Source organism: Haemaphysalis longicornis, unplaced genomic scaffold (assembly GCF_048455015.1).
Source record: "Haemaphysalis longicornis isolate Haplotype H1 unplaced genomic scaffold, Haemaphysalis longicornis Haplotype H1 scaffold_4, whole genome shotgun sequence".
NCBI lineage: Eukaryota > Metazoa > Arthropoda > Arachnida > Ixodida > Ixodidae > Haemaphysalis > Haemaphysalis longicornis.
Genome location: NW_027526361.1, coordinates 85861970 through 85933108, shown reverse-complemented (window position 1 = coordinate 85933108; position 71139 = coordinate 85861970). Strand labels below are relative to the sequence as shown.

General features: G+C 46.6%; 3 protein-coding genes across 3 annotated transcripts; 2 read left to right on the top strand and 1 right to left on the bottom strand.

Annotated features, from left to right (window-relative positions):
- The first annotated feature begins 3827 nt into the window (after window positions 1-3827).
- Window positions 3828-23769, top strand: LOC144178962 (uncharacterized). The gene is made up of 6 exons (XM_077707111.1): window positions 3828-3907; window positions 6333-6415; window positions 8455-8621; window positions 12371-12429; window positions 20550-20615; window positions 23470-23769. The coding sequence occupies exons 2-6, from the start codon at window positions 6335-6337 to the stop codon at window positions 23589-23591; spliced, it is 495 nt and encodes a 164-aa protein (XP_077563237.1). The 5' UTR covers window positions 3828-3907; window positions 6333-6334; the 3' UTR covers window positions 23592-23769.
- Window positions 23770-47781: 24012 nt separating this feature from the next.
- Window positions 47782-58964, top strand: LOC144179809 (neprilysin-1-like). The gene is made up of 3 exons (XM_077708243.1): window positions 47782-47900; window positions 54319-55987; window positions 58917-58964. The coding sequence occupies exons 1-3, from the start codon at window positions 47782-47784 to the stop codon at window positions 58962-58964; spliced, it is 1836 nt and encodes a 611-aa protein (XP_077564369.1).
- Window positions 58965-59008: 44 nt separating this feature from the next.
- On the bottom strand, window positions 59009-70281 carry LOC144178963 (uncharacterized). Its single transcript, XM_077707112.1, has 6 exons — window positions 70157-70281; window positions 67208-67290; window positions 64403-64566; window positions 63020-63078; window positions 61537-61602; window positions 59009-59162 (listed from the first exon to the last, which is right to left on the bottom strand). The coding sequence occupies exons 2-6, from the start codon at window positions 67286-67288 to the stop codon at window positions 59041-59043; spliced, it is 492 nt and encodes a 163-aa protein (XP_077563238.1). The 5' UTR covers window positions 67289-67290; window positions 70157-70281; the 3' UTR covers window positions 59009-59040.
- Between the last annotated feature and the right edge of the window lie 858 nt (window positions 70282-71139).

The window sequence follows — 71139 nt, the reverse complement described above, 5'->3', positions numbered from 1 at the left end:
CTGGGGTCACAACTTGGCCTAAGTGGATATATTCGCTTACCACTTCCACTGCCTCTCCGCCCATCTTAAACCGCTGTGCTGTCCCGAGGTTATTGATCATTACTGTAGTTTTCTGCATATTAATTTTCAGGCCCACGGTTCTACTCTGTTCGTACAGTGCGGAAAGCATGCTTTGCAATTCGTCCCCCGAGTTACTTAGCAAGGCAACATCACATATCAGCAAATCTGAGGTTACTGAGGTATTCGCCATTAACCCTTACTCCCACCTGTTCCCAATCCAACGTTCTGAATACTTCTTAAACGCACTGTGAATAACATTGGAGAGATTGTGTGTCCTTGTCTTACACCCTTCCATATGGGTATTTTACTGCTCTCCTTATGGGGGATGATGGTAGCTGTGGACCCATTGTAGATATCCTCTAGTATTCTTACATAATGCTCATCTACCCCCTGGTTCCGTAATGCCTGAATGACTGCTAGAGTTTCGACCGAGTCAAATGCTTTCTCATAATCTATGAAGGCTATATATAGGGGTTCAGTATACTCAGCGCACTTCTCTATCACCTGATTGATCGTGTGAACATGGTCTATTGTTGAATAACCTCTACGGAACCCTGCGTGTTCTTTAGGTTGACTGAAATCTAAGGTTGCAGAGATTCTGTTAGCGATTACCTTGGTAAGTACCTTGTAGACGACTGACAGTAAGCTGATCGGCCTGTAATTTTTCAACTCCTTCATGTCACCTTTCTTATGGATTAGGATGATGTTCGCGTTCTTCCAAGATTCCAGTGCACTCGCGGTCATTAGGCATTGCGCATACAGGTTGGCCAGTTTTTCAAGTACAATTTCCCCGCCATCCTTCAAGAAGTTATCTGTTATCTGATCCTCACCAGGTGCTTTGCCCCCTTCCATATCTTTCAAAGCCTTCTTCCTTACTTCTGTCATTACTGGTGAGATGTCTATCTCCTCTGAACTACTTTCTCGCTCGGCATTATCCTGGATGTTCCGGCTGCTGCAGAGATCTCTATAGAACTCCTCGGCTACTATGACTATTTAACCCTATTTGTGATGACATTTCCTTGCTTATCTTTAAGTGCATACATCTGATTTTTCCCCAAGCCAAGACGCCTCTTCACAGCTTTCAGGAAACCTCCGTTCTTTACAACGTATTCTATCCTCTCCATGATATACTTCCGTATGTCAGCTGTCTTGCGCTTATTGATTAACTTCGAAAGCTCCGCTGGTTCTATTCTGTCAGCTGCGGTAGAGATTGTCATGGTTTGCCGTTTTCTATTAGATCTTTCGTCTCCTGTGAAGGTTTGTTAGTATCCTGTCTGGCCATTGTGCCCCCGAATTCTACTGCACACTCCGTAATAATACGTGTATATTTTTCGCTGGCTTCCTGTGTCGTAGGCTCGGCTTCCTCGTTAAGGGCTGAATATCGGTTCTGCAGCGCTATCCTGAATTATTTTACTTTACGTCTTACTGTTAGCTCATTTATCGGCTTCTTTCGTACTAGCTTGTTGCGGTCCCTCCTCAAATCTAGCCTAATTCGAGATCTTACCATAAGGTGGTCACTGCACCTTACCCTTCCGAGTACTTCCACATCCTGCACGACGCCAGGGCTATCGCATAATATGAAGTCTATTTCATTTTTATTCTCCCCATTCGGGCTCCTCGAGGTCCACTTCCGACTCTCCCGTTTACAGAAGAAGGTATACATTATGCGTAGTTTATTCCGTTCTGCAGGCTCAACTGGTAGGTCCCCCCTGCTATTTCTACAGCCCAGACCATAGTTCCCAACTGCCTTGTCTACAGCCTGATTCTTGCCTACTTTAGCATTGAGGTCCCCATAACTACGGTATACTGTGTTTTTGCTTTAGCCATTGCCGATTCCACATCTTCATAGAGGCGTTCCACTACATGGTCGTCGTGGCTGGATGTGGGCGCGTAGCCCTGCACCACCTTGGGCTTGTACCTCTTATTGAGCCTAATTACAAGACCTGCGGACCTTTCGTTAATGCTATAGTGTTCTTCTATGTTGCCAGCTATGCTTTTATTGACTAGAGGTCCTCTAGGCCCCGGTGACATAAGACGTGTCCATTTTTCAGCACCGTAAGGGCTTCGCCTGCGCTCCTAACCTCGCTAAGCCCTATTACATCCCATTTAATGCCCTCTAATTCCTCGAGCAACACCTCAAGACTCGCTTCCCTAGATAAGGTTCGCGCATTAAGCGTTGCCAGGTTCAGATTCCATTGGCGGCCTGTCCGGATCCAGTGATTCTTAGCACCCTGTGCTGCGTCACAGGTCTGACCGCCGCCGTGGTCAGTTGCTTCGCAGCCGCTGGGGATTGAGGGCCATGGGTTAATTGGCGTATTCATGGGAGGTTGTGGCCGTTCCTGCACCAGGCTGGCCAATCCTGCGCTGGTGAGGGAGTGCATTGCCGGCAATGGTCGCCGGGGCCAGGCCGCACCCCAAGCCCCTTTGTGCAATTCCATCAATACGCGGATTTTTTTTAATCCGGTGGGAATTGTCTGGCGCCGGGATTCGAACAAAGGTCCTTCTGCACGCGAGGTGGATGCTGTACCTCTACGCCATCTCTGCATCGCTGCTGTAGAGGTTCCTGCCTGCACTATAGCCCTTTCTTTTTCTTTTTAAGCTTCGATATAATCCATATCCGACGCCCGACCTCCGCTGTTCGCGGCGACCTCTACCTGATGCCTTCTTTACGCGTGTACTAACTGCGAACTTCAACGTAATACCGCTAACCACACTCCTGGACTGCCTCCAGATCTCTCCACGCGAACTTAGGCCGTGGGTGACTACATGAATGGCACGTCACGCAACAAAGGCGCTCTAAAATTTCCTCGGGGTGCTGTTGAGCAAAAGACGCGGTTTCGATTCCCGGCCGCGAAAATCCCCACCCAGGTGGTCGAAATTCGTCCGGAGCATTCCATTAGCGCCCGCCTCATTGCCTGTGCAGCGTCGGTGCCTTAAAACCTCATATTCAATCAAATAGAAATTTTCCTCCGGACACTGGACTCTAGGGCGGGCTGTAAATGTTCGGTCTAGTGGCTGTTTAGCCTGATTTCGTCTAGGCACTCTGCATGTGCGCGTTTGTGTGTTTAAATAGTTATGTGTCTGAGAGAAAAATTTTGGTATCACCTTCACCCTGTCTGGCGTAACAAGTCGGGTGGCAAGTCTGGCTGTCCTCGCCAGGACGTCAAAGAAATTTCTCTTTCGCCCTGCCTATTAAAAAAAAGCAGCCGAATTTACTTGATGTCATTACCAACAGTGTCGTCTTTAGTCGCAAATCGGAATTTAAGATACGCGTAAACCCTCAGCACTATAAAGTACAAAATACTATGGGGCGAGGCAAGATAAACATATGAAAAAATATTGCCTCAACTAAATTATCATCAGCAAAAGAGAGTTAAACTGCCTATTAGATTTATCAAATTACCGATAAAGATATCCCGCGCATTATATAGTCATTTTACCATTTTTGTTCCACCCTACAGCTTCATAGAGGACGAAATATCTGAACGCAGTAATTGTCACGGGATTATGCCGACATCTATAATCCGTCACATACATTAATGGAAGCCAGATAGAAACCTCGTAAGCTTAGCAACTCTTATTGGAGCCAAGTTTGCTGTAGTTGCCTGGGTTCAGGGAAAACGAACACTAATTCGGCCAAGCAAAATTTCAGCTTCCACTCACGCACGCACATGTACACGAACACACATGCGACGCAGTAGGCACAGCGACAGTAGGTCATCATTGGAGGAAACGAAAAAAATCAAATTTACGCTGTCACATGGCTTTGCGGTGGCCTACAAAGTATGTCACTACTTCTACTCAGTCGTGCACTGTGGGCGGTCACTGGAAACTCCGGAGTCAGCAGGTAAGGTTTGGGCTTCATAAAAAATAGAGAACGAGCATGGTAACTGCGAAATGTTTAGCTTGTTTTGTTATTGTTCCTAATGTAACACAAAAATAATGTACAAGAAGAAAGATAGTCCCAAAGGGGTTTCGTACGTATACATGGAACCCCTGTGTACAAGAGCTTGTTTCTCGATCTTTTTTTTTTTTTTGATTTTCGGGTTGCGTACCCCCGCCTGACTGAAACCAAATACGTGTCATCTCTTGTTTGTTTTCTTACGTAATGCCCAATAGAACACGCTTTTTATTTTAAGTTGTAATGCTGGTATCAGGCTTTTAGTGAAGGCGCCGTACTTGGACAAAAAAGAAAACGGCACAAAAACAGAATGGACGCAAGAAGTAATGAGTATTTTGTTTTCAGTTTATTACTAGCGTCTTCTTTTGGACAGAGTAAAGCGTTTTGCAGACAGATGAGCTAGCAAGAGTTCAAAGCTCGTCGTAGTAGCAGTACTGGTAGTAGTAGCAGTAGAAGGTATGACTTCCCGGCGTCCATATTTTATGCGGTTTTCCCTTGATGTTTACGTGCGTCGTCAAAGACCTGCCTGCAGTAGAAAAGGCATACAATTTCCATCCAAATTTTCTGGGGACTGAGAGAGAGAGAGAGAGAGAGAGAGAGAGAGAGAGAGAGAGAGAGAGAGAGAGAGAGAGAGAGAGAGAGAGAGAGAGAGAGAGAGAGAGAGAGAGAGAGAGAGAGAGAGAGAGGGTGAATTCTTTAATTTTGACTGGAGAGGTCAGCTCTGCTAGAGGCAGTGCTTGCTTGTGGAGAAACTTCCTTGCTTGTGGCAATGTGGTCTGGTTTTCCTTAATGCATTTTCGTTCCAAAAACACGCAGCAAAAGGGTTTCTCAGTGCGCAAACAGTCCAAACTTTTCGGCGTCTCAAGCTGTTAATTTGGAGTGTATTGGAACTGCATCTCAGAATTATAAAACGCTGTCAAAGAAGAGGAAATTGAAAGAGCCTTTCATGCCGGAAATTAGCATGTTCGGAACACATAATTTTAGACAAGTTGGGTCACAAAAATAGTCATAAAATGGAGCCGTGAATACAAATTGATGTTGATCGTTCCCATGAATGCTCTACAGTTGGCAAACGTATCGAATGGGCTGAAAGTGAAGCTGTCCTAAATTCGTGATCACTTTGTTTTGTGCAAAAAGTGCTCAATAAAGCAAATATTTACACTAACAATATCTGGTAGGGCGGGCAAGAAAGGTAGCCATGACATCGGGCGTCCTGCGCTAAGGAAATTCCCCGCCTGGTTGTCAACACACCAACATCAACTATTCTAACAAGCGTTTATTCCTCCTCCTTTATAGTGCGAACTTTTTAGGGTTTCATTTACAGTCTCCAATGTTTGCAAATTCTTATTTGCTGTTCTGCCGCATTGAACGTTATATACAAATCCGCTAATACCATTCTGCTTCACATAGAAGTAATCACTGAGCAAATACGTATCTCTGACAAGACCAAGGTTGAGCTGTGCTGATGTTAAAAAAACCACAGAAAAAGCGTGCAGCTGTGGGCTTTAGCGGACGGGTTTCAAAAGGATATGACCAGTTTTTAAATGGCTTACTTGTTGCGCCAGTAAAAGATACAAGGTGGCAATTTTCTCTCAGGTAGGCGCCAATTAGTTTTTGTTTTTTCAAAACACGATTGTCAATGACGCATTGGTGACGTATCTGGTGCTATTATGGTTGCTACAATTTTGAGAGCAAAAAATATTTTACCAACTCTGCGCTTAGGTGATAAATACTTTTATTGCCGCCTTTATGTGTGGTGTATGGCCTAAAACAAAATAATATGTGCACAACAACAGGTGTATTAGCAAATGACTGCGTGCACGTACTCAGAGGACGTCTGTATTGGTCGGTAGTACTCAGTGAGTGGGCGCTCCCAAATACGCAGTACTCTTGTGATCGTACTCATTAAGCAGTCACTCATGCATACTGATGCACTAAAAGACCGCGCCAGTGAGCTCGTGGACGCTAAAAGTAATCGGAGTGAGTCCGTACTAATGACTTTCCGAACACACCCCTTTGCTCCCTTGGCATCAGGCTGGTATTGTCGGTGTGGGCCTGTACTATCAATCCTTCCTGTCTTTCAACACAAACAAGTACGAATGCCTGTACACATAGGTGAATGCGTTGACCAATGCCTTTAACCAGACTGTCTTGGCGCAGTAACTTAGTGGCTAAAGTTTTGCACTGCCGGGCACGATAAAGATGCTCAGTTACTCTGAATTATTCCGTAGCCAATTATCACCGCACTCCTGACAGCCCTGCAGGGCTTAAGCACGTTTGGCCCCAATTTATTTCTGTTGCAAGGGAAGGTGTAAACGGGGCTGCGTCTTTGCCCTGTCTCATATGTGCTGTTATCGACCTAATTGCGCAGGGATGAGGTCGACAGCGTTTGCCATTGTGGTGGTCCTAACGACAATGGGAGTAACTGCCACCCCATGGCAGGACCTTATCCAGGTAAGACAGCACTGAATACTGGATATTTAAAGTGATAGTAAAGAGGATTTCAAGTTCTAGTTATTAATTTAATCGAAGCCTAAACAAAATGTGTAATTTATCTATTGAGGATGGGAAATTAATTTAGCAGGTTAAAGTACAGAATGTGTAACCATGGTTCTGTGTTTGTGAAAGCCGTGTTTTGAGTTGTCTCTGCAGATGTACCCGCATCTTTGTGACGAGAAAAATGGACTCAAAGTACCATTTCCCAAGTTCTGTCTTTATCACCGATCTAAACACACGGCTGTGACGCCACGAAGGAAAAAACACCGGGTGACATTTCACGCATGAAGAGCACGTTTAACCTGTATGAACTGTCTGGGGCAAAAAAATCAATGGCCGGAAAGCTTGAAATAGGCTAAATGTATTGTTATTTTTAAAACAAAGCTAGTAGCAAGGCGCAGCTCAAAACTGCGCGACTTTACTACGGCAGTCGGTCAGGAGGATACAAATGGAGAATGGCGTTTTCGACTGAAAACATATTTGCGAACCATTACAGCTTTTAAGAAGAAAAGTTTGACATCCACCTCAATGCAGCCGTACGGCTACAAAGGAAAGCTTGGTGCGTAGCACTATACTGTTGAGCCTTCATAAGAGCACCTCAAAGATACTTTAAGGAAACATACGCACTTTGAATACCTATCGAGGATCTCTCATCTCTGAACATTAACATTACGGCTGTTCTATCTCTCATTTATCGGCGCTGATTTTTTATTCGCTTTTAGAAAACTATTCTGACATCACGTCTGGCAAGGATATGAATTATACGTAGAGAAATAACTTTCCCGAATACCAGCCTATAGATTTATACGTCTCCTAACTACCTGACACGAAGGCAACCTGGGACACACATCTGAGCCTAACACCGTTCTTTTAATTAAAAAATGGCTGTGACTTCACTCAGCTAAACCCCCCATGCGCAAAGCGAAAGCTTGGCTTAGCCTGGTTAAGTATCCTTTTCACTCGATTAACATTTGATTTAGCCGTAATTATTATACTACTCGACCCAAACCTGCCTTTGTGCATGGTTGTGGTCCCGCTTCCGGCGTTTTCCGAGCCGAACGGCTCGCTCCTCATTAGCCTCCGACGCTATAGCTTCCAGGGCCCATGGCAGGGCATCCAGGGCAGAGCGACCACTAAAAGCGCCATGGCCCGGCCGTAGACTGCAGCGCAAGACTGCGGTCGGGTCTGCACGGTTATTCCTTTTCCTTCGCCCGTTCATCCTCATTCGACTGGTCTGAAAACGCCTGGAAGAAAGCGTAGGCTCGGGAATCAACTCGCACTAGGCCTATTAGGCAGATCGATTGAACTAAACGAATTGAAGGATAACTGCCAGTGGGTCTCTTTTCCCAGCCAATTAAATAGATGCTTCGCACCAGGTGAGCACTTCTGGTAGGAACTTGTAGGATTTTTCGCGGGCTAGGTGACCGCTGAACTTCTGTCTGTCTGTCTGTCTGTCTGTCTGTCTTTCTGTCTGTCTGTCTGTCTGTCTGTCTGTCTGTCTGTCACCCGAATACGCGCACTAGTGGTCCTTGTAACCCAACAGTTGTGAACAAATAGTCATCCACCAGGCAGGGATCAGCGGGTCATGTGATGTGATCGGCGGGGAGGACTAAAGACCAAGGGAAAGGAATGCAATTTCAGCATTTTTTTTATTTTGAGCAAAATAAAGAAAAACTGGTCTTGCATAAACTGCATCCCCTTCCCCAGGTCCCTAGCCTAACGAGGACGTGGCACCCAAATATCTCTTCTCCTTAGCGTCATTGAATAAAGACAATCAATCAATCGATCAGTTCCGAGACAAATGCTCCACATAAGGCTCCAGGCTTCAGATAAACAGTGATACCAAAGATTTCGCGCATTGAAAAAGACAACCTTCTCTAAAACAAGGTCTCCTCCAATTTCCTTCAGTGTTCCTTGAAATGCCCACGGCGTTAGATCACGAACCAGCACAATTGTCTGGAGCCATTTGCTGCAACGACTTGTTCTCTTTTCTGTAGAGAATTAAGGACGAGCGGCCGTTCATTACATACCAGTGTTACCGCAATGGCACCAGCCTCGAGCCTGCTTCATCCAAGGGTATGAAAGTCATCTGGATCAGCGTTGGCGAGAACAAGTTAGAGTGTCACGCTGCATTCAGCATGCCCGGAGTGAAGGGGAAGACCAGGTAAGTCGAGTGCGAGACATTCTTCCCTTGACGGCAATGAAACGTCTCATCCGCGAAGGCACCGTGTTGCTAAGCGTGGAGCCTCGGGTGAGTTTCGGGGCCTCAGCGGCTACCCTTTTTCTGCAGTAAAAAAAGCAACCGTTTATGAGACCGATTCCGTCGGCGGTTAAAGGGACCCTGCAACACTTTCTTTCAACTTTTTTTTTGAAATCTTAAATGCTTGCAGAACGTAGTCACCCAACACACCCAGTACTTACATTGGGGGGTCGCAAATTACCTCAGCCAAAAATGGCTGTTCTATGCCCATCAGATAACTTGTAAAGTCGCTCAACAGATTTTTCTCTCTTCCCGGTCTTGACGTTCTTCGACGGCTCGAATTACGCCACTAGGGCCATGTAGCGGCTGTTGGCCGGTTTTGCTTCAGATGCAGCAATGAACGCTTTTCGATAGCACCTTAAAAGAGCTACGAAAACAAAGCAAACAAAGCATATCAGGTGCGATGAGCAAATCACGTGGTGCCGCTCCCTGCTTGCGATAACTGTAGCTTTCGCAGTGGTTCCAGACGCGAAGGAAAGAGTGAAAGAACTTATCGAAAGTGTTGCAGGGTCCCTTTAAAAACCGCTGTTACCTAAATAATCCACTAGGTTCGTAAAGAGCTCTAAATGTAGCTTCGCACGTACGCCCAATTTGAACGTTTGGTCGCAGAATGTGGAGTAATCCAGGCTACATCGAAAGGTGCGTCCATGCGGACCTACGTTTTTTAATAAGACTTCATAAAAATTGTATTATTCACGCCAAAATTGCTGCGCCGGAAAGAATTCATAACGTAAAATTAATGCTCAGGTGTGACAAGACGAAAGGCAGTTTTTGCCAGCTTTCGGGCAAAAAGCATTTTTTTTTTTCACTCGAGGGAGGAGTTTGTAGATTGAACTGTTTGTTGTCTATTAACTTCTGACATCGCCCATAAACGTTTGACAAGGAGAAAGCAACCCCATTCCAAGCTTATTACGCACCGCGGTGGCGTAGTTCCTAAAGTTAAAAAAAAAACATTACTGTCTGTTGATGTACCTATGCTGCGCAAGTTTCATAGGAATCCCGTTCAGGCCGCTGGTATAAACTTTTGAGAAATTTGACTATATCTTGCGTGTTTCTTACTAGCTTATTAGCACTAACTTCTCTATAATTTATTTGCTTTTCTACTAGCGTTAAAGGCAAAGTTCTTTCCATGAGAGCGAATCATCTTTTTTGCAATAATCAATTGCCCGTAGCAAGAGCGAATCTCGAACAATGCTCGAGGTCAATACGTAAGAAGAAATACATGTGTCATGCCTGCTCACGTCCAGTGCAGGGGTACAGCCGGAAAGGATTTATTAGCCTAGCGGCCAATGCTCCACCGCCCCAAAACGAGATAGGAGGGCTTACATGTGTCTAACTCAGCTGATAGCACTCCGCAGAGGACACGGTTGGGCTGAGCTTTTGTGCATTCTATCTACGGGTCCACGCAGCATAGGCCTTTTTTTCTACTTCTTTTCTTTTTGTGATACAGCTGTGGGCCTTCAATGGAGATGAAAATATTTCTGCCGTGATTAGCATGACCTCCCGTCAAGCCAATTTCTTCTATTTTCCCCCGTTCGAGAGAGATAACAGAAGCGTCCATATTTCCTTCTTTGCCATTGGTCCTGGTACTGAATCGCTTTATCTCAGTGAACATTGAGGTGATGCCGACAGAAAAACAGCATAGCGTGCCCTTAATTCTCTGGAAATGGAAAACGGCGAAGTGAATCCTGCGCCTTGAACTGTACGAAAGTAAAAATTGTACATAAATCAGTGCTCTCCATCACCTTTGTAGAGATGGCTCTAAACAAACCTACTTCTAGACCCAACACGCCTATTGGGCATTCACTCCACTCTGTACGACGCCCTATTCGTTCACTCACCAATCCCCAGCCACAATTCACCACAATGCCAGGGAATTCCATTGAAACCCAGACCTCTCGCCATCCACACCCCCTCACGTGAGCAAAGGTAGGGTGAGTTGACATGCAGCTATTCTAGCGGAAAGATTGAAGACGGCCGGCCGATCGAGGTGAGTTTTTGACAAAAGACCCGGATTCCGAACCTGTTTGCTTCAGCGCTGATCAACATTTTTTCGCAGACCATTAAAATCCCCTTGGCACAGAAAAGCAGGCGTCGTTGGCGGCGTTGGCCATACCCGAAAAAATCCCGTAGCGCCGCCGGACCCCAGGGATCGTAAAACGCTGCCCTAGCAGAGGACGCGCGCGCAGAAGCTTAAATCAGACTCAATGGCAGCAGCGAGTTTGTGTTGATATGCTGTTGTCTACAAATGCAATATAGTATCATTACGGGCAGACGTAAAAAAGAACACGCAATATTCCTGGAGTAATGTGTCGCTTTCGTTATAAAACGGAGAATATTTTGTCATCTTTAAAATAATATGTGACACCCCTCATTTCAGTGAACTTACGGCAGTGTACTATCAAAGGAAACCTATAGCAGCATACTAATCTGGAAGTTTTGTCGGTCCCTTGTCAGCGTGCAGCAACCAAACTCTTTTTTCCCACACACGCAATGAATTTTATCTTTTCTGCGCAAGTGTCGATAAAAAATGATCGACCCATGTTTGATAATTCAGCTGTTTCTCCTGATGAGAGATTCTACATCTTCGAGTTTCTCTACATTCGTGGATAACTTGCGATACAAAAGCCACGTCGAAAGCCGCGATTTCATGGTTCGACCTCTGCTAGCAATGGTTCGAGTAATGGTTCGACATAAGCTAGTTTCAGTTAGTTGTTGCGCAGTGAAGGAGGAAGTCATTTTTTTCTAGAAATGAACATTTATTGGAAGGAATTTGTGCTGCGCAATAAATTTAAACACTTGTGGTGAACAAGCCGTCAACAAAGTGACGTTCACAGATGAAAGTCTGAGGATCGAATGCCGCGGCACTTTCCTTCCACGCATTTACCTCAACCACGGTTTCCCAACTTTAAAGGCACTTCTGGGACCGTGACCCTCTTCCTATACTCAGCCGGAAGTGCTGGCCGCATTATTTTACTACGTGCACGACATCGGTGTCACTGATGCGATACAGGACTAGATATCGTTACACTATGTGAAACCATCTACACTTTTCACGCAACATACTCGAGCTCTGAAACACGCAAGCTACCTCCTTTTCCCTCTGTTTTTAACTTTTTTCTTTTCTTTCAATTCCTCCTTCCTTTTTTCTCTTCCGCCTTACTCCCTATATATGGTATTCACATAAAAGTTTACCGGCCGATTTCTTCTCTTGGCAACACTGAAAACCGCCATGACCGTACTTACCGTATCTGCGCCGTTACCACCCCATTGTGGGCCGTGGCGTTAGCAGATGTGAATAATCGCCGTAACCATGCGTAATGATGCCCTACTCGCACTTGAAAACTTCTCCTCACCAACGAAGAATGGAACCGTGGTCTCGAAAGAAAGTGCGCACAACGTGAGCATGAAAAGCGCGCACAAAAAGAGCACATACTCGCTTTGAGGAATTCGGCAATGCTTTGTAAGAAATCTGTGTGGTGAATCCTGTGTGCGTAATCCGAAGCTGATCAAAGTATGACATACCCACCAAGTAGCACATACCCACTGTGGGGTTTTGGAGTACGCTCCCTGAGCACGAATGTGTGCGGTTCTAACACCATATTCTGTAGTTGGCGAAGCCAAACTGCCTGCAATTTTTTTCTTATTCCTAGGTTAACCGTTTCGGCAGAGTATTTGCCGGATAAGGACATGGCAATTTTTGAAACAAATGGTAAGTTCTCTTGTCTCCTTGAGTAACGCTAGTGAATGTCACTTGCGGGGGCCTTTCCTACGAACAAGAAAGGCAACCAGACGTATTTACAACGAATCCATTTACGGTCAATGTTGCATGTATTTTTCATGTGCGTAAAAAAAATTTGAGGGGCTCCACGTGTCTTCGGAGCGCGAGGCATGCATGTACGTGTGAGCGTTTATTGGTTTGTTCTTTTACTTGCTTGCTTCTTTTGCAGTTTGCGTGCTTGATTTCTTGTTCGCTTGTTTGCTCGCTTGCTGTTATGTGGGTCCGCACTTGCTTTACCTCGAAACGTTTCTCAAATATCTGCTGTTGTGCGACCGGCATCGGCCCTGACTGACCTAATAAACTTTATTGAAGTAAAGATGGAGGAAAGGGGGAAAAGGAGGCTGCGCTCACACCACCCCCTCTTGGTCGTGGCTCCAAGCACTCGCGTGCGTAGTTTCCCCGCCCTCCGTTCTCCCATGGTAACGGGCACGCCGTGACGTCACGCGTGTCTAGTGTCATCCGGCTCCTCGGGGTGGCGGTAGTCGTCCACGCGAATGCATAGACCAACAGAAAGACAACGAAACGGACGTGTGTGCGTTTAGATGAAGCTGTACTTTGTTCAAAATTGTGTCACCTTCGCTTCGCTGGTCATCAGCCTTCGCAAAATGGAATGTCTGATGATTTTGTAAACAGGCACCATTTCTTGAGTGCTCACGTTTACGTGGTGAGTTCATTTCTTTGGAACGCATGCGTATTCTTAACACTGACTCTTACACCGAAATGTATCAGAACCTTATAGGCGGCACATGCTTACGAAAGTACGGCGGGGGGAAATAATCCTACTTGAACACAAACTTGGTGAACTACTTATTGGGCAGAATTCTTATATGCCATAAGGACTCCTGGTATGTGCTGAGGGTATTAGCTAGGTTATTTTTCTTTGTGAAACAACTGCCTTCAATGTACAATAAAAGCTCATTCACATTTTACCCCCCCCCCCCCGTTTTGGGGCATTAATACAATGAATAAAGCCTATGCCATTAAAATGGTGGTGGCAACTCGCAGATTCCTCCAAGCCTAGATACAAGATGAAATTTGGAATTGACTTGAAATTCCTGAGAATTTGTGACGTATACTTGCACCGACCACGCTACTATCATTAAAAAATTTGGGGGAACAAGCCTACTTCTGCTAGTTTCGCAGAAATTTGTGAAGCCGGTTTGGTGAAGCCTCTTGCGTGAGCCATCCCGCATTTTCCCGTTTGTAACTCGCTCGCGAAAGGGTTAATCCCTAGCAGAGGGAGATGTCTACGCGGGCACGCAACGGCCCGGCGTGAGGCCTAAAGGCACGCTTCCAGGTCTAACGTAGTCAACTAGCACTCCAGAACTTACAGCGAGTATGACATTGCTTGGCACGTCATAATACTCAACTTGAAGGTTATCTAGATAAAAGTTAGGCCTAGGCTTGGGATGTGACACTTTTAGGTCTACCATTGTCAGCCAGTATCACTAAAAATATCATGCAGCCCTCCGTGTAACGACGACGACGGTTGAACGCGAAGCTTTCTTGCGACGTATTCTTTGATTCTGTATTAGTTTGGACTTCGCCACATAAGGAGGCAGTACAAGACTCCGCGTTGCAAGAAATGCCACCATTATGGCCACTTGTCATCAGCGTGTGTGCGAACCTACGCAGACAAGCTTCGTTCAGGTCGTGAAGCGAAAGAGGACACTGTTGCATCTCACATGGATGCAAGTGAGGTCGTGGATTCTTCTGGGGAAGGTGTTGCGGAGCTGCGGCGAGAAGATAGGGCTCCTGTGGTGTCCACGGAGGATGCGTCCCGTTTGGTACCACCTGAGGATCAATTAAGGAGGGGGCGCTAACGTTGCGGTCTTGTCTACAACAAGGGCCGAGTCGCCACCTTACCTGGATCGACCACCGTCAACAGAGAAGGAAGAAATGGAACTTGACATTGGTACCAAAAAGCGACCAGCGCCCCTTGATTAAGTGGAGGCTTCGTGTGGAAAACCGGAGGTCATGGAGATAAAGCAGGTGAAGACGTTCCTTGTCAGGGATGCTTCGGATCCTGCTCCTGCTGCTTCGGTGGTGCCATCGACGGCTTTGGCGCCGGGTGCCACATCTGCCTCTGGTACAGGCCTGATAAGCTCAGAGGCTCCTCTAGTTGCCTGCTTCATCATCAGGGGCAGCTTTGGCTGCCTCCCCGGCTGCGGAAAGTGCAACTACTGGTAGCCGTCCTGCTGCCCGGCCTCCAGATCCTGATGGAACTATGGGTAGGCGAGGTAGAGACGCTACACTGCTGTACGGTGTTATGGTGGGCGCTGTTTTTTTTTTCAGTTTGGAATGTTAAATGTCCGTGGCTTACGTAACAAGAGGCGTCAAGGCCAACTTCACTTATGCGGGGTTGGAAGCTTGATGTATTCGCCATTCAAGAAACAAAAATTGAGTAGGATGAAGGGACTGCGGAAGCTCTAGCTCCTTTTCAATCAGAGTACGAAGTGTGCGTTAGCCACGCCAAAGGGTTATCTGCTCGGTGCATGCTCTTTCTGAACAAGCGCCTCCAATGCTATGTAGAATTTGTATCCATTGGTCGGGAGGGACGCCTTATCGTATGGGACCTAATAATCGCGGGCCAGTCATGGAGGTTTCTTGTCGTTTATGCACCATCTCAACCTCGTGAACGGGAAGAATATTTCCTGTCATTACAGACTCATCTGGGTACTGAGCGCCACTTAATGGTCTTAGGGGACTTTAACTGTGTGTGTAACCCGAGTGACAGGTCATGTGAGCACCAACGATCGGACTTTAGCGCAAGAACATTGGGAAACATTGCTCGTGACTTTCACCTTTCTGACATTGGAGAAAATGTCCGACTGTAAAACCGTTTTACACCTTTTTCAGGGAGGCTGTCACGCTAGGCCAGACCGCATTTATGTTTCTTTAGATTCCCCACCGTGTTCCCATAGCTACTATGTTCACCCGGTATATTTATCGACCATTGCCTTATATCTGCTGCGCACGGTAGCCAATAGTGTCGGAGTCACCGCCTGCACTGGAAATTGTGGAAATTTAATAATTCTTTACTATCCCATCCGCCCTTTTTAAATCGTGTGCCAGAAATTTTGCAAAATGCTAGAAATCGCTCGCACGGGGGGAATTATTTAAGCAAGAAGTTAAAGTCACTGCTATTGAAGAGGCTACAGTGATGGAGTTTGAAAAGAAGAACAACATAAATCACTTAAATAAATTGTTGAGAGAACTTTATGAACTTAAAAGCCGATTTCCAGGTCAATATACGGATGACCTTCGGAATGTCAAGGCGCAGCTACAGGCGTTTGATGCTGAGAAATACCGGGCAGCACTATTGCGGGCGAGATCGCAATGCTTTGCTGAAGTGCAACCGAGTTGTCGGTCTCTACGTGATGAGCGCCGCCATGCTCTGTCTAAATAAATACTTGAAATTGAGTATAAAGGGAAAATTTCTGATGACACTACTGGGATAATGATGGCCTTCGTCGATTATCATATAACTGTATTTCATGCTCCCAATAAAGCGGGGAGCGAGGACTCCATTAAAAATGCTTTAGTTTGCTGCCCAAATTAAACCAGGGCGAGTGTGAATATTGACCAGGAGATTCGCATTAAAGAATTGGTGTCTAGCAAAGAATCATTGGCGAAAGGCAAAACCGCAGGGCCTGATGGTCTCAGTGAAGAATTTTACCACACATTCTGTTTTTTGCTGGCTCCATTTTTACTTCAGGTTTACCGCGAGGCTTTCAAGACTGAATATCTTTCATTTACGCTATACGAAGGCAACACTGTTCTACGAAAAGTAATGATCCTGACAAACAGCGTAAAGTAGAAGGATATCGTCCCATTTCCTTATGTAATGTAGATTATAAAGTATTCGCTAAGTTTTTAAGTGCGAATGCACTTCTTAAGCGACCCTGAACCTGCGTCCACCGGCGATGTCCGCGCTCGTGCGAATGCACGTGGCACATACCCACGTGGGGGTTTGGCCAGGAATCTCCTCGTCTTCCTTGGCAACGGGGGGAGATGGGCGCGCGCTGCCTGGCCGCTGACATGGCACATACCCACGTGGGGATAGGCCAAGAATCGGGCGTGAGAAGGGCTAATGCACTTGCTTAAAGGAGTACTGACACGAAATTTCAAAGCTGAGATCCGCTCTAGCAATCAAGTACAACGACAACACAAATAGGTGTCTGTGAATAAATGCATCTTTCTTTCTTTGTAGTTGTGTGTGTGTGTGTGATCTCTCTTTCGCGAACATTACCGAACCGCGCAAATTCAACTCGTGCATTCGCACTTTCACATTCTTCCCCTCGGGGAAATGCGGGGAATTTTTAGCCAACCGTCTTCGAAATTTATTTGAGCTCCTAGTTGGTGACCATCAGACATGTGGCACTCGTGGGCGATCTATTCAAACTAACATTCACATATCCAGGTCTATACTGGAGTGTGTTTCGTGTACTTCAGCCCAGGTAGCCTAAGTGCAACTAGATTTGGCAAAGGCAATCGATCGTGTCAGTCACCAATTTCTGTTTCGTGCTCTACAGCATCTGAACGCAGGATCTTGGCTTACCGAAGGTATTCAAATATGTTATGTTAATAGCTCGACAAGAGTGATAGTCAACAATCGACCAAACCAGCTCACCTTCTTTCATCGGTTCGTCAAAGGTGCCCTTTATCACCACTCCTGTTTTGCTTATACCTGGAACCATTATGTATGCGCATAATACAGGAAATTAGTGTTCAAGGGTTTACGCTATCGTCCTTCGAAGTGAAAATCTTAGCATATGCCGATGATGTACTGACACGGCAAGCGTCGAAAATGCCCTTGCCATTACACAAGAATTTTGTGAGGTTTGAGGTGCGGCCTTAAATTTTGAGAAAAGCTGTAGATTTCGGTGGCAGAATGCGGAACGACACCCGATTGTTGCACCGGAATCAATTGGAATAGTGACCTAACGTATTTAGGAGTACCCCTCTCGCAGTTTCGCAATACTGACTCGCATTGGTCGGAGCAGGCGGTGAAGGTACAGCGCCAAGTGAATGACTGGCGAGGACGACAGCTGTCCATCTTTTCTCGTGCTCGGGCGTGTAACACGTTTCTTGTAACCCGACTTCTTTATGTCCTGCAGATGTTACATCGCTCTGGACTGAGGATACAGGCTTTTCACTGGATTTTTGCAACCTTCATTTGGTGTTCGCGTAGTGAGCCACTGCGCCACGATAACTTTTTTCTTCCGGTTGTGCGAGGCGGACTTGGGCTTGTTCATCTTTTTGTTTACCAGCTTCTTTGTCGTTTATTCTACTTTCGAGATGTTCAACTGCCCTTTTTGAAAGCTGTACTGCAAATACGCCTTGCACATTTTCTCCCTGATATTGTGGTGTCTTCGCTGTCTGTGGAAGCTGCCCGAAGCCCGCGTTGTTTCCTCAAAAAAGTGGTTGACGCGTTTCACTTCTTACAGGCTCGGTTTAGCCTTATGTACATATTTAATGCTTCGAGTGAGTCTATTTCCGATGCCCCGGTTTATGGGTTTTTTCCATTACCTTTACGTCGTGCTCTGTACTTCCAGTGTTTGTACCGCGGTGTCCTCAATAGAGTGTGAGAACTGCGTGTTCCGCCAGGTGATAAAACGTTTTTCTTTAAATTACACACTGGCACGCTCCCTCTTAAAATTTGGACGAAATACCGGGGTCTGTTTATAGATTGGTCGACAGACTGTCGGCTTTGTTATCAACCAGAAACAATTGATCACTGTTAGGTAGATTGCAGAGATGCTGTCTTTTTCTGGGACATTTTACAGCGAAAGCTCAGAAAAGACATGGATATTACGCCTTTCTCTATCCGACTTTCGCCATTTCTCTATCCGATTTAGCCGCATTATGACATCTTTGTGTTGATTGGTTTGTACAGTCTGTGGCGATGTCCCTTATATGATAGGCATGCTGAGCCACCAAGATCAACTAAGTCATATTTCCGAGAAACTGTGGCATTTGTACATAGTGTGTATAGTTCGCTTGACCAACCACCTGACTGGTTCCCTCTTTTAAGCGCCTGTGTGTGTTTGCCTGAATTTTGATGCATACGTGCTTCTCCTAACTTCATTGTATTATTTTTTCGCTTGACTATGTCTTCCTCGTATGTCACGTCTGAGCGTATTCTCCCATGTAATAAAGACAAAAAAGAAATGGAGCAATCGGATAGACACCGGCTTTATTACGCAAGACCGCGGTTCGATTCCGGTCCCAGAAGTTTTTATTTCTTCCACTTCACCCATGATGATTCATCACCGTCAGAGAAAGTTAGCTTTCCCGAAGGGCGTTTTCGCGTTACAGACGCCATCAGTGAGAACACTAAAGCTTCGCTTTCTAAAATACTCCTTTATTCATTGTACGCTGAGCTGCGGTCACCGGATGATGTCGTAAGGCATTAAATCAAAACGTTAAGCCTTGCGGGTGCTGTTGGTCTATCAAAGTTATTTGTACCCACGGAATAGCCGCTACTCGCTGTAGCGTATCGGATACAAAGACATTAAAGGATTATGCCTTCTTAGAAGAACCACGTGATCCGTGAATCGTGAATTAAAAACTTGGAACGCAAGCACTACAAGGGTCGACCGAAAACTCTCTGCCGTAGCCTAATTTTTTGTGCGTACTCCGAAGCCTCCCAAAGTGTTGCAAACATACGAAGAGAAAATATTAGCTGTAGAGTGCGGCAAAATGCAGATATGCCGCTTTCACATGATATTCCGCGTTTGGCACAACCAAAATATCTGCCAGTTTTCCACCGACGCTGTTTATAATGTGTTTGTAATGTGCGTAAGCAAAAATTGGCTGGCGATTACGATACTCCCTAATGCGATTTTTGGGCGCAGCAGCACTGCGCAGAGGCAGCACTCACTTGTGGGTTCTCTCAACGGCCGAGATGATGAGCTTCTCCGGCGGCGGCGCGAAGTGCGTCTCGGGAAGCTACCGCAAACTGCGTCTTAAGCGAACGCACATCATAGTCACTCGCACGCCCCCTCACGTTTTCGCCCAGCGTCGGCCGTCGAGCGCCTTGTGCGGGCACAGCATATTGCCCCCTCGTCTCCCTCACCTGGCTCGCGTTGGCTCGCGCCGCAATGGCGAACGGCCCTCCCCTCCCAATTTCGCGTCACTCTCCTCCTTTGCTTTCTTTCATCGTTCACTTTTTCTTTCACTCGTCGAGCTTGACATCGTTCACTCGGTTACGCCGACAACGCCGCTCAGCCCAGAGACGCCGACAAAGGGCTGCGCCCTAAAAGGTCTGGTCCAGTTGGGTGTCAGGCTTCACTGAACGCTCAATGCGAAGTCACGAGCACCATGCGAGGGAAAAAGAATCGTCCCGGTGTGTGTGCGCTCTTTGCACAAGGACACCATCGAAGTCTGACGTCTTTGATAACATAATTTCGTCTACAAACTTACACGTCTCATCACTTCAGTATGCATTTTGAGTAGATTAGTTATCAATAGGCAAATTCTTGGGGTCATAGTCTCTCACAAAGGCAATAAAGATTCCTCAAAAATTTCCGGTCGCGTGACTCTCGTCGGTCATGTCTGCGTTCACGCCACCCTCCATTTGCGAGCGTTCCAAGCGCTTGCGCGTCTAGCTTCCTCCGCGGGTCCTCGGGGCGGCGGTCGCATCGTCAAGACAAGCTGTCGTTCGGCATATTAATTTAGCCACTCTACTGTCGCCACAATGGGGAGGCCGCGCCCAGTCTGGCATCCAGCTTTGGTCACGCGTAATTGCAATTCATGACATTCATCATTACCATCAGCCTACTCAGGTCGACTGCAGGATGGCCTCCCCCATTGACCTCAACCGCTCCTGTACTGTGCTGCTCGAGTCCACACTGCACTCACTAAAATGACGAAGTGCATACAATGTTATCGGGATATTAAGTGATATCGGTGGTCATCACCCCTCTCGTCTTTTATCAACCATAACTTTGTTTTGTTCATGCATACCTTACGTACCTTAGACATGCCTTTTATTATATTATTAATGAATGTTTACCAAGTCCGTTTTATTTTCTTCTTTTTTTTAGAAATAAAGGAGCAAGTCTACCTCCTTCAACCGCCGTACTACGGAGAAGCCTACCTTTTCAAGCAAAGTAAGTTAGCCTAAAACCTCTTGCTCATTGTTTTTTTTTTTTTTTTCAGTGTCGGCTATTAATGCCACATCCATGCGAACTCACCCTGTGCCCAACGAAAACTTTGCGGTGAGGCGCCGCCTGCATTAGCATACCATTGGCACCAAACCTAGACCCGTTCCTATTGCGTGAGTTCGCCGGCAGTCTAAGAAGACAGGAAGTGGGTGAATTTTCATAGTAGCCGGCCACGTGTATGTCGATGGGGTGCTACTGTCCTCGGCAGTGTGTCGCAGCACTGTAGTGAATTGTGGTACATTTCTCATCGAGCTAATCGGCTTTAGTGACCGCTGGTGTTTGGTGGATTCCTGTTTTGGAAAACAGTTACGCATGACCTGGCTGTGCAGGGAAGTGCATTTACAGTGAACGACTGCACACTGGTGAGGATGGTCAAAGTTTAGGGTAAGTTAATTTTTACTTTCAGACCGAGTATTGTACCTTCGAACTATGTAGCTTTTTTTTTTACTTTTTATGTTTATGTATCGTATTGTATGGTTTTTAGTGCTATTGCGTGCGTGTGTGTGCGTGTGCTTGCGCGTGCGTGCGTGCGTGCGTGTGTTTGTGCGCGCGCGTGTGTGCGCGTGTGCGTGTGTGTGTACAAAAATGGACATTGATGAACCAACGAACTTCGCATAATTCGAAACTTGCGTTGGTGACATTGTTAGTGTATTGTTTCGTATGGACTTGTTTTTTTTTTTAGTGTTCTCGTTTTATAGCGTCTTTCAAATATTTCGAATTTTCAAATTTTGTGTTGGTTGACTCATAACTTAGCTATTATCTACATGGTCACTACTAATCCTGGTCATGTGTACAGAGCTTCCTCCGGGTCACGTGGTGCGGACGTGGCGTACGCCTTCTCTTGTTTCACTGCGACGAGATAATGCGTGATCAAAGCTTCTGGGGATGGTCACGCAAGCATGATTCTAATCTCAGCGTCAGATTCACCCATGCCCCTTGCCTTAGTTGTTATGCGCTTGAGCATGTGTGTGACTTGCTCGGTCATGGTCTTGAGCTTGTTGATTGTTATGATATTTTTCTTGTCCGCCTGAAAGGTGACGCCCAGTATCTTGATGCTTTGAGCAGGGGTGATAATGTGCCCATCTATGTGTATGGCGATGGTGGGTGTCTCTGAAGCTTTCTGTTTAGTTGGAGACACGAGCAATAGTTCGCATTTTTGAGGGGCGCAGCTCAGCCCGCATGACCTTGCGTAGCCATTTACTACGTCCGCTGCTTCCTGTAGGCGCTCCTCCATTGCTCCCACTGAACCCGTGGTGGACCAGATGGTAATGTCGTCCGCGTAGAGACCATGATTTATACCCTGAATAGAATTAAGTAGTGCAGGGAGTCCTATGAGAGCAATGTTAAAGAGGAGGGGAGATAGTACAGCCCCCTGGGGAGTTCCACGTCCTCCTATTGGAAAGGGGTCCGTGGTGTGGTCCCCTACTTTGAGTATGGCTTTCCGATCTGTGAGGTAGCAACAGTTATTATAGGCCAAGAGCACCGCACCAGCGTATCACTGGACCGAGCCAACCCTCTACTCACCGAGGAAGCGGCCATTGCCTTAGCGCTTACCCAAACTCAGGTTGAGACCGTAATTACTGACTCTCAACAGGCTTGTCGCAACTTTTCCAGCGGGAGAATACACAAAATTGCACTTAAAATACTTCAACAGAAGCCACTAAGAAGACCCGCCAAGATAATCTGGGCGCCTGCGCACATTGGACTCTCAGGGAACGAGATTGCCCATCTCACAGCTCGAGAATTGACCGGCCGAGCACCTGAAGAAGAAGATCTGCGTCCGCTTCCTCTAGTCTCGTTTCATGAGATTACAACGCACTATCGGCTCCAAAGACAAACGTACGCCCTACCGCACAAACAACTACCCAAGGGTCACGATAGAATACTTCGTGCCCTGCAAACTAATACTTACCCCCACCCTAGCAGAAACCACCACATAGCCCCCACCCTGTATCCCCGTTTGTGCCGCTTCTGCGGGGAGTTTGGAACACTTTTTCACATGGTCGGCGGCTGTACACAAAGCCCACTTGACCCGCCCAATCCCTTCCACACCTATGAGCTTTGGGAGAGCGCCTTGGCCAGCTCTTCCCTCGACGTCCAGCGCAAGTTGGTAGAGAGGGCAGAAGACGCGGCCCGTGCCAATGGACTCCTGGAATGAGGAGGCCACCCTAAGGACTCTTTAATAAGAAACAATAAAATGTTTAGTCTCTCTCTCTCTCTCTCAGAGTCAGCTGTTACCGGTGCACACACAGTGTTCCTGAGAACAGAAGGTGTGCTTTCAATAGGGAGCGGTTAATCATGATGCTTCCGCCTTATCGCCAATATCGTAATGCGCTACCTTGAATTAGAAAGAGAAGGAACATAGCATCCCCTACAAAAAGTAGAGTGCCTCACCATCTTTTCACTGCTTCAACGACGACGTCAGTGGTTGTTCATATCTGAGAGAGAGATTGTGGTTTAGCAAGGAAGCGTCGCCAGTGCCATCCTGTGCATAGTTCCCGCGCTTGCAAATGTACAGATCCCTGCCGCATTACTCTTAGGAGCTCGATGTTGATTCAGTGCAGGCCCATGGCGCCGTAGCGCTTACAATTGTCATTGAACGTTGCGACATGCGCGCGACATCTTCATCGTGGTTTTTTGGTGCAATCGCATTTTCAGCGTGGCGGCTGCGTAGAGAAGCACTCTGAGTGTCAAACTTACGTTGACAGGGGATAGATAATTGCATAGAGATAAAAACTAGCCTATTTTCTCCTTGTTTTTATTTTGCTGCGTTCATTGTCTTCTATTTCGCTTTTCGCAGGGATAATAGCGACGGGAGAGGAAAGCGTCAAGATCTACGACACGAGCGAGACCTGCGAAAATGCTCTAGCCCTGCGCCAGTTCGTGTGTCCTGAACCCTGCAACCTGGAGAACGTGCAATAATGTATTACCAGTGTTCTCTCCATGAGACGTTACGCACACAGGACCAGCGGCTCTAAACAAGATCGTCATGCACAGTTTTTATTGTTGGAACAGCTGCCTTCAGTCTTGGGAAGCGAGCCGGCAACTGCTCCGCACAGGTGGCACCTATATCATTAAAATTTCACGGGGCGTTTGCAAATATACTGCACCCAATAATGTCAATAAGCAGAACAGACCTTTCTCTTCGGTGCTCCGTCACCATTTGGGAAAATGACGCGGTCCACTGAACTGTGTCTAGCTGCTATCTTCCGTTTCGCCGAAAACAAGAATGTCAATTCCAAGTGTGCTCAATCCTGCAGCGTGCTCTGCCCAGCTCAACAAATGTCTTCCACCTAATCGGAATGATACTGGACACCCTTCGCAACTTCCTCACTCCTCCTTCCTCCCTAGTGGTTCACGCCATAGCTGCTCTAGTCTCGCCAATATTCTCTCCGCGGCGGTAAGAACAACGTCCACATTTCCGGAACCTCTACTAAATGAAATTCGTAACAAGTCTACTGTCTTTCAACAAATTGCACGTGGTCTCCGTAGCCAACTCTCGGACCTGCGACAACTGGTCGATGTGCACCGTTTCCCAATTATAGCTATTTCGGAGTACCGGCCGTCTTCTCAGATTCGCCTTACTGGATACTCTATTTTCCACTCTTCCGCAGGCGTAAAACCAAGCTGGGTCTTGCTTGTGATTCGAATGACTTTATTTTAATATGACACACTGTGCCCGAGGTCTCATCGAAGGGATATGCAGCAGCTACGGTGCAACATCAGAATGTAGCTCTCCATGTAATCGCAGCATATGTGCCACCCATGCCAACTAGGTTTCAGGCCAATAGGCTTACATGTGGCGGCTCCCAGCCGCCACATGTGCAAACAGACGACTTTAATGCACATTAGCCTACTTCGGGAAATGACAAATTAACCGTGAGGGGTCATCGCCTACTGGGCGGTGTGAGTCAGGCAGAACTGGTGGTGGTCAACTCTGGAACCCCGACATTCTTTCGCGGCATGATGGCCAGTGTGTTGGACGTCGCAATGGTCTCTGGCTCGTTGGTGGCACATTTACGCCTCCAAGGCACATGGATGTCTTCGAAGCGACCATGTGCCAACCTACACAGTCATCAAGAGTCTCCTCAGGGTATTATTCCCGTCCAAAGAGTGCAGGATAGATTGGAATGGCTGCAAGGCTCATTTAGAGGCTTCCAGCGAAAAATACCCAACCCATGAAGAGCTGTCAAGATCATAACAAAAACCACTGCCACAGGAATGGTTCAAATTCAGCAATTGAAGTCACGTTCTGTGTCGTACACTGAATACGAGCGACTTTGAGCCATCCGCCCCGAGCAGAGCGCCGTGCAAGAAGGGCGTTATCGCAAGATGATTTATCTGCTCCCCGACGAGCCCAAAAATGCGTGAAAAAACACATCGACGAGTCTTGGAAGTAGAAATGCAGGCTGTTCAGCTCACGGCTGGGCCCACGCAAACACCTGTCGTGCATTTCGCGCGCATGCAGAAGTTTGAAAGCGCAGCCATGTCAGATACACCCATTTTCATTATTGGCTCTATGTAGCGGCTTCAGTGAGGCTGAAGTGGCGGAACCACAGAGCAAAAAGATTACTTCTCCACCTCTACTGTAGTGTCTATTTTCGCGTCGTGTTGACCCTCTGAGTGAAATGCCGTGATTTTATACTGCCCTTTCACCATGTGGGAGCTCCCTAATGCATTGGCGTCTGTGCACCGATCATCAGCACCAGGCTCCGACAAGATTACTTACTCAACATCTTGGTAATTTTGGTTAGAAGGCCTTTCAGCAGTTGCTCTCCATCTACAATAATTTCTGGAGCTGACGGCGCCTAGAAGCCAGCTGGAAGATCGGGCTTGTGAGACCCGATCTCAAACCAGGCAAGTCACCAGCGGACATGAACTTCTACCGACCAATAAAACTTTTAAGCTGGGTTGGCAAGGTTATGGGGAAGATGGTTTTGGAGCACTTGTTTAGGGGCCTTGAGACCAGGGCAGTGCGTCTACCACAAATGCCGGGCTTCATGCGCAGAAGAAGGAGCATGGTTGATGTCTTTATCTTATCAAAGGGCATAACCCAGCGGATGATGTTGAAGAACGTGTTCGTAGCTGTCTTTCTAGATATCAAGGCCGCTTTTTACAGCGTCGCCCATGATGCTGTTTGCCGAGAAATGGTGGTCATAGCTATCAGGGGAAAGATGTTTGCGTGGCTAAGTGGCTGTCTTCAAGACAAGACGGTATATGTCCACTACTAGCGGGGAGAATATACCCGTCACGCTGTTAGACGCGGTAAACAGAAAGTCTGGGCCTCTCAGTGTATATTACTTAAGAAACACACCAGTGAAAAACACGCTACACAAGAGAAGAGACACGTTGTATAGCATGCTTTTCACCGGTGTGTTTCCTGAGCAATAACGCAAGGTGTTCCGCAAGGTGGTATCCTTAGCCCCAGTCTTTTTAACATTTCTCTTGTTGGTCTCCCCGGAAGTATTATCTCCTGGCATGAATATACCATTGTATTCTGACGACATCTGTGTCCGGTGATCGGGTAAAACAACCGAAGCATATGAGCGAAGCTGAACTCGCTATTCGAAAATTCGCACGATACCCGAAAAATTGTTGAATGGTTCTTTCGCCTGAAAAATAGGCTGCGATGGCATTTATAGCACGCCACATGTATCGTTATGTCCTGACTATAGTAGGTTGCACCATCCCATATGTGCGATACCATCGATTCTTGGGCTTTGTGACATGGTCTTTGAAAGGTCACTGTCGTAGACCTACCATACTCGATGCCTGAGAGACAAACTTCAGTCTTTCGTTCACATCCTACGAATGACTGCAGGTACTGCTCGTGGTTGCCCGATGGCTTCGCTGCTACTACTCTAAAATGCGCTCTTTGTTGGTCTGCTTCGCTACAGCCTGCGTGCGTTCGGTGCACTATCTAAGGACAACGTCAAGCAACTGGACGCACAACAGGCGAGCTCTGCGTAACTGCCTGACACTTCCTAAGTGCCTTTCAACGACCAGAACGCTTTGGGAAGCGAGATGCATCTCGGCAACTGTACTATGCCTCCGCCATGTTAGCGGTTCGTTTGCCTGTCTTTTGGCCGATAGATTCATTAGTGATGCACCGGAATTCCTTCCAACATAGTATCAACGTCCCACTAGACCTCAGCAGAAATTCAGAAGATCGTCTAATATAGTGTAGGTTTCTTATGCGGCTTGTCAGCTGTGTGGGGTCTGTAAAGCCAAATATGGCTATGAATAGCGAAGGACTTTAAATTATTTTATTCTTTTTCAAATTTTCTTTTGTTTATTTTTATATCGTTTTGTTTATTTATTCATTATAGCGATGAAGCGCCTCTACTTTCTAAGTATGTTTTTTTTTTTCGAAGCTGCAAGGTGCACTGCAGAGTTGGTCGGTTTGTACACGCAAATTTTTGCTCGTATTTCGTGCGCTCTCTCCCGGAATTATTTCCTTCATTCTTCGGTTTTTGGGGGCAGGTGTGTAATACGTATATTTTTTATTTTGTCTTATGATTATTGCGAAACTTTTCTCTTTTCTATGTTTCTTGCTTTTTGATTTTTCAAAATTCTGTCCTCCCAATTATATCCAGTCACGCTCTTACAACGATTAAAGCTATTACTTCCGACAAATGTGCATTTTTGTGGAAATGGAGAACCTCGGACGGTCCGGCATTTTCGGCATTTTTAATTCGTATTTTGAACGTTTTTTTGGGGACTTTTTTGTTTATTCTTCGGTTTGGGGGGGAGATGTATAAGGTGCATACTTCCTATTTTGGCCGATCGTTTTACAGAAAACTTTACTTTTTAATTCTCTTGGTTTTTGGTTTTTTTTTTAATTCTGTCCGGCCATTTATCTCCGAAGATCGTCTAATATAGCGTCTATTATCGTCGAAGATCGTCGAAGATCGTCTATTATAGCGTCGAAGATCGTCTATTATAACAATTACAGGTGTTACTTTCGCGAAATCTGCATTTTTGTGGAAATTGAGGGTGTTTCACGGTCCGTGCTGTGGGGTACTCGGCAAAGAATGCTACGCATTAAAAACACAGTGCCAGCAATCGGCAAAAAGTCAACGATGCCTCCACCGGCTGTGACCTACTACACACTCCAGCATATATCCCGCCTCTATAGCCGGTATACCCGCGTATACGCTCATAGGTCAGTTACCTCCGAATCTTCCGCCATAGGTGTATGGGTGCCATCTGCGGGGGCCTCTAGAACCAGGAGCTCAGCCACAAGATATCAGTTACAAAAACCCAGGTAACAGCAGTGCTATCTGCGCTGCAGATCATCAAGGACTGCCTTCCAAAACTCTGTGTTGTTTTTCCTGGACTCCCGCTGTGTGCTACCGGCGCTTAAAAAGCGAGGGAGTCACCAATGCGAGTTGATTCACGAAATCAACATAATACACACAGAGGCACTGCGAAAACGACACACTAGTAGTTCGTTACAGTGGTTCCCAAGAACTCGTGCACCACGGGAAATGTAATTTCTGATCGGCTTGCGCGCGAGGCCCACTCACCGAGCTTTACAGCTGAACTCCTTTTATCTAACGAGGACGTCAATGGAGTAGTTACTATTCTCGGATGGCGCATGCAATTGCAGTTCTGGCGGAATTTGGACGTGCACTAAGCTCCCCTTTGCGATTTCTACCCGCAGTGTAAGTTTCATATACCACACAGTTAATGCCGACCAGCTGAGTGTGTTATACATCGCTTGCGCCGAAATGTCACCTATCAAAAGTTTTTTTTTTATATAAAATCCGATTGGTGACCTCAGCTCTGCGGTGTACGAGAGGACCCTGAACACGTGTTTTGTTTTTATCAACGGTTCTCCTTGGAACGAATGACGGCGCGAAGTTCACTACGCTCGCGACATCTCAGCGTGAAGGACTTTTTAGGCCCCTGAAACAGCAAAGACAAAGCGGTTCGGGGTTTCAAAGCTAAAGCTCTTGTGCGTTTCCTTAGAGACTATTGGACTAGACGCCAGCTTGTGGCTGCCTCTCTTGCTAACTGTTAACAGCGGAGCTGTTTAGCAAATCGTAATTTTTAGTGTTCGCAGTCAAAAATACCTAGAAATTGCCGAGCGCCCGCACGTGAGTGCGGGCCTCGCGGCGACCGCCCGGCAGGTAACAAAACCAACAAAATGCCCAGCTCTCGTGTGCGGGCCTCGCGATGACCGCCCAGCGCCCCATGCGAACCAGTGCTGCCAGGCTACGAAGCCGTTTCTCCCCTAGCTAGGACCAAATAATTCCCTAGATTTCCCTAGATTTTTAGATTTTTGCTGAATGCGGTTATTAGATGTTTTAGGGGCGAAGCTCCTTAAGTCATGGGTCTGTCCATCCCTTGTGTCTCGTGGTACGTGACCACCGCATGCTTTCGGAGATGTCGCAAAGTGGGCCGCGTTGCATGCGCAAGAACCGGCTGCAACCGGCAGCGCAAACTCGACACCGGGAGCGCGAGCTTGTCTGTGTTCGCCAACGGAGGCGCGAGCGCACGTGCACTGCGAGGGGGAGATCACGCAAGAGATCACGCCACGAACGCAGGCAGTCGTTCTCGGAGATCGAACGAGATGCAAGGACCTTTGCTCGTTTCCTCTCGTCTTGTTCGGGCACAAGTTCGCCCTAAATAAAAGTTATTTCTTTACCGTTGTGTCCCATCCTACGTGACAAATTGTGGTGGAGGTGCGGGGTAGTCCTCGATGGCGCGGGGTCTTTCACCAGGTCTGGGCCTGGGAGCATTGACTCCGAAAATAAAAGTTGATTTGTACAATGTACGCACACAGTCTTACGTCTTTCTTAATGATGTAATGGGCGAACTTTCACGAGAGAGTTACGGTTACCGATGATCTCCCCCTCTCGAGCTTCGCCCCACTTATCATCATTCCTTCCGTGGATATTGCGTGATTTTTTTCTTCTGATAATGTATTTGTCCTACGCGAAACGACTGCAGGGTATATATACTTTTAAGATGTAACTATGTATTCGTTTGAAAGTATTTGTTGAAGTAACTGCGCTGAAACCGAAAATAAATGCTGCCGTACAATTTATAATGCTTTAAACATTTTATTTCATCAAGCCACAAAGGTCATAGAGTTCACCATGGGGGGGGGGGGGGCGACATGCAATATTGAAGAATACATATACAAATCACCAATAAAGGAAAAGCTATCATACTGCGCGCACACAACAATAAACATTTCAACAAACAGTACACATAACAGCGCATTACATACAAGCCAAAGACGTGTGAAATTATAAAAATAACATAATCAAGAACGCCGTAGTTCAACGCAAAACACAAAAATTTTGCACTATGAAACGATGCACTTGTAATATCATGCAAGTATATAAAAAAGAATGCTACGAACGAGCGCAGGGGATGCGCAGTGTATGAGATATTCGAGTGAGCAAGATTTCCTCAATCAGGTTCTTTCGGAATGTGCACCAACAATGTCAAACGTAAGGGTGATACCTCTCGTCAATGCACATTAATGTTAAATAGATATCTGGGCTTCATCGAGAAACTAAATTGCATGTATGTATATAAAAATTATGAATGCTAAAATAATAAAGGGAACCATTACACGACTGAAGGCGTAAGACCAAGTGGAAGCGAGAAAATTCCCTAGATGTTGAAATATTTCCCTTTTTCCCTAAATACAACCCAAATCCCCTAGATCTAGGGAAATTTCCCTAGAGCTGGCAGCACTGCTGCGAACGCTTGTCAAGCCAAACATTCCCACTTAGAAAGATTGGCTGAGATTGTGGCCGCCGCCGGGCAGTTAAAAAAATGCCTAGCGCTCGTGTATGCGTGCCTCGCGACGACCGCTTAGCGTCCCACGCGCAAGTTTGTGAAGCCGACATGCACACTTAGGGAGATTGGCCTTATTGCGGCGACCGCCGGGCAGTTAAAAAAACAAAAAAAATGGTGAGCGATCCCGTGACATCGCCTAGTGGCGACCGCCCAGCGTCCCCGCCGCACGTTTGTGAAGCCAAGCACACCCACTTAGGGAGATAGGCCATGCTTGGCCAAAAAATTTCCCCGCATTTCCCCGAGGGGAAGAATGTGAAAGTGCGAATGCACGAGTTGAATTTGCGCGGTTCGGTAATGTTCGCGAAAGAGAGATCACACACACACACACACAACCACAAATAAAGAAAGATGCATTTATTCACAGACACCTATTTGTGTTGTCGTTGTACTTGATTGCTAGAGCGGATCTCAGCTTTAAAATTTCGTGTCAGTACTCCTTTAAGCGGGTGCATTAGCCCTTCTCACGCCCGATTCCTGGCCAATCCCCCACGTGGGTATGTGCCATGCACAGACACCTATTTGTGTTGTCGTTGTACTTGATTGCTAGAGCGGATCTCAGCTTCGAAATTTCGTGTCAGTACTCCTTTAAGCGGGTGCATTAGCCCTTCTCACGCCCGATTCCTGGCCAATCCCCCACGTGGGTATGTGCCATGTCAGCGGCCAGGCAGCGCGCGCCCATCTCCCCCCGTTGCCAAGGAAGACGAGGAGATTCCTAGCCAATCCCCCACGTGGGTATGTGCCATCTCCCCCCGTTGCCAAGGAAGACGAGGAGCGCGCGCACTCGCAGCTGTTGCTATGGGGACGGACGGCGGTCAACGGAATTCAGGGTCGCTTATAAAGTGCATTCGCACTTAAAAAACTCTAGCGTTCGCCGTAATCGCGGCAACACTTGCCCAGAACGAGAAAGACACGTCCTAGCGTACGCCCCTCCAAGGTGATGTCCAATGATTATCACTTCAAAAAAAAAAATGAAACGAGCTCACACTAGTAGCAACAATCATACATTAAAGGTCGTTGCGTCCGCGAAGAAGAAGCAGGTCGGCCGCAATCGTGGACTTAAACTGTCGTGATGGTCATGAAGGCTGCGTACAGCTTCGCTACCTTCAAGTCTTACGCGTTAGTGTGAGCTTCCTTTATTTTTTCTGTATATGTGTGCGTGTGTGTTCGTCGAATTGTTTTCCTTTCTGTTTACTTTATTTTTATTATTACTGTTCATTTTAGCATTTAACCTTCATTACATGTTCGCCAACCATCTGAAGCAGCAAGCCCCACATTAGGTAGGGCTGACCTCTGAATTCTCTCTCTCTCTCTCTCTCTCTCTCTCTCTCTCTCTCTCTCTCTCTCTCTCTCTCTCTCTCTCTCTCTCTCTCTCTCTCTCTCTCTCTCACACACACACACAACACACGTGCGGTGAAGGGGACAACGTGTCATGAGGTCATCAATGGAAAAAGACCCCAAAAAGAATTTACCCTGCCACGCGGCTTGGTCGCGGCTTATACAGCGTGACACTAATTCTGTCCACTTGCTCATTGTTGGCGGTCGCTGGAGACAGTGCGCATGCGGCAGGTACGGTCTGTGCTTCGTAAAAAACGTGAACCTGCAAGATACCTAAAACTTTTTTAGCATGAGTGCTCTATTGTTCCTACTGGGACACGAATGGGATGCTCCAGGAGATGTATAGTTCCAAGAAGGTTCCATAAATGTATAGTCATATAACCACCTATATAGTCATCTATATATATAGCCTGTTCCTATATCATTGTTTGTCCTTCACTTTTTCCCCGTGGCTGAATACCCGCAAATACGGGAAAACGGGAACTCTCCCGCCTTCTTTTTCTGAAATTCATGTAATACAATCGGGTTTAGTTTCCCAGACACCAGAATTTCTAATATCAGTTGTTAGTAATTGCACTACATTTGGATAAACAGACCAAGACGTGGAAATGGGATGGACGCAAGACTAGTGAACAAGTTGCAGCCACTTGATTACTTTACTAGGCACTCGTTTATGGCAACTTAGAGAGATTTGCAGAAGGATGAGTTCATCATTCTCAGTACCAGTTCACCAGAAGCTATCACTTGTCGGCGCCCAGATTTTGTGTGGTGGTTCCGTGCTGTTCACATGCGCTGCCGTAGAGAAGCCGATGAAGAGGCATAGAACCATCGACCTAAACTTTCTAGGCAGGGTAGAAAAATATTGACTGCACACTGCAGCAACAGATTCTGGTTTTCACAAATCCATTCGCTTTCCAGAAATTCTCAATGAAATAGCGACTAAGTACGCAAATGATCTTCTAAGCTTTTCATGGTCTCCAGAGGGTAATTTTGCTGTGTATTGAGAGCTCATGTCAAAATTTGAACACGCAGTCAGGAAAGAGGATTTAAACAGGGCCTGTCATGCGGTCTACCTCAAGGCAGGCATTAGGCCCAAACAATGCGAGAAAGTAACACGTTACGAACGAAATATTTCAGACAAGTTCGCCTCCAAAAGAGTGTTAGAGCTAAAAAGTTTGTACATCATGATGCCTATCATTGTCATAAATATTCCACAATTTTCAGTGTTACCAACCGCTTCTGACTACTAAGTTAGCCTAAAGTTGTGATTGCTTCGCTTCGATAAGAGCAGTAAATTTTTAAAAATATTATTGCGCGAACGTGCGGAGCTTTGATTTGTAGGTCGTCATGTTGGCATATTCTCCGACTTCCTTCCGCATTCCGCGTTATATACAAACAAATCCATCAGGCTCACTCCGCGTCAAGTAAAAACAATCGCTGAGAGACATATATGTATATTTTACAAGGCCAACGCCCAGGCGAAATAAAATAAATAAAATGCTTGCATCTGCTGGCTTTAGCCAGACGCCTTTCAAAAACATACGACCGCTCTTGGCCGTAATGTTATACTGGTTCTGCCAGTAAACGATGGAAGATGGCAGCTTTCAGTCGATGTAGGCGCAAATTGGGTATTTTGTCCCATACAAGACTGTCAGTGATGCATGAATAATGTATCTTGTGCTGTAACTGCTGCTGTAATTGCAAAATCAAAAATTATTTAAACATTTAAAGCCGTTCAACTCAACGTGAAATCTGACGGAAGAGCAGAGAAAGTGATTCGCCATAATGGGCTGTAACGCCGTTATCCGCTCACTGCTACCACCTAAAGAGATCCAAATTTCCCGCCTCTGTAGTGCTCGTGCGCCCCCTGCCTGAAACAGCGCCATCGAGAGTTCTGTTCTTTTTGTGCTTGCTTCTTCTACCGCTAGTGCCGGCGTCGCACTGCCACTTTTTTTTCGTTTACTATCGCAAAAACCAACCCAGCGAGCTTTATAACTAAATGAACACGGGCGCTGTTGCTCAATTACATATATTCTGCGTCAACTGTACCTGCAGTTTTTCCGCGTAAACAACTGGGAGATGTATGACAAGCGCCAGCGTTTAACGAGCTTAGAACGGTTTTGACTATTTTAACCGCTTGGTTTTCGAAGCCTCTGCGGGACGCCCTACGGAGTAACGCCGTGCTCTGCTTTGGTCCGTTATTTCGTAGCACCGCCTGATTCCGGCAGTCGTTTGACATCGACCGTTACAGCGAGCGACGACGACAAGGCGATCCCCTAAAGTGCTCTGCACTTTAAAATCCTGCACGGGTAAATACTTATAAGTGCTGCGTTCATGCATAGTATTGGAGTGAAACAAAAAATATGTGAACACAAACAGGTGTATTGACAAACGAACACGCGCTTACTCATGAGTACGTGTGAGCCCTCTGCGCGTACCGGAGTACTTACTCATCAGGCACATACTCACGCATACTGACATGCTGGAAGATCAAACCAGGGAGAAGGTACCCACGCGTAAATAACGGAATGAGTCCGTACTCATATTTGTTCTCATATTTTCTGTCTGGGCCTGTAACCACAATCATTTTGTGTTTCAACACCAACACGTACGGGGGCGTGTACGCATAGGTGACTGCCGCGACTATACAGTAGACTCCCGTTAAGATGAACTCGAAGTAACGGCGGAAATTTAGTCGTACTATCAAAACTTTGTTTTAAGCGGGGGTTTTTTGCATTGCAGACGTTAGGAGAGGTCAAAAGTCTTGTTCGTCTTAACCGAATTCGTCTTAACCTGAGCCTACTGTATATGGACTGGCCTGGCGCAGTTACTAAGCGGCTTAAATTTTGCACTGCCGAATTGTTCAGTTGGCCTGAATTATCCCTGGCGTTTTCCTACTGAGCGTCTCATAGCCCTGCAGGACTTCAGCCATGTGGCATCAATTTAATTTTGTGGTAATGAAAGTTGGGAACTTTCGTTGTGTTGAAAACTTTCGCTTTTCTTCGTCTCGTGTGTGCTGTTCTTCATTTATACGCAGGCATGAAGTCAATAGCGTTTGTCTTTGTAGTGGTCCTCACGACCATTGAAGCATCCGCCACCCCATGGCAGGAGTTCGTCCGGGTGAGAAAGGGCTTAATATTGGATGTCCAAAGAGACAGTAGAGAAAATTACCATTTCTCCTAACTCACATCATCAACATAAAATGTGTAGGTTATGTTCTGAGCAGTGTGTCGAACCGAAAAAAAATACCGGTTCGGTTACGGTTCTGGTTCAGCGGAAATTATTTCGTTCCGGTTCAGTTCCGGTTTGACAAAATCACGTACCGAACCGGTTCGAGAACTGGTTCGGGAGCTTGAACCGGTTCGGGAACTTGAACCCAACGGTTCGATGAGTTCAATTATCATTGAAATTAGAAAAAAAAACATTTAGTAGTTTAAAACGACAGTCAAATCAAAATACAAACAAAATTTCAAAATGCTGCTGTTCCCCAAGGGCAGTGGCGCAATTGCAAAGCAAACTTTAAACAATTACGAGATATTAGAAAAACGTATGAAGTGGTGACGATTTACCACCTACTTTCTCGCCCAGACTTTATGTTGTCCTAGCGACTATTCGTAAAGCCACGGCCAAGAGATATGACGGTGGGATATATTTTCTGTCCTTTCCTTTTTTGTTGAAATCGCAATCGTCGCTATGTAATCGCCCATCACGCTAACCTTGAAGCCTTAAATTTAGGCCTGCGTATTAGCGCGTTCAAATACCAGCGCCTTATACCAATGGCGCACATTTTTTCTATTTGTAACAAAACAGAAAAATCCTACAACAGGCACATAAATACTACCAATGAACTAGATTATTTGGTCAACCTGAATAATTTGTTAGCCCTAAATACCTTATCGAATGTGTTAGCCACACGTTTGTTAAACCTAAGCTATAGCTAACGCTCAGTTACTGCATTATTGCTCTGACCACTGCAATTCCTTTTGCGATAACTATACCGGGCGTGTACATTACGATCACTATGTCATCGTACCGCCTGACCACCGGCCATGGTTCCGTGTGGTACATTGCGGAATCTTATGACAGATTATGCTGTTACAAAATAAAGGGAAATTTTACGCGCGGAGCATGAGCTGGGACTTTTTTGGGTATACGCTCTTTAATGCGTCCCCAGCAGTACTCCCCTCCGGAACGAGTAGCAGTAGAAGTAATGTAGCGAGTTGTACAGAGAGAGAGAGAATGCATTTAATGGTAAAAGCGAGGTTAGCCGAGCCATATCGCTTAGCATGCTACGCCATATGAGGGAACGAAAACATGAGAGTCTGTGAACTGAAATAAATAAATAAATAAATAAATAAATAAATAAATAAATAAATAAATAACGAGGTAATGCACACAAGTGTTCAAGCACATACTCAGAGTTTGGAAGTTAAGTTCATCACAGCACTTGTTCCAGGCCAGTACTACGCAAGAACACCAGCAGAGCTTTGGTAGCCCGTACGGCCTGGCGTGGGTCCGACCAAGGGCCCATAACTGCCCTTAGTTCAAGGCCTGCGTGGTGTGGTATACACAGAGATGTTTGGAGAGTCTGCCTTGGCACTGTGAAGTTTCGACAGGTACAGATGACATGTTTGATGTCTTCTGTTACATGGCATGTTGGACAGAGTGTACAGTCAGTACAAGTACACCTTCGAAAAAAATCAGATCTGAAAAAGACAAAACTGCAGAAAAAATTTCTCCCACCTCCCCGCGAGGGGAACCCTGTGTAGATGCGACGCATCGTGGGGTTCACTTGGTGTTTCCGTTGGATTGATTCTGAAATCGCGTGAAACGTGTCGTGAACGCGTATGATTATTATGTTTTATGATTATTATTATGTTTTATTGGTCAATCTTGGTCAATCTCTCTAAGTGGTATGCTTGGGGCTTCGCTGTCGCAACGACCTTTACTCCATCATTGTTGCTGTAAGTGGGAGCTTCTTTTCTGTTATTGCAAGTGTTAATCATTGCCCCATCATGCGTTGTATCAGATGCTTCTTGACATAGTTTGAATGAGACAAGGATATAAGGCGCGTTCATAGCATTTGATTCTGTCTCTGTTTTGTGGCGCATCATTTGCATCTATGCCCCAGTTAATTGTCGAGACCGTGATACATTTTTCTTGTCGCTGGGGCAGTTCCTCCGAACACAACGAAAGCTTCTCTTTATGGGCGATTTCAACTGTGTCTGCAGTGAGCATGATCGTTCAAGGCCAGCTGCGCGCTTTGACCGCAGTGCAGCCACACTGGCCGATTTAGTGCACGAGCATGGTCTTGTTGATGTCGGTCAGATGAAAGGAAGTGCAGTGCACTTTACTCATTTTCAGTGCAGTTCAAATGCTCGCCTTGACAGGATATATATATCAGCAGAGGAAGTTTCTGGTGTTTCGGACTATAATGTACGTCCAATATTTTTTACTGACCACTGTATGGTCTCAATCTACTTCGGTAGGTCAAGACCACGTAACAAGCCGACTCAATGGGATCTGTGGAAACTTAATACCTCTCTACTGGCTGACGAAATTTTTTGCAAAAGGGTATCTGATTGCTTACACCATATTCTAAACACTCCCGAACTATCTCTTTATCAAAAATGGGATCTCTTTAAACAGGAAATTAGGAATGACGCAATAGAGGAGTCAGCTCGGATTTCGTTTTTAAAACGCTTTTATGTACGTGAACTTTCCCGTACATTGGTGGCGCTTCACGAACTGGAAGCAGTCAATGCGGGATCAACTTTGGAAGAAATTGGGATTGTTAAAGGACAATTGCAAAAATATGTAACTGAAAAGTATCATGGTGCCTTAATTCGGTCCAGAAATGAAAGATTCTTTGATAGTTATCCTTCTCGCCGGTGTCTTAGTGATGAGCGCCAATCCGCACTTGCAAAGGAGATAATTGAAATTTACTATAACGGTGTTAGGTATACTGAAACTAAAGAAATAGTCAGTGCTTTCCACACACATTACAGCACGTTATTTGGGGGGTCCAGAATTAATACTCAGCAATTAAAGTTCCATTCCCTCATTGACTTACTTCCCAGGCTTACAGAGGACGAGTGCATGATGGTGTCAGGGCCTATTACACTGGAGGAAGTTAAGGATGCTATCTCCGCGCTTAAGACTAACAAGACCCCAGGGCCAGATGGCCTTGGTGGGGAGTTCTATCAAAAGTTTTCTGGTATCCTTGCTCCAGTTCTCTTGGACGTATTTACGGCTGCCTATGATCATAATATCTTGCCGCCAACCTTTTATTCAGGACACACGGTGCTAATCCCCAAAACTGCGGAGTCAGAAAAACTAAGGCATGTAGAGGGTTACCGACCAATCTCCCTCTGCAACGTTGACTACAAAATTTTTGCAAAAATTTTATCTAGGTTCCTTCAATTTGTAATCACTAGTTTAGTGGGATCCCACCAAACTTGCGGTATTCGGGGTAGGAGTATTCACACAAATATTCATATCGCTCGTTCTGTCTTGGAGTGCGTGTCCGATTCGGTAGATCAGATGGCCCTAATACAAATTGACCTTGCAAAAGCTTTTGATCGGGTTTCTCGTGATTTCTTATTCGCACTTCTGGCAGCAGTCAACTTAGGTGATGTGTTATATAAGGGCATCAAGCTGTGCTATGATCGGTGCAGTACACAGCTTATCGTCAATGGTATTCTGTCTGAGCCGATTGCGATCAAGTCGTCTGTCAGACAAGGTTGCCCCCTGTCACCATTTCTGTTTGCATTGTACCTCGAGCCTCTTTGTCTCAGCATTCAGCAGAGTCAAAGAGTAAAAGGTTTTTGCTTACAATCGTGCGAAGTGAAGGTGCTTGCTTATGCAGATGATATAGCGTATTTTTGTGCTGACAAAAGGAGTGTCCAGGAAGCCCTTACAGTGACTAAGCAGTTCTGCGATGTGTCTGGAGCGGACGTTAATATGGAAAAAACTAAGGGATTTTGGATCGGACAATGGGGAACAAAACCATCTACATTCGCTGGTATTATTTGGGATAGCGCCCCACTTCAGTACCTCGGCGTGCCGTTACATCAAATACGGAACACAGGGCCTCATTGGTCATCAGCGCTCACGTAAGTTAAGCGCGCATCGCAGGCATGGAATGGGCGAGACCTCTCTGTGTTTGCACGTGCAAGAGTGTGTAACGTCTTCCTTGCCACAAAGCTCCTTTATGTGCTTCAAGTGCTTCACTGTGCGCGAGCAAAGGTTCAGGCCCTGCATAGAGTTTTTGCAACATTTGTGTGGGGCTCTCAATGGGAACCTATGCGCAGGGACAACTTGTTTCTTCCTTTAAAGGCAGGGGGTGTTGGGCTCATGCATTTGTTTGTGCACCAACTTGTGTCTCGTTTTTTCTTCTACAAATTGGTTGATCACCCACTTTTACTGACTGTACTTCAGCAGCGCATAAGTTTCCATTTGCCTTTTTTGCTTGTATGTACGGGCGAGGTCAATACGAAGCCTCCATGGGGATTTCTCAAAGAGGTCGTGGAGTCATTTAACTTTCTTACCGCGCGGTTTTCCTTGGAATATCTGTTCAGCATGTCAAGGAAAACTATGACGAACACTCTTATTGAAAGTCTATTCCCGGTGCCTGTTTATCGCCAGCCTTACTTAGGCCACCAGAAAAGCAATGTTTTAAAACGCGTAATGAGCATGTGTATCCCGCCAAATGCAAAGACATTTTTCTTCAAGATTCATTCTTCCACACTCCCAGTTAAGACATGGCTGCGCGAAAAAGGAATGTCTATTCCTTGGTCGGACAATTGTCGCCTCTGTAATCAACCAGAGACAATTGATCATTGTTTTGTGTTGTGCCGAAACGCTGTGTTCTTCTGGGACGCTTTGCAGCGGACACTAAAAAAGGACATCGACATCACCCCGTACACCATTCGCTTCCTGCCATTTGAAGATGTTAATCGGGTGCCATATGACGTTTTCGTTCTCCTAGGATTGTTTAGCTTGTGGAAGTGCCGTATGACTGATCGGCATGCGGAACCCCCTAGGCCGACCAAGTGCATTTTTCGGGAACAGGCGGCGTTGGTGCGGAGCGTTTATGCTGCGCAGAGTGATCCACCAGAGTGGCTGCCTCTTTTGGATGCGTGCGTTTGCTTGCCTGAGTTTTGATCTTTGTTCGACTGTCTGTTAGTGCTTAAATTGTGTGTTAAGTGTCTCGTCTTTTGAAGTTTTCTAACATTTCCATGCATTAAAGAAAAAAAAAACTCTGTTTTGTGGCGCAGTGGGAAGAGCACCATGTACCTCGCGTTCCGCCCACAGGGTCGTGGGATCGAAACCGGGCGCCGCTAACTATTGTTTTTTTAATAGTGTATGGGGAGGGGTGTGGACGGACAACAACGCCGTATGGAGGGACAAGGCGAGCCAATGAGATGCAGTCGCATCTAAAACAGAAAAGATGATCGCTGGGCGAATGTGGCAGTGTGAGGTACCGGCCTGCCTTTCTGCAGGTGCCATCTGCTTTATTACTGTTTCTGCTTCCAAGACAGGGTCGAGGGCTGCAGTTTCTTGCGAAGGGATTCAGTGCGCACCATAACAGTTTTCCTTGGCATATCTGTTGTTATTTGTATCTGTAAAAAATGAAACTTGTCCACTGCACTGTCCTGAAAAACTGACCATGGAACTCACTTCCTTCGCATTGATGACACGTTTGGTTGTAAATTTTTCGGCAGGGCAAAGAAAAGTATAGAGCAATATTCGCGTTTTAGTGCTTTTTTTACTTATTCTGTTTTACTTACTTTTTGCGTAATGTTTTAAGACAACGTGATTCGCCTTTTCTTTTTTGTTGTTTTCCGTGTAAACACATTTAAAAAAAAACTGGCGTATTTGATGCCCCATGCTATATCTCTGCTCCGAGGCGCAGCTTATTTTGCAGACCGGCAGGCTTATTTTAACCAGCTGGTGATATTAAACGTAGATCAGAATCTCGATACACGGACGTTCACAATTTCCATCTACTTCAGAAAAACGGTCGTGGAGAAGGGAGATCGAGGCCACTTGTGGTCAGCAGCAAATGGCTTAGCCACTGAGCAGCTCCTGCGGTGACACTTGTCAAGTATTAACAATTTGCAGGTGTCGGACCTTTTAAACAAATTGTGAAATGCGAAAAGTTTGCACACATCGGGTGTGGGCCTTCGCTGTTGCGCAGTGGAGCACTCCTGGAGCCTGGTTGCTCCAATAATGTCTCCGCTAGGGAAGGGCAAAGTCGTTTTATATCCTTTGCAAGCTGCCGGAATGACATTTCCTTTGGTCAGCTTGCGCTACGCTCGCGCTTCCAGCAGCAACAGACCATTGCTACATGGGTGCTAATTCATTTCCCCTGTTGTTACATAGAGCGTGGTAATGTTCAATTGTCTGGAGGGGAAAGTGCGCGAGCGGGTACGAAGTTGATGGTACGTGAAAGAAAAAAAAGGCCTGAATTGCATTGACTGTGCAATATCAACAACGGAGGGTCGAACCGTTTCGGCATGAACCGGTAACCGTTATTTCTTTTTTCGGTTCAGTTCCGGTACGGGTTCAGCGGGCTCAAGAAATAACGGTTCGGGTTCGAGCTAAGTTCCAGCAAAAATACCAGTTCGGTTCCGGTTTTCGGTTTGGTTCGATTCCGGTTCGACGCCCTGGTTTTAAGACCTCTTCATGATGACAAGTGTCACACAAATTGGAGTTTTAAAAGCAGACAACCTGAAGATCGTGCACAGGAGTCAGATGCCTTATTCCGAAATAAACCTTTTATGTCCTACTAGCGGTAGCAACCCGCGTTTCTCGGCTGGGTCAGTGGGTATAATACCTATCGAGTTATTCTATATTTACCATAGTTATTTCACCGCGAAGTTGCATACAATTAGGAATAGCCGCTTAGTACCGCAACATGGGCGTTTAATTAAGTCATGCTGTTACAGAAAACGGCTGGAACACTTGCATGCCCAGGATTTAGGGACAGGCGCCACCGAAACCTGATTGCGCCCTCTCCCGGCTCTTCGCTCGTCCGGGGGGCGTAATTGAATGGCGCATAAAACACACTGCCGCCGTTTGGTAACAAAGACAGCTAAGAGAAACGACTGCGGGATATCTTTACATTCTTTACAATTAACAGTGATTATTAAAATAATAAATGATTATATTAAATGTTGTTAAATGTTAGCAGTAATCAAAACAACAACCGCAACAACAATACTTATCGCTTACGGAAAGAAAATACACCCCTATTTCTGAGACTAAAGCGAAGAAGAGGAAGAAGCTTCGCTGCAGCCATGGAACTGCGGTTCTTGTCGTCCATCCGAAAGGTATTTCTAGCCTTTTTCTCCCTCAAATAACACCGCTTTAGCGGTAGGTGCTGTTGATGGCATCCCAACGAGCTCATCGGCAATCGCCGCAGAAAGTTTGAAGGGCCTTTTTTTCTGCTGCTTCTGGATGTTCCTAGTTTGGCTGCAGGAATCGGGTAGCTTCGAATTTAGGGCTACTTTTGCAGTTAACTCCTCCTGAAAGACGGGGAAGGTGTCACTTGACGAAGAATATGCCGTGTTTGTAGTCACTAGATTTGTTAAATTAAAGGCGAAAGAGCAGTTGTCCAACCATTATCTGCGTGAGCCTTGCGCCATTCCACCCATAAGGCTTTGTTCTGACTACCGACGCAAGAGCCATATCGTGATCTATGGACGTAAAAAAAGGGCGTGTCACGCAGTTCGGTTGGCTGATCAGTCGTGAAATGACGTCATTCTTTAAAGTTGTTACGACAGTTGCGGCAACAGTCTGAACCTGGATTAAGGCGCCTTTTATTTCGCGACGTAACAGACGTCTAAAGCCTCAGTTTGTTTCCTTATCTTTAAAAATAAACTTACCCCAGATAGGTATTTCCAGCTGTCTTATCCAGCTACAGCAGTGACGCCACAGCGATTTGCACCAAGTCATTTATTGCTGTAACACTAATCTCTATTTCAGGCTCGCCTAATTCATGCTTGTTATCGACTTCGTTGTAATTCGAAGCATCCGTTGTTTACTGATTCCCGGTTTCGAAGTCCTGTCTTTTTGGCTGTCGGGCCTCATATCACAAAGGCGCTGGAATACGTCACTACAGTTTCCGCTGGAGTAAGCGCATCCGACACACACATAGCCAGAGAAAAAAAAATCGCAGATAAATTCTGTCTCCAACGTTTTATTCTGGCACAATATATTTAAAATATTCACCCTTGCGAGCCTTTAAATTCAGCCTAATAGACTTCCCGGTGTGTCGTGACATCAACTTCACCGCATAGCGTGAGTAGGAAACAGTAGGACAAACGGGCTTTCAACTTTTTTCTACGCGCGAAAATGGTCTAAATCCAGAATTTCAACTCTGCATTCTAATTTCTGACCTGCTGAAAGATGTAATGTTTACAACTCCGCAACCCACTTAAATGAAACTTTTTCAGAAGCGATAAATGTGCATGCATGTAACTAGTTTGCTCTCTTCTTTGTTTTGTCGACTTTTTTTTTCAGTCTTCAAAGAAACCGTGGCCAAAGGACACTGGAGATTATCTAAGGCCGCTCAACAGGCGAGGAGGGGAATCGCCGACGGTAAAGGAGAATTTCTTGTCTTCAAAATATCTCATCAGCTTGACTGGTGATGACAAATTTACGTTGCCGCGGCAGTTTCTGTTACGCAGACAACAGACGACTTTTGGTGACTTTTGGCTTGATGATTATTCCAAAAATTTATTCTCCGAGCACTATTTGTGTTCTTCATTCTGCTAAAAAAAGCATGCTTAGAATCAATAAAGTATAGAACTCATCATAGACGGAGCAAAGATTTATTGACCGGATGATCGTTAATTCACCCACCCTTCTCTTTTGTCCAGGCTTAACACAGGAACTTCCTCCGCCAAAAATATTGTCCATGCACTAAGTTATCTTTCATATATATGCAAAAAAGCGTTACATATATTTCGGATATCGATAACATACCATAGAATATCCCGGGTGGTTCAGAAAAAAATTTATAACAGGTAGTTATTTGAAAAAGTATGCTTTTGCAGGCAAAATTGTTTTTTTCGCGCGAAGTGATCAGGGGCTGTGGCGGACCCAATAAAACGAGTTCCAGTTGCTATTTAGGGCAACAATGAACTACCACTTGTTAAAAAAACTTTTTAATTATTGCAGTTAGGCGTGTGATTATAAAATGGAAATGTTAGACGATCACCAAAAAACTCTATTTCCAGCATTAGGCTTGCGGGTTTGCGAAAATGTAATTGCCCGCAGACCATGTGCAGAATACTTCAGTCCTCCAGACGAACGCACCTGGAGCTTGGCGGCTGCAAAGCGCCGCAAAGCCATGCCCCCGTGTTGACGTCACTCAGAGCTGTACACGTCTCACGTACGCCGCGCTTATTACCTTTCAAGACAAGATAAAGCCACAACCGGATTAAAGTGGAGGCACGTACTCGCGCGCGCCGCTTCTCTATCCTACCCGTGATAAAGCGCGCGTCCGGAGGACTGAAGTATGCTTCCCGTAGGTCTGCGGGAAATTATATTTTCGCACACCCAACGCTGGGTATCGGGTTGTCTGATGATGCTCTACAATTTCCACATCACCATCACACGCTTAACTGCAATAACTACATAATTAACAAGTACTACTTAATTTTACCGGCAAAAACCTATTTTATTCAATCAGTTTAAGTCTTCCCCGACAAAACCCTGCATTTTCCGAAACATACCACGCATGCCCGCCGACAAACTACAACCGAATCCTGATGTTGGTTTAAAAGTACTGTAAAGGGGTGACACGTTGCAGTTAAATATGGAGATTTACTGGTCAAGAGCGGCCTTGTTCGCAAAATGAGTTGGTGTCGGCACCAACCATACTTGATGGCTCTGCTTAATTTGGTAATATAGAGCAGGGTGACCGCGGCTCACCGAAAACAATCCTGGCCAGAAAATATTGGAGAGCACCTGATGGTCAAAGTATCAAACAATCCTGGCCAGAAAATATTGGAGAGCACCTGATGGTCAAAGTATTAAAAGCATAGATGGTCACTACAACAGGATTAACTGCAAATCTGTAATCAGAAACTGTGGCACAATATAAGAACTCGATACAGTTGTGACAAAAGAAGAAAATGCGTTTGGCATGCATGTAGTGGCCAGTGACACAGTTAAAGAACAGTGAACACACTTTGAATATGGCCTCGATAGAGAAAGGTAGCAAATTCAAACAATGATAATTTAAATTGGGAAACGGGTGGGGCCTTTGTTCAGCCAAGTGCATATCAGGCTCCCATTATGTGAGGGATTTATACACCGAATGTTGCTAAATTAAGCACTTTTGTTGTTTTTTCTGCTGTAGGCCTGTCCTCGTACTTATTTTCCCAAGAAGTCAACCAAATCAATCAACCGCACCAATCAACCAATCAATCAACCAAATCACTCAACCAAGCAATCAACTAAAGGATAAACCAAGATTTTCGGGGAAGATTCTAGAAGGAAATGGTGAAGCCCCAGACTGAACGTTTGCTTACTGTGTATCTCTCTCCCGCCACTACCATTAAGATTTGCCCTTAAATGGGCCATGAAGACAAAATACAAGTTTGTTTTATTCGAAAGATTTCCTGTTCTATTGTGCCCCCAGCGCTTTCCCTAGAAATAAACGATGCTTTATTCACTGCGAAATTAATCAATTTAAGCTAAAATTTTGATTCTCGCGCCAAAGCTTGTATTTGAACGACGTTTGCAATGACATCATAAGAACAGGTCTTTCAGCTAAACTTGGTGTGGATCGGAGACTTGTTTACTGTAGTCCACCTAGATGGCGTCACCACACCGCGGCAAGCTGATTTCTGCCTTTGGTTTGTTTGTGGCCGTATTTAAACCTGGCTTGTTTTTATTCATGGAGAAAATGATCATTTCATGAAACATGGTGATCGCTCGACAAATATGGTCACGTAAGACACCGTCGCTTGCGTCAATCGGCCAGTGTCGTCTGCGACATCCCCAAAGCCCCGCAGTGCTGTGCATCTAAATTAAGCATAGTGCGCGGTACCAACAGCAGTACGCATCGGCGCTTCTATGTTTACGTGTGCTTTCGTAATTTCCACTGTTTATTCCACCACCATTCTTACTGCTATAAAAAGAATGTGCCCTACATTGAACCGCAAATAGCTCGTTCGGCAAGCTTATAAGTTCTGCCTAATTTGCGTTTGCTTTTGCCGGCGTCCGTCAATCGCAGAGCTAGCTGGTATGACATGATAGGTTCTGTTGCGGTAAATGAGCTACGGGTCGCATGACCATTCCCTTTTTCCTTGTTATACAGCTTATTTGGGCGAAGTTCACGTTAAAAGTGGTGTGAGCATGATTCTAACGAGGCAATCTTTTGAGTGAATAAAACCTGCATTTTGTCTTCATGGCCCATTTGAGAGTTCCTGGACCAACTAGTGCAGTTAAGTTTAAAAAGTAAGGTGAGCAGGCACCCTGATTTCGTGAAGAGAGGTTTTCTTTTTACGGAGCTAGTCGCGGTGACGCCTACGTTTCACCGGTGACGATATTTTGCGCCATCTTGGCGGTAATTGGGCCCCTCCAGTACCTGGAAAGACCAGGAATAAAATTGTCCATCAACATAGAGGAAAGAAACGTGTGGCGGCAGGTGGTCAAGAAGCTGAAATCGTCGGAACACACAAACAAACCTTTGTCTCTCCGATGGCTATAACTGTCCCAACTTTTTGAGGAATATGATGGTGCTGCACGCAAATATCGATTTCATTGCTGAACGCTTTCGCTGCTCCTGAGAGAAAAATTCCTCATAAAAAGAGGACATTCCCTGTTCTGAACGGAACATGGACGTAGACAAGATCGAGCACCAAGTAAACACCGTAAAAGCTACACGCCTTTTTCTATATAAAAGGGCTCATTACTTGGAACCGGTACATTGGACATTTTCTAAAGAACGAAGAATGGTTGAAGAGGATGCACTTCAATAAAAAATACTAACCATCTACGGAATGCGGGAACTATATATAAAACATGATGGGAACAAATTAAATAAGGTATTTTCTGAGTTCTCATACTAACAGCACTCCATATGCATTTACACGTGTGACCAACGTCCCTATAAGCCTATTTCCACCAGCTTTGGTTTTCCGGCCTTAAGGTGGCTTAACTTATAACACCAGCCGGAGTCAGAAAATTGGCAGCGACATGTTGCCAAGTCTCTCGACATGCTTGACAGCGACATGCTTACATGTTGCCAAATCTCTCGAAATGAAACAAAAATCAAGATAGCCTCAGTGATGCAAACCGTTCTCGACTAAAACCTTCGTCTTATCCCTGTTAAGTCTTACTGAGAAATTACTGTTCGACAAGTGGAATCCGAGTCCGTCTATGAGTCCGATTAGCTGCGCACGATGAGGACTCAATGCCGTGGTGTGAGGCATGGGTGTGGTCAGGGGTTGTGTTTTGGTGCCAGAACACCCCCCAAAATTTATTCATTCGAGAAAATGGCATAAATTGGTCGGAAATGTGGTTCAGTCTCTCTTTTTTTTCTATCTGCGCCCCCGAAATAAATTTCTGGCTACGCCATTGGTGTGAGGCCTGTGTGTAGACTGAACAACTGCATGTTGTGGTGGGCCCGCGTAGGAAAAAGGCCACACGGCGAGTTCTCAGGCGCGGCTTTCTTTCTTGAGCGCAGACGCACTGCTGGAGTGTTGACGACGGCTCCGAATCACCGACTTCGCCACAAACCCCACCAAACTCGCCGTACCTGTCGCCCGCCCGAAGCCGCAAACACCGCCATTGCGTGCGCCATGTAGCTCGCGAAAGGCCCCGCCATCAGCATGAGACAGTTCCCGAAGCACACTGGGCTATCGTGGTCGCCCTTGTGTCCTCCACGAGCATCGTGTTCATCGCCTTGGTATTCATAGGATTCGGCTTCGCCATGCGTTCCGGCTACGAGACTGTCAGGGGCGGTTGCTCCACGCCTGCGTGCAACAAGTTCGCCGACCTTCTAAGCGCCAGCATAGACGCCTCCGAGGATCCCTGCACCGACTTCTACAAGTAAGCGGGCTCGGGCGGGGTGATTTCTTAACTGTGTTGTAATTATTAGAGCGATATCTCTGCTACTCGAGGCACGCAACTAGAAAACGCTCTGTTCCGTCCATCTAACCTTCAAGCTCAGCCAAGGTCAAGCTAGCGCGTCTTGCGGTTGCGCAGTGAAAGCACCTAACCGCTTGTTCATTTCAAGGAGAAGCATGCAAACAAGAGGAGAGGGGAAAGAGTAAGGATTCGTGCCATCAGAAAATAGAACACGAAAGGCGTAGGTCGAATCCGAGTTCGCTGCGCGCATAGAGTTTCTTACTACGTACACTAGAGAGGAATCTGGCGCTAGCGTCTATGCGGCTCATATCAAGGCTGTCTGGGTTCATAGAGTTCCATACTAACATGCGCTAGAGGACACACTGGCGCTGCAATCTTTCAACAACAATAGCACTGATTGTGTGACGTTCACTCGATATTTTCGAACTTGGCTTATTTTGAAGCTTGGCGGTTGTTATGTGCACTTGACTTCGGATTTTCCTGCGCGATCAGTTTCGGTTTGGGGGTCGAAAGCGTCGAGGGCTCGTTCCGGGGCAGAATTGCTGCTAGCGCCCGATTCCAGTGGCTGCAATTATCAAATACTGCTCGGATGGAATAAAGTGGATGCGGAAAGCAGTAGCATCGCCGTGTAGCCCCTGCACTAGAACTAGTCATATTCTACGGCATTTCTCAAAACGGACGCGAACTCGAGATTCGGCACGAGGTAGACGGTACGAGCACGCTGTTCCATCCTAGTCCTGTTCATGACGACGCTTACGAGAAAAACACAAGCACGGTACCGGCTAAGCCAAATAAAAAAACTGTGGTTGATTCCTCTGTCGTAGGAATCAGTAAAACACGAAGTGAAATGTGCAGCGAAGTTTGCAGCTGAGAATGATTTGCGGGTCAGCGGCTGTCTTGTGGGTGTGCTTGGCGAGCGACGTCCTGCTGGCGGGTCGCTTCGGCAAAGATGTACTGGCGTCACTTCTATGGCGGATATGACGTCAATAAAATGTCGGGGCATCACGGCATAAAACACTCTCGTGTTCAAATATAAAACCTGAAAACGAACAACCCTAAGTATAGCGTACTTTTTAGTACTAAAGGCTGCTTCCCCGCAAGAAGACCCTTTGTGCAGGGGGGCACCCTTTACATGTCGCTTGCTTCGTTGTACTGGCATCACTTCCGTGACGGATATGACGTCAGTGAAATCTTTGTGTATCCGGGAATAAAATACTTTCATGTTAAAAACCTTTCACAGCAGTAAAATATGTGTACAGCCATCTAATTTTTATTCGCAAAACTATATCGCGGGAGCTTCGTCCGGCGGGTGGGTCACCACTAAGTTGATCGTGGTTCGCACCTTATCACGCTAGAAAGCGTCGAAACAAGCGAGCGTAGGCCGCATGCACTGAAAGATTCCGCCAATGCAACCGTCATCTGTTAGGCTACCTTCTCCACCGGTAATCAGCTGCCTAAGTATTGGCGTGAACAAGGCGCACTCACAATCGCTGTCACCACCCGTGACCATGCAAACTTGTGGAATACAGTACAGCCACCCTGCTTCAGCCTCACGCCATTGCCGACTCGCATGGAAAAAAACAAACGCTTCACCACCCAATCGACCTTATCGTCGGCTCCGCTAAGCTCAGCCGTGTATGCACTTTACAAATATGTTCCCGTCTGATAGATGAATTCTTCTAAACCTCCATAAAAATTAACAGGAAGAACAATTTGTTTTCACGATTAATAATTTACGCACTAATCAACATTAGTTATAGCTTTTGTATTTCAAAAAAGTACTTTGAGTTAGGTCAAGATAACGGCTGGGTCAAGCCAAGTTCGAAAATTACGCATCCTCCAGGAATGTCCGCCTCCTGTGGGCTTGAAGCTGCCTTTCGGCGCTCGCATAGACACTATACTCGGTTACAACTTAAGAACGGCACCGAAGTTGCCGCTGTGCCTCATCACCGCAGCCGGATGTCACTCCGCGCAGCACAAGTAGCGCGTTACTAGGAATATTTTGAACATGGCGTGAGACGTTTTTGTATCTTTTTGGGCCTAATATGCTTATAAACTACTGCAGCGACGGCAAACAAACTGCGTGAGAAAGGGCAGACGATATCACGCATTCGTGGCAGTCTCCTTTCAAAACGCGCGCGCCCGTTGACATCCGGGTCCGTCGCTTAGGCGGAGTGATACCGTACATGAGCTGGTGCCGTTCTTAACTTGTTCCCGGGTATAGCGCCAGTGTCCCCTCTAGCGTATATCAGTATGGAACTCATGTCTGGATCCTCAGGGGCCGCCATTATATCATCCGCTCCCCCTATTTTCGTTGTTGGCTTGGATTGAAACGTTTTAGTGGCAGTATATTCGAAGACAGTGCCAAAAAAAACGCAAAGAATGTTGTGTTATTATAAAAGTGGAATATAAAAGCGGCTGTTTCAAAGATACGGGAAAATGAAGTGAAGCGTATTTTTGCCGGAATGGTTGTGCCTTCTATTCTCCAGGGCAAGCTGATAGTTAACAATAACGGTAATATTTGGGGGGAAACCCATTAGAGACTCCTATTTTATTATTTTACTGCTATTTCGAATATTAAGTTGTTTGAAGAGATCGGAATTTTTTACTGGCGCATGAAAACGTCGCCTTAGTGGTGAACCGGCGCGCCCACCATCAGCTAGTTTAACAAAACTTGTTGCTCAGCGAGTTGGTCTATACATTAAGAAAAAATAAAACGTGGCGTTAAACAGTCATCGATGAAGACAAGATAGGAAGGATACAGGCGCCCATATCTGTCGTATCTTAGACGCAAATAAAGGTATTTTCTGCTATTAAAGGTCCTTTCTACTCTACTCTTAGACGAAGTACTTCGGTTTCTTTTTTTTTTTTCGTCAGCTATAACTTTCGCGGCGCCATATTACCCTCTCAGTCATACGTTCCTTCGACTCCGGCATGATCAGCGCCAGATACAATCATGCACTGCCTGCTCTTTTACCGAACACGTAGTTGCCACGGCTCACGGCTACTGGTAGACGTGTTAATGCCTAGTGAGGGAAGCAAATCCCCCGAGCCGCTTAAGAATCCAACTGCCATGCCAAGCACAAGCCAGAAGCAGGGTTCTTCCCATAACCCCCCACAACGACATGGTTTCCCAGGGGCAGTTTCCTCTCTTGTATACTTACTAAAAAACTCTGAGGCTGCGCGTTCACGCCTTGACCAGCGCTTGCGCCGAGCAGCGTGTGTGCGTTGTCTTGCGTCCGAACTGGGTGCGCGCTCACTACGTGCTATGGCTCGACAAAACCAAGCTGTCGCTCGCCAAGCTTGAATTCACCCCGTTCAACGACGGCAAGTTTTTGCTCAAAGGGCTGGTAGAATTTTAGGTCTGGAGTAGCTTAGGACCGCACAATGTCCGTCCGCATCCGTGCGCATAGCATTTACAATCGCAAAAAATCACACAGGCACCGGCAGGAATCGAGCCTGTGTCTGGTAGACCAGACAGAGTTAGTGCCAGTTGTCTTACCCATTGGGCTACAACAGTGGGTTAGTACCCGCGGGTCAAACGGGTTACCCCCTCGCCTGTAACGGTACGGAGTATCTTAGGACCTCCAATCTCCGTCCGCGTCCATCCGTGCGCACATCACCATCAAGCGAAAATCAAGCGAAATTCGATTTGAGCCGTGAGTTGCAATTTCATTTAGGGAAGAATCAAGGTGCAACTCACGGCTCAAATCGAATGACGGTGGGGGCGCAAATCGGATGTCACTCGGGGCGCAACTTGGATGTCATTTCGAGTCCCCGTACTCCGCACCCTCGCCGTCATCCACGGAGTGGAGATGCTGCAATTTTTTGTCCTAGTTTGTAGACGCGAGTACACGGAAATTCTCTTCACCGTTTAGATTGCAATGCAATCTAATCTAATCTAAGTTAAGCATGCAATTGCAATGGGCTGACTTGCTATTTGTCGTAGGGAAGAACGAGAACTTGCACTTTCAATGTTTTTTATACCCCACGTGACGCAGTACACAACCATTTCTCTGCTTACATGCTTCTAAGTTAACTGTTTCTACTCTAACGTGCTCCGGCGCGTACGAGAAGTACCAATATACTCACCGCAGTAAAAACCGCCAATCGCAGGCCCGAAACCGGGAAAAGCAGGTTTAGCGGAATTGTATTACTCTTTCAGGGTGGTCGGGCAGTGTAAGCGCATTGACATGGGTCTAGTGACAGGCAGACAGAAACAAATTTTCGCGTTCAGACAGCCGAAAATGCGCAAGAGTCCCAGATGCATCTGAAGAGGGCGGATTTGCTCACGCCGCGAGCTGGCGGGCGCTGGCTCCGCGCTCGTCTGCATGCCCTCGAATTCAAAACTTGCTGCCAGTAAATGAGACGCGTACCAGCTGACTCGTTACTGGGGTGCTTCATTAACCGTGTAAGTAAGACAACTCCGGTTTTAAGTGCAGAGCACTTTATGGGCTCGCCTTGTAGTCGTAGCTCGCTAATGGTGGACGTCAAGCGACTGCCGGAATCAGGGGGAGCAGCGAGATAACGGACCCAAATAGAGCCTGGTGTACCGTCGTCAGTTTGTCACGCTGAGGCGTCAAAAATCACGCGGTTTAAATAGGCATACCCGTTCAAACCTCGGGAACCGCTGGCGCTTGTCATAGATCTCGCCGTTGTTTAGCGCAAAGAAAACTGAAGGTACATTTAAGGCAAAATCTCTGTATATAACCGGCAGCCCCGCGCTCATTTAGTTAGGAACGCTCTTTGGGTTGGTTTTTACGATAGTAAGCGAAAATAGCGGCCGCGCAAGAAAAAAATGGCGCGTTCGAAATGGCGCAGAAAGGCTCCAGCCGCGCAAGAAAAAAATTGCGCGTTCGAAATGTAGCAGAAAGGCTCCAGCCACGAAAGAAAAAAAATTCCGCGTTCGAAATGACGCCCAACAGCTCCAGCATACGAAATTAAAGCAAGCACAAAAAGAACATAACTCCCGCTGGCGCACTTTCATACAGGGGCCGCGCGACTACTGCGACGGCGGGAAACTTGAATTGCATATGTATAAAGACCGGGCGGCAAAGAGTATGATGAGTGGTAGCAGTGAGCGGATAACAACGCCACCACCCATTATGGCGAATCACTGCTCTGCACTTCCGACAGCTTTCACTTTGAGTGGAACGGCTTGAATTTTTTGTTGTACGTGCAATTCAGCTTTAATAATGCACACAGATTCAACAAAAGTGGGTGTTTTGCAGCCCTTTGGAGAGACGAGACGCTGCACTAGAAGTTAATGATGCATCTGCTGTCACTTTCCTGGAGTGTTGAAGTGACGCGAACGTCGAGTTTCGTCGTTGTTGGCTTTATGTAGAACATGCAACCACCAATTCGCACAAGAATGATCCCGACATCATGAATGGGGGCGGAGGGCGCTAGTTACTTAAGCACAGATCACGGGTATATATGACTTAAAGGAGCACTGACACGAAAATTTCATGTTCCACTTTTATTGTTTTTATCGATGCTTAATGGTCTGGCGAACCCGAAACAGCCCTTCAAATACTTCAGCGCGCGATAGTTAATTAAATTGAACGGCCTGAAAATCGTTTGTTTCAAATTCCCGCGCTTTCATCCCGAACGGCGCATATGACAGACTCCCGGACAGACGTCACCGCTTTATGCGCACGTCACCGGCGCCCGCTTGAGAGGGTGTTGCGCCCGCTCGCCGCTCGTGGGGTCGCGCGCGTGAAGGGACGTCACGAGTTTTTGACGAGCGCTGTCGCGTCACTTCTTTTCCGCTCTTGGATTGACGTCACGCTGATGTCCATTTGCTGAGTGCCGCTCCGCGCGCTGCTCCGTCGGCGCGATAAATGAGATCCAATTGAACTACGTTCTTCGCGTCGCAGGCCGCTCATATTTCAGCCAGGGTATTATGTTGAGTGAAGGAAGCGAACTGTGCAATAATATTAACGCCGAAAATTGGTGTCAGTGCTCCTTTAAGCACCCAAAATTATTCGACAGCCTTATTGAAAGTCTCTCTTTTTTTTTTTTTGCAAAATAATTCAAAAATTACCAGTACTCTTCTTATGCTCTTTATGGTTCGTGCCACTGCCGTAACTGCATACAATTATTTCGTTATTCAACACAGCCTTAAACTTATTCAGTGGTTAGTTTACAATACGTTTTCTTTCGCTTTTTGTGCAAAATCACTCGATGGCTATATAAGCGCTGAACTGGGTTTCCGTAATGTTATGGTTCTTTCTCTGAGCCGAGATGTATGGCGGAGTGTCCAGTGACTACATTTGCGTCAGAGACTGCAAGCATTGTAGTAGGAACATCACCTAATACGGCGTCCATAAAGTCGGTGTCTGCCCGGTTGTTCTTTTCTTTTTTTGATTCTTCACAGGTATGTCTGCGGAAACCGCAAACGCAGTGAGTCGGTGTACGCCAAGCAGCTGTCGGAATTCGTTGGGGAAGCCGCTATGATTCTGAGGGAGACCCGCTTTCTGCCCAGAAGCCTGAACTCTTTAAAGAGAGCGGCCCAGCTTTATCGCAGCTGCGAGTCGGTGCTCTTGCACGGGAAGGACGACCTCGACAACTTTAGGCAAGTCCTGGCTGCGGCACGCATTTCATGGCCGAGGATGGAACGCCCCGCCAACTTGCTTCGCTTGACAACGCGGATCAGGATCGCCTTTGGCATTTCGTCCCTCTTGGGCATTAGGAAGCAGGCACAACTGACCCCCGGCAACAGTCATGGCGAGAAGGTTCTCCTGGAGCCGGGATGCCTGTTCAGTGCCCCCTCGTCCTCTTGCGAAGCCGTAGCCTTGAACGAGTCCTTCCGTTTTTACGAGTCAGTCGTGATGGCAGTCACGGCGTCCGGAAGCACGTCTTGGTCGGAGATCTCATTCGCCGACGCCGTCAATTTCGAGAAAGATTTGATAAAGACCTTAAGTAATTTCACGTCGAGAGGGTCAACGGTCGTCGAGAGCGCGCCCCTGGACGTCCCCGCCTTGGCGCTTCTGATGCCACACTTTGAAGGGTCCCAATGGGCGGAGTTTATTGCCCACGGCGCTGACATCGCAAACGCGAGCGCAGTCCGAATAACAATTATTAACGTGGACTACTTGAATGCGTATGGAACGCTTGCTCAGAAGAACGACAGCATGATGGCGTGGTACACAAGCTGGCTCGCCGTCAGCGAGATGGCGCCGTTTATGAGCAGACAGGTCGCAGCTCAGAGGTTCGGCAATGACGTGCTCGACGAATCCGTTCCGAAGATTTGTCTCCGATTTAGCGAGCACCACTTGGGCGTGGCTGCTTTCGGCGCCTATATTTACCAGAAGTTCGCGCCAGACCTTGTCAGCGACGTCAACGGCACCGCGGCGGCCGTGCAGGCCAGCTTCAGAGAAAAGGTTGTTAAGAGCGCGTGGCTCGTGTCGTCCAGCAGCTACAAGGCCATAAATTCTGGGGATTTCTTCTGGCTCCGCAGTGTGACGGCCGCGTACCAGCGAATGTTGGGCCCGAGCCTCAAGGGCATGAGCCCGTCCATAGCGCAGAACTGGGTGATCGCCGCAAACCACCGCCGGCGGTTTCCAGGCAACGACACGTTCTGGACTGCGCTTCTGGACGACATGAACAGACAACCCTCGTATTCCTTCTTCGAGTCTCAGAGCAACTCCGTGCGGCTGCCGCTTTACGCCTCCATGCTGCCAATCTACGCCGCCGGTCTCACACCCGCCATCAAGCTCGGCACCTTGGGCGTGCTCTTTGCCGCGGCAACCTTCAGGAATCTGGTTACAACGCTTGGCCCAGATGTCGCCGGTGCCGCCGACAAGAACCTTCGTTGCTTTTCGGGGCCCTTGGGGAACGAGACGTACAACCTAGAGCTCGACCGGGCAGTGCCAGTGCAGGTCGTGGAGGAATGTCTGCGTGCGCCCAAGCCAGCCTTCACCGGCAGGCGTCTCGAGAAGTTGTCCCAGTTCACTGAGACGCAGACTTTCTTTTTGGCCATGTGCTACCTGCTGTGTGATCCGTCGGGCGTTGGCGGGCAGCTTGAGCGGGCCTGTAACGAGGCCGTCAGGCATTCGACTTTGTTTTCTTCCGCGTTCAGGTGCTATCTGGGCTCAAAGATGAACCCGCGCGAGAAGTGTAATTTTTTCTAGCTTTTTCTGAACAAATATTACTGAATTTAAGCTTTGCCTAATAAGCGTATGTTCCTAGATTAAACATTCGCTGCCTGTTTTATACTGAAGCAGATATTCCCAATATGCAATGTAAATGTCGAACTACACTTCACTTAGAATATAGCGCTTTTTAAAATGCGTAGCCCTGCGTTTTCTTTTTTTATTTGAAGACCCTCTCTCCCGTTTAACTAGACTCGCTCGACGAAAAACCCCGCCCACAGATACACATAATGCAGCCGGGACCTGTCAGCAAAATTTCCCTTGGCTGCATGTAGCCCTCAACGTGCCCAGTCAGGTGAATTGGCCAGTGACCATGCGAGCAACCATCATAACCTCAATGCCGATTGAACAATACCCATGTGTTCAGAGTTACGGTGGGAGCAGACAATACCGTGGTGGTTAACGCGACACCACGTCTTCATCTGTCGTCGTCTTTCACCGCCTCTTTCTAGTAGTCTGCAGCCAGCGCTAGAAACATGGCTGGCATTGCCTTGTAACATTGCGCCGGGGTATTCTTCGTTGCCACTTCCAATGTTCAGCTCATCATCTTCATCACTTCTCTCCAAGCCAAACATAACCACGGAGGACGTTTGAACGGACGTGCACTTGTGACAGCTGCTGTCCTCGTCAGTTTCCATTTGGCTGAAACGTTGACATACCATTCACACGTACCCACTCAAGGGGACTGGCCTTTGACAATGGTAGCTACCGTGAGAACCTCACGTTCAATTCACAACTCGCAATTGGCTGGGCGTCACCATACCACCCCCAATTCTCACACACCGGGGGAGAGCGGCGTTCGGTTGTATAAGGTTGCTTTTGCGTTCACAACTTCTAGGAACTGTTACGTGTCCTCGAGGTATTCAAGTTTTAAAGCCCTCTAGCGGTGATAATTGTTTAAATATCGCAAACTCCTCGACACGCGAATAATTTGCGAGCGACGTTTTCGTGTTATTGTGCTCGTGTGAAGCGAGACGCGGCGTTGAAACTCGGACAAGACCCCCTCAAGCCAAGCGCAACGCAGGGCATACATCATTCTTTTTAATGCAACTACCGTGGCAAAGTATGAGGATAAATGCGTCAACCGAATATGCATGAGGTTCCAGCCAAATACTACACCGCCGTGGCCAGAACACGTTCTGGTTAGGATGTGCCCAGAAGGTAAGGATTTAGAGTTTGGCGACGTGTTACAAAACATAAACGTTTCACGCGCAAGACAAGAGCAGAGCAATCTGCGGAAGAGTCTTTTTTTCATGTCTCTTAATTGTACCCCGTCGGGGATGAATGCTATTAGATGCCCACTCAAGTGACAGAAAATACAGCATTCGACAAACCTGTAGGCTTGTCGAGGGCTACTAATTCCAGGCCTATAAGGGATAAACCATTAGCTCGACGGAAGCAGGAAGTGAGTTGCCGAACAAATTTTGGTTTACACGAGAACCACAGGTATATGTGCATGGCCTCATTTAGTTCAGCGCTGTCTTTTCCATCCTTTCGCCACGACATGGCCAGGCGTCATGAAGACGTAGAAGTTTGCTTCTGTAAAAAGACATCCTTGTACCGATAACCATGATACAAATTTTATCGCAGACTTCAAACAAATAATAGAGGTATTGAAAGCCATATGAAACCCGCCGCGGTGGCTGAGTGGCTAAGGCGTTGTGCTACTGAGCACGAGGTCGCGGGTTCGATTCCCGGCCGTGGCGGCCGCTTTTCTGATAAAGGCGAAAAGCAAAAAACGCCTGTGTGTTCGAGATTTCGGCGCACGTTAAAGATTCCCAGGTGGTCAAAATTAATCCGGAGCCCTCCACTACGGCGCGCCTCATCGCCTGCGTTGCGTCGGCGCGTTAAACCCCACAATCTATCCACGAAAGCCATATGAAGCAGTAGTGAGTCTCCAGGCACACTCCGGCGCTTTCACTATGACGTCACATAATTTTGTTTGTGTGATTGGCGGCTCCTAGCGTCATCCACCGCCGAGAAACGTGACTGACCGATTGTAATAAGGCCTCTAGTTTTTTAACGTACTTCTTGCACACTAACGTGCAGTCAATTAACGGATATGGTGAATCATCCGGTATAGCGAACTAAATACAAACTTTGGTTGGTCGCGCTTTATTTTAATGACACTTATTATATTTTTTAAAAAATTGAAACCATGAGAGCCCCGCGATATCGGATATAACGAAGAAATATTCGACCAGGAGGCTGAGAAGCTGCTTGGAAACCTCCCGTAGTCCGAAACTCCAGAAGTATAAAGACAATTTTCTTCGCGGACACTGTGAAAATTTTCATCCTGCTCAGGGCTCTGAGTAGCCACGAGACGCAGATCACATCCTTCATCAAATAAATACGGACGCAGGTCTGTTTTCTCAAGTGAAATTTGTTCTCTTGTAGTTTCACGTACTGATGTTTTGGTTCATCGAGCTTGAAATGCAACAAGAAGAAAAGTAAGGGTTACCTTGTTCGCAGTGGGTTCGAAGCTTTAAAAAATTAATTTTCGTACCAAGCATTTTTGCGCGAGCCTGATTGTCGATTGGTTATAGCGTATTTGTACCTCTACTGTTATAACAAATGTCGGTTATAATGAACTAATTTGCTGTCCCGATACTACTACGTTATAACGCGGTTCGAGTGTTTTACGTTATTCCTTTCCATAATACGACACTGCAGTGCAAAATTTGAAAATTCTTCAATATTTCTTGGGGTCTTACTGTTAAAAAAGACATCTGTGGCTGGAATAGAGCTGTGTTACCAAAATCTAGTTATTTCAAACTGAACAGAGTTGTATTTTGCGTCATGGCTCTTTTAACGTATACAGCCCTGTTCCTTCAAGGGCCACAGCTACTCGAGCATCGCCTCAGTCTAAAGATTACAGACATTTTAAAAAAATAACCGTTACTTCATCGTTCCTCAATAGGCAAGGCGAATGCCTATAGACGCCTTTATTTCACGTCTTGAAGGCTGCAAGGGTCTGGGCAGACGATCTTTCGCAGGGCCGAGGCGTTCTCGCACGTCTTGCTCGTGTCATAAATCTTGAAGCTTTTGTTTCCCGTCGCGACTTCGACTGCAATCAGTGAAATCAATAAGAGAGACAAAAAAATTAAACACGGAAGGCAACTTCGCTGGGCTTGTTTCCGTCGACATGTTAGTTTTCATTGAATGAACTGGCAGTTATTTTTGTTCGATATGACATCGTTTGCTTGCTTGTTTAGTCATGCGACTTTTTCGAAGCTGTCGCATAACAGACGCTTCGCAGTTTTTACTTGCCTCTACCGAGTTTTCACGCAACGTTATCTTTGCACCTAAAGTTGCCAGCGCGTAGCATGGTGAGAAAGCAGTCTCAAAATGCCCCCTGCTTTTCACATGTTTTTAAAAAAGCACCGATTACGAATACGTTTAAAAAGGGACAGTCACAAGTTCTAAGAAAAGCACCTTGGAGAGCTCATGCTTTCTTGTTTTGTTTGCGTTCGTTCAGTAGCAATTGCAATAATGAAAGCAGGCACAAGGTGTACGTGGCCGAAGTCAAATGCTCCGCTCCTAATCTGCAGGGACCCGCCGCGGTGGCTCAGTGGAAGGCGTTGTGCTGCTGAGCACGAGGTCGCGGGTTCGATTCCCGGCCGCGGCGGCCGCTTTTCTGATGGAGGCGAAAAGCAAAAACGCCCGTGTGTACGAGATTTCGGCGCACGTTAAAGATCCCCAGGTGGTCAAAATTAATCCGGAGCCCTCCACTACGGCGCGCCTCATCGCCTGCGTTGCGTCGGCGCGTTAAACCCTACAATCAATCAATCAAATCAATCTGCAGGGAGCAGGTGTATCTGTTGCGGTGTACACGGGCATCTCGTACAGAAATGGTTCCATATTTCTGAGAATAGTTTTGACAAGCAGTCATCGCAAAAGCCCAACCAATCTCCAAATCGCTTGTGCTTTAGACATTCCTTCCCCCCCACTACTCCTACGACAGGTGTAGCGTGTACGTACCAATTCCCTATCTGCCAAGCGAGTGAATTATTGGCTTCTATCAGACGGCGAAATTGCTTCACTGTGCTTCGTGTGCTTGCACAGCCTACACTCAAGAGGCACGCGTCGCTTGTAAAAGTAGATGACAGTTAGGCCGCTGGCTTTTTAGCGAACCCGCACGTGGCGATTGCGTCTTCTTTTAGACACAAAGAAGCAAGAAACATTATTATCCGCATTCTACACGTATTGCCCTGAAGCATTGACCATAAACCACTTTTACTCCTATATTTATGAGGGGAACGTCTTTTTTTTCTTCTACTACCATTTGCAAGTGCGTAGACTATCCTGTATTTCCATCTATAGCTCTTTGTTTGACATCCGAGCTAAGCCTGAAGCAATTGAGCCCGTTTGTTCAGTTGGCCTGCCGTAATCTATTAGTTTGCTAACTCTTAGGCATGCTTTGATGCCCCTTCAAGTGGCTTGGTCTTGAACCTCTTGCATACTTCGTATGAAAAGTGTTACTGTGCCAAAAACTCAATCTTTTCTTGCCCTTTTTGCAATGATTCCGCTACCCAGCTCTCGCATCTTTTCTTAACCCCTCTCCCGTTCATTTTTTCTGTTACTCTGGCTGTTGTGGGGACAAATGTGTAGCACTCGGCACCGAGCTGCTGCTTCATTGGAAGAACTTTCTGGACCACAGGAATGAGCAGGTAGCATGCCCAGTGCCGGCGTGAGCCGCGTTTTCTTTATATACGCTATCATTAACACCGACTTTACTTTGCGTCCCTGTACCTCAACACCTCATCAACATTGTCCCTGAAGAAGAAAGTGTATGACAGCTGCATCTTACCGGTACTCACCTACGGGGCAGAAACTTGGAGGCTCATTAAGAAGGTTCAACTTAAATTGAGGACGACTCACCGAGAAGTGGAACGGAAGATGATAGATGTGACGTTAAGAGACAAGGACAGAGTGGAGTGGGTCAGGGAACAAGCGACATATTAGTAGAAATTGAGAAGAAGAAATGGGTGTGGGCAGGGACTGTAATGCGAAGGCAAGACAACCGTTGGCCATTAAGGGTAACAGAGTGGAACCCTAGAGAAGGCAAGCACGGCAGGGGGAGGCAGAAAGTTAGATGGGCAGATGAGATCAAGATGTTTGCGGGTATACATTGGTCGCAGTTAGCACAGGACCGGAATAATTGGAGATCCATGGGAGAGGCTTTTGCCCTGCAGTGGGCGTAAATATGATGATGATGGTGGTGGTGGTGGTAGGGGTAGTGGGGTGGTGGTGGCGGGGGTGGGGGGTGATGGGGGGGTAGAAAGCCAGATTTTTTTCCCAGGTGGGCCCGTGTTACCCTTTTCACGTTTCCCCCGAAGCCCGCCTTGTCCATTCCAGCAAGAACATGTGCACACGCGAAAGAGAAGGAGCTCTCTGTTTGCAAGGTAACGCAAAAAAAATCCCTCATAAAAGCGGCTTACCTTGCTTGAAGAAGTAAGCTTCTCCGTTGTAAGGCGACTGAAGGAGGTAAAGCTCTACATTTTCTTCTGCATCAAAAAAAGAAATGCAGCGAAGGAACATTTAAAAGGGTAATATCAGTTTAAATAAAATATAGAACACAAAACACCCCTCTCATGCAAACTGAGTAAGCCTCACCGGAAAACGTTATTTTTTGTATGTAAATACTCATTTTTATTCGTGCCCTTAAGTATGACGCTAACTTCATCCCTTCCTTCCTTCCTCTCGTGGGCTGAATAGATCTTATTCTTATTTGAGTCACTTCGCATGGGCGTTTTCCTGTTTCCTCGCTTTACAAACACATAAATAAGCTATGCCCGCATTTGGCTAATATCTCGCAGTTTAATTAAGCAATTGACCGTGTTCCAGCCACGGCTCTCGAGCCAACGCGAATACGTCAGTGCATTGATCGGGCTGTCAACCAATTTTCAACGCGTCACTACAAAACCGCAAAATTCAAAACAGCCACCGGTACTTTGACTTATGTTCATGGTAACATTCTTTTAATAAAAATAACATGTGTTACACCTTTTAGCTTTCCAGTTACATTTATCCCCACATGAAATAATTTGAGACAGTTAAGGTGAAAGTGGGACTAGTTTGTAACTAGCATATCAAGAAATAATTACTAGCGAAACAAACAAGGACAGGAGGATCAACACTGGACTAGCATCGTCCTCTAGGCCTTGTTTCTGTTTCGCTAGCAATCATGTCATAAATGAACGAACTCGAGTTTTTCAAGCGAATAACTAGCCCGATGATTTTTCGCAACTTTTCAGCCCAACCAGCTCCTGGAAACTGCATTCATTAAACGCTTTTTTAAGGAAAGCATGTCTTTCCAGAAAAAAATCCCCCCACCTCCCTGAAGGGGATCGTGCGGAAATGCGAATGCATTGGGTGCACCGAATTCTTCTTTGCGGTATCGTTGCCACGAGGGATTCGACTTCACCGACTTCCATCGCTATCAAGGCGCCAGTCGGCAAGCAGTCACGGAGAGAGGCGCGCGCTCCCTGCATTTATATGCGCAGCGAGCGGAGAGGGGCACGCGGAGAGGAGAGAGAGACCCGCGCCAGCCCGCGCGCGAGCTCTCTCTCCGCCCCGAGCTCCGCGATGCGAGCGCCCTCACACGCCGAGCGCGCTCCTCCTCTCCACTCACTCTCCACTACTCCGCCCGAGTTCCGCGATGCGAGCGCCCTCACACGCCGAGCACGCTCCTCCTCTCCCCTTGCCCTCCGCTACTCCGCACCTGCTCCGGTTGATAGGCGCGCGCCACAGCTGTTGCCAGGCGCACGCCGCTCAACGACGCAAGACAACCCGCGGCTAAGAAATGCATTCGCATTCAAAACAATTGGAGGCTGTCCAAACGTCAGCCCCTTCCTCTTGTTACTTTGAAGCCTCGAGGAGAGGCTAATATACAGACCCTGCGCAAATGACAATGTGACTTACTGGCAGTCGCTAGTATGCCGATGTCCTTTTGTGGCAAATACTCCGCGGACACGTGAAACCTGTTATACAAGGAAGACACAGACGGTTAGTGTTTTGCTTTCAACTTGTTGGCGAGCATGGTTTGGCAAAGAACGCCGTCGTGTGAAGCCCACCACTAGTGCTACTTTCTACTTGGCTCAGCGGCTAAGTTCTCCTGCCGCTTGACGCGAAGTCACAACGACTTTATTTTCTGGCCGTGATGTGCGTGTATCTGACAGCAGTGAAATACAAAAATGTTCATATTCACGACAACCACTTCTTTTAGACTCTTATATTCAATTCAGATACACGAGTACCTTGCTCTCAAATATGGTCGGACTGAGAATTTGATGTAGCGACCCGGTTATGCGTATACCAGTATTGGGTTTGGTAGCTTCGCGTGAAGCATACAAAGGCCACGCAACACCATGCAATGCGAATCTTAACCGACGTGAATAATTTTTCTCAACACAAATGCAATACGAATTACAGTAAACCACAAGTTGAATTACCAAATTCGCTGCTTGTCACATTCCAAATCATGCTGCTTTGTTGCACATTGTGGTTTTAAATGTAGCGCACAACGCTAAAAGGAACAAGAGGTAAACAGTGTCATTGCTGCCTCTTCAAAAAGGGTAGATGTTAGACATACTGGCATGATTGCAGTCGAGAGCAGGCGCGATTTGGCGTTTAGTGCCACAGCCTGCCATGCAAATACGTTCATTTCAAAACTACCCTCGGAAATTTCCAAACACCACTCTTAATTTTTACGCTGCGTCTAATCACACGGCAGTTTCCATAAAAGCTGACTGGCCTAAAATTCGCTGAATAATATTACGTCCCAACGTAACCTAACCTAACATAACATAGCCTCACCGAACCTAACGTAACCTAACCTAACCGAACGCATCATAACCTACCCAAATCCAGCCAAACTGCAAGAAACCTAATCGAACCCAGCCCAGTATTAAACCTGTATTAAACGTAGTGTAACCCATTCTAGAAAACTTGTGCGTCGATCCCTTGATATAGTAAAAACCAAAGTAAGAACGCATTAACAAAATGACGATAACCGGAAAATTCCGAAAGCCAAAAAAAACCTATAAATGTCGCACTCGAAACTAAACCTTCTCGTTTAAATCCAAGTGCTACAGCACAGCCCTACAGGGCAGCTACACGTGCGGCTTTTTAGGGAATATTTATCCCATTGAATCTCCGGTAATTTCGGACGGTAATTTCTGACGGTAATTCTCACGGTTGCCGTGATAATAGACCCTACTTAATTTTTGTTGAGGTATCCTTGTCAAGGAGCTTATTGGCGATCCCGCTGTTTGTTTGATGACGTAACCGGCGCATTTGACTCACGTGGTTTTCTCCTGGCTTCCGGGCAGGCTGAACGCAACGAGGCAGTCAAGCTTGTTGTCACCTTTCGCGCTCCATCGGACACTAAGGTCCCTTGCCGAGTCCGGCTCCAGGCTGGTGCCGTTGCGGTAGCATTGATGCGTTGTCAAAGTCTTTTTCTGCGCCCTCTGCAGGGTGAGCAAACGAGGAAGGAATTTTCATTGAAAAGGTAACAGAGTTGTCAAACTGGCGAAGTGTCTACTTCGTTGCGTATTATTTGGCAGAGGTCAAGCTCTCGCTTTTGAATTGTGTCGACGGTAAGTGATCAGTTATACGGAGAATTTGAAACTAACCATTACCACGACGAACAAAAGGCGAAATAACCTAGCAAGCATTGCGGGATGTAACGGGCGAAAACCCAGTGCTTAAATCCCGCAGATACGACGAAGAGCCGCCCCGCATTCTTCCTTCGACTACATACTATTTATGAACTCACTGAACTTGTTTATCTATAGTGTCCTACCGCTAGGCACACCACTCTACGCGATGTCTGTCCCTTTCCCCTTCTTTTTCTATTTTCCTCTTTTTCCTCATTGTTCCCCTTCCCCCCCGCGCAGGATAGCATACCAGGCCGTAGCCTGGTTAACATTCCTGCCTTTCCTTTGCCTTTTCTCTTTCTATACTATTTCCAAAAGGACACTGGATCTCTGGAAGGGACATCTATTGCCTTGCCCTGAACTTTTTCAATGGTACTAACATCTGTGACTTTTGGTGCCCGGCAGCGAATAGATTTAAATGGTTCTCTTCGGTCGGAGCAATTGCCGGCACGCGTCGAAAGGCTGGGCGCGCCTGTTTGCTAACTCACTCGCTCAGCCACTCCATCGCTCACTCACTCACGCACTCCCTCACTCACTCCCTCACTCACTCACACGCACGTACGCCAACCTGGCATTCCCACGCACATATAGCTATTTCCAATCTAAAGTCAAAATCTTCCTCTAAGATGCAAAATATACATCAGCTAACTTCGCAACGCGGGAATCGCACTACTGCTCCCTTCAGCAGTCCCGCATTCACCAGCAGTTGAACTTTCGTGTGTGCCTGTAACGGTGTTTTCTGTCTCGGACTATTGCAAATGATATTGTCATCACAATCATTATCATCATCGCACCCGTCACGGAATGTTTTCTCCGGGATTCATGCTCGCTAATTCATTTCCGGCAAAGGCTTTAATCCCGCACATTAACTGATATTTATTTATCCGGCCCCGTCGGTATCCTGCCCGTTACTCGTTCAGCCCACCTAATGTGTTAATTATGGCCCCGGACGACTTCTGCCTCTTTTGATCCTGAACGACCACTTTCCGCATCAGCCCCGATCACACCTGTTGTAAAATAACGGTCGACCTAGTCAATCCTATTCGGATTATTTGGCGCACGCAAATACCTTTGCCAGCGGAAAGAACATCGAGCGCATGCGCGTGTTGGTCTCTTGCGCGTGACTCACTGTGTTTCGCGGAACACGGCCAACTTGTGGTTGTTTTAACTTTACTGCAGCTTGAATCATGTTGTGTCGTCTGCAAACAGGCGGCAGTTTCGTTTGCGCCTACGAAAGCTCCAGACGCTGTGAGCACAGCAGTGCCCCAGTAAGTTCCCTTTGGGCAGAGCTAGACAGATGAGAGACTAGGTACAATTCAGGCAATCGCTGTCATACATACAACCCCATTGACTTAGCTTACTTTGCGAGCATTTTTTGGATCAACGCTTTCTCTTCGATAGCCTGTCGCACGTTTTCGAACATCTGCATGTCTTTAAAATTGCTTTTGGTGTCTTAAACTTTTTTTTTTTTTCATTCCTTCCGCTTTTTATTTTTCCCCTCCGCCACCCCAATTTTTCGAATCAGTTGTTTGTCAAGTTTGTGGTTCATATATCGCGTGATTTTCTACCTGAGAATTTTTTTATTTGTCTTAAACTTTTTGGCATTCCTCCCGCTTTTTTTTCCTTTGTGAGCTGCCCTCCCCAGCACTTTTTGAAATCAATTGTTTGTCAAGTTCTTTGTTCATATCTCTCTTAGTTTTTACCACCAATTTTTTCTTTGATCTCACCCCTCATTTAATGCCTTTTGTCCAGTCCTTCGAGGTATTAAAATAAGTTGCACTAATTAATAATTAATTAAATAATCGAATGCATAAACAAGTACATGAATATATTTATTCCTCCTCGAAAGTTGTTACGCTGCCAATTTGTGTAGTCGTGGTCCAACCTTAGCTTCAACCATGTCTGCTGCGGTGGCATTACGCTCTTCCTCTAGTGATAAATTACAGTTTAAATTCTGCCTCGGGCTCCCCGTCTTGAATTTGAACGGATGCAATTGGTCAGCAAGGAGCTCGACAGTCCCATTGCCACGACGCGGGCCGCCATCGCCAGCCCGTCCGCAACACCGGGCACCGTTTACGTCTATGTGTGACCGGTGCCTCAGAATTGCTTCAGCCGCTTTAATGTTGATGCAGAGAGCTTTGTGACTTTTTACTATATAATTTAGTAGCCTGATCCTAACTGATTAGTGCGCGATGTACAAAATATAACGGTGTATGTCATAACGGACAATTCAAAGTTGAAAAGAAACAATAATATGTTAAAATCATAAATAAATAAAATACAGTTTCTGATAAGAGGTTAATGAGCTACAGAAACGGAGGCACAACTAGAAAATATGAACCATTGATAAAAAGAAGCAAAAACAACTGTCACACAACATTTTGCGAAGTTTGCGTCATCTTCCCACTTCAACGCTTGTTTGTAGTAGGTCAACCTAGAACCGGTAACGCACCTCGAAGAACTCCTTCAATGGAGTGCCAGATGTTCCCGCAATCGTCACAACCACCAGGAGAGCGATGGCTGACGAATTCATGTCTGAAAGAAATAATCCAAAATGCACGTACAAATAAAGGTCAAGACGCCCGCAGCCATAATCTCGTCGTGCTGCTCTGCATGCAAGAGTCTATTTAGAGCCTAACGAATCTAATACCCCTGATTGAAGCCATTGAACTAGCGTCTCCTTTCAGTGACTTTAAATGTGGGGCTATGCAGGATAACCTTGTATTTTTTGTTCGCACGAGCTGAACTGTAGCACCATAAGAAATAAAAAAATTCGTATGCGTTATCTGTTAAATCAGAGCTTGCCTACGTGACTCATTTGGCGATTTTGTTATCGCAGCGAAGTACAATGTATTTTTTTTTGTGTGTGTGCACGTGTCAATCATTTCTACGAGCGAGAGAAAACCGCTCTTTCCCAGCATATATACTGCCAAACAGTCACGCGATCCCACTGTCTCATCAGAGCATACAGCAACAACCAGTTATCCACTTCACACCGCACAGTGAGAACATGGTAAATGTTGTGCATAAAGGCGGTGCTTCAGTGCAGGTTGCACTCTGCTTTTGCCGTGCTCTTCTTAAGCTCAAGGAGCTTACAGAACCTAAAAGTGCCTAAAACGCGAGGAGACAGCCGACATACAGTGCTATTTTTTTTTTCACGGCTGTAGTCGTTGAATACTATTTTTTAAAGGGAAGTTTCTTCTGTCTCACTGGTGGTGTTCGATGTTGCGCCAGAACGCACTGCAGGAAGGTCAACTTTACGCAATGGGTTACACGAAACGATGATGATGATAAGCAGATGCGTATCAAGCGCATCAGGAAAGAAACGCTCCCCGTGGTCGGATTCGAACCTGGGTGTCCCGCGTTGCGAAACCGACTGCACCATTCCGGTACGGTCGAAAAAGTTTGGATTTTGAACTTTGGTTTTGACTCATGTTGCACGGGAGAAAGCTTCGCGTTTCAACCATTTTTCTTGTTAGATGAAAGTGGCTTTGAATACCTTCTAATTAACCCTTACCAGCTTGCCCATCCAACAGTTTTACCCAACGCCGCCTACCATGACAGTTACGCGGGGATGAACGAGTGCTGGCACAAATGAGTAGCTTGCATACCGTTCGAACTAGACTTTCTCAGAAAACTAATTTAGTGGAACATAGGATTGCCTCATTACACTACGGTGTAGAAATAAAGCGTGCGTACACTATGCTGTATATATGTGCATACATTCTAATGGCATACTTTTGCTAGATGTTAGTGCACATGCTGTACATAGCATGCTGTTCACTGAGCGCACATATGTTGCAGTAGTGATTCCTTCTACTGTAATTTTTATTACCTGAGAAGGAATCACTTTTTATTTTAAATTTTTATTTTTATTACTTGTGCGTCCTGTTTAACTCATTCACTCCTGCGGATGTTCCAGGCAGGTATTTATGCCGCATTTAGCTACTTATACCCGAATGTGTGGGGTGTCTTTTCGATGTTTGTATGAAACGCGCTCCTAAATTCTCGACGCGTTGTTTGAGTTTGTTGGCGCGCAACTTCGCAAGCACTAGCAGGCTCGACCGGAAGGAATCTGTCCGCCTACCCTGTAGGCTGAAAATTCTCTCAAGCCTCCACAAGTACGAAACACAGGAGAATGAAAGATAGTACAGCGGGTGCGCCGAGCGGGGCACACCGGACGAGAGTACAGCGGACAATAAAGAGGGATCGTGATGTCGGCACTCTCCGCGCTTGCGCAAAGACGTACGATGCAACTTTTTCATGGCTCGGCGCGCGGGTGTGTGTACGTATGGTATGCAATGTATGCGTATATCCTCTGTGATCAGCAACAGAACGAGGGAAGGTAGAGGCGCCGCTCCAATAGGGGAAAGGGTGACAAGTGCAGCGGGAAACAGTCGGACGGACACACGTAAAGGGAACGATAATGGTCTGTTTGGGCCCACTTAGTGGCGAAAATGTGGTATATGAGGCGTATTTCATCCCATAGAACGAATCAGCGTCAGTTCAGTCCATAATTCTTCTTATATTGTGGAATTCCCGCGTTCAAATCCACACAAGACAGCCCCAATTCAGCAGCAGCTTTTCCTTCAAAACCGCACTGTTCATCTTCGTGCACCCTGTTTGCAGTTTTCAGGGGCGTCGTTTTAGCTGCGAGGTATGCCGTACGCGAATTTCGACGATAGGAAACAAAACTATCGACTGAGTACCCTTGCCCCGTCCCCTGTCCGATACCGTTCATGACTAGACGGTAGCAGTCTTACGTTTTTTACAGGTCTCCTACGACAGGCGCCGCGGTGGCTCAGGAAGGTAATAAAGAAAAAAAACGTGGTGGCTGAGCGGCTAGGCGCTGTACTGATGAGCACAGGTGCGCGGATGCATTCCCCAGCCGCGGCGGCCGCTTTTCTGGTAGAGGCGAAAAGCAAGAACGCGCGTGTGTTCAAGATTTCGGCCCCGTTAAAGATGCCCATGTGGTAAAAATTAATCCAAAGCCCTCAACTACGGCGCGCCTCATAACCTGTGTAGATTCGGGGCGTTAAGTCCCATAATCAATCAATTAATCAATCAATCAAAGCTGAAGGGGAGGTACACTGCTCGCGCGCATAGTTTTACAGTCCAGCTCCACACTTTTTGTACTTGATGTTAAAAACGTGACATATAAAATTATATTTACCCGGACCCGTTTGCGTTCGTAACGTTCATGCACAATGCGCGGAAATGCTTTTCATTTCCACCCAGAGAAAAAAACTGAGGTAAATTATTAGAACTTATCGCAAGCTTTGAAAAAAACATTGGTTTGAGATTTGCTTTTTGTTTCCACTCTAGCGACAACTGAACGGCCACTGAGCCTAAGCGCTGTCATTTGGCCGCTAAATTTGCATCGGAGGAGTGCGAGTCTTACCTTTCCTGCTTTTCAGACCAACCGGTGTCCGACCACTGTGCGCGATGGAGCCGAACTGCCTGAGACGCTCTATCGCCGCCTTGGACAAACCGGTGTGGGGGCGCTCATTTGGTATTTCGTGTTGTTTCTTCCGTCCACCCCCCCCCCCCCCCAACCCCCCGTCCGGTTTCTGCATCTAGGGAGTGTGTTTCTGTGCTGTGCCGTCTATCACTAATCCGGCTTGTAAGACAGGACGTTCGCTTTCTCTCGGCTTCCCGGCGCTTCAACGACCTTGCCACCAAGGCCGCATGAAAGCAAGCGCGTTGCGTCTTTTCTTCATTCATTGCGGCCGACCAAGCTTTCAAGCGAGCTAGCCCCGCATCGTATGTAAATGACCTGTCACATTGCACCTGCTTGCACGAAGGAAAGAAAGGTAATGCAAGTACTTGTTAACGCTTCCAAGCGGGAACTTAAACAGGCGGTCGAGCAGTATTTTAACGAATTAGGCATTAGCAGTTTCCTGTAGTTTCGAAATGTTTCGAAAGTTCCTTTAACGAATACGTCACGAATGGAAATACCAGTTCTGTACACCCAAACCCGCAGGCAACCAACTTCCCTTTCATTGCTCGGGCATGATACTTTATCGCCAGATGACTGCGGCGATTGATGGTGATCGGATACCTGCTGCTGTCGGCATCAAATTATTACAAAATTATCTGAAATAGGAAAGCATAGTTCACTGTTTGCTTTTAGAGCATTAGCAATTAACCCTAAACAAGTCGGTAAGTGTGCGGATTGGGGTAGGTAGCGCTAAACAGATCAATATCGCCCCATCCCCCCAAACCCGCTTGCAGGCAATTGGACCAGTCGTCACAACGGAGCAAGAATAACATTCTTGCTCCGTGGTCGTCACCCAGGCGGGACCGACTGGTCACCAGGTCATGAGGGGGCCTCTTCAATAGGCAATCGGGCAGCTCGTGCAGCCTCTCAGGATAGTGGGCGCT

What these genes read in the sequence shown, in the direction of transcription:
- LOC144178962 (XM_077707111.1), top strand. Translation starts at nt 6,335, where the DNA reads ATGAGGTCGACAGCGTTTGCCATTGTGGTGGTCCTAACGACAATGGGA. An exon ending in CATGGCAGGACCTTATCCAG is followed by an intron (nt 6,416 to 8,454) that starts GTAAGACAGCAC and finishes TCTTTTCTGTAG; the next exon opens with AGAATTAAGGACGAGCGGCC. An exon ending in GGAGTGAAGGGGAAGACCAG is followed by an intron (nt 8,622 to 12,370) that starts GTAAGTCGAGTG and finishes TCTTATTCCTAG; the next exon opens with GTTAACCGTTTCGGCAGAGT.
- LOC144179809 (XM_077708243.1), top strand. Translation starts at nt 47,782, where the DNA reads ATGCGTTCCGGCTACGAGACTGTCAGGGGCGGTTGCTCCACGCCTGCG. An exon ending in CCCTGCACCGACTTCTACAA is followed by an intron (nt 47,901 to 54,318) that starts GTAAGCGGGCTC and finishes GATTCTTCACAG; the next exon opens with GTATGTCTGCGGAAACCGCA. An exon ending in AGCGGGCCTGTAACGAGGCC is followed by an intron (nt 55,988 to 58,916) that starts GTCAGGCATTCG and finishes TAACGTATACAG; the next exon opens with CCCTGTTCCTTCAAGGGCCA.
- LOC144178963 (XM_077707112.1), bottom strand. Translation starts at nt 67,288, where the DNA reads ATGAATTCGTCAGCCATCGCTCTCCTGGTGGTTGTGACGATTGCGGGA. An exon ending in CGGCATACTAGCGACTGCCA is followed by an intron (nt 61,603 to 63,019) that starts GTAAGTCACATT and finishes TTTTTGATGCAG; the next exon opens with AAGAAAATGTAGAGCTTTAC. An exon ending in AGCTTACTTCTTCAAGCAAG is followed by an intron (nt 59,163 to 61,536) that starts GTAAGCCGCTTT and finishes CACTGATTGCAG; the next exon opens with TCGAAGTCGCGACGGGAAAC.